The 72,089-nt window shown below is 43.9% G+C and overlaps 1 pseudogene; it reads left to right on the top strand.

Annotated features, from left to right (window-relative positions):
* The first annotated feature begins 31,087 nt into the window (after window positions 1–31,087).
* On the top strand, window positions 31,088–33,063 carry LOC147979654 (zinc finger BED domain-containing protein RICESLEEPER 2-like; annotated as a pseudogene).
* The last annotated feature ends 39,026 nt before the right edge of the window (window positions 33,064–72,089 follow it).

Below are 72,089 nucleotides of genomic sequence, written 5' to 3'. Positions count from 1 at the left end.
GTGTTGTTTCGGGGTCGGGGTGTGGTGTCGGGTCAGGCTAGGGGTCGGGGTGTCGGGTCAGGCTCGGGGGGTCGGGGTGTCGGGGTCGGGGTCGGGGTGTCGGGTCAGGCTTGGGGGGTCGGGGTGTCGGGGTCGGGGTCGGGGTGTCGGGGTCGGGGTCGGGGTCGGGGTGTCGGGGTCGGGGTCTCGGGGTCTGGGTCGGGTCGGGGTCTCGGGGTCGGGGTGTCGTGTCGGGGTGCCGGGTCGGGGTCTGGGTACCGTGTCGGGTCGGGGTCGGGGTCGGGGTGTCGGGGTCGGGGTCTCGGGGTCTGGGTCGGGTCGGGGTCTCGGGGTCGGGGTGTCGTGTCGGGGTGCCGGGTCGGGGTCTGGGTACCGTGTCGGGTCGGGGTCGGGGTGTCGGGGTCGGGGTCGGGGTGTCGGGGTTGGGGTCGGGGTCGAGGTCGGAGTCGGGGTGTCAGGGTCGGGGTCTCGGGGTCGGGGTGTCGTGTCAGGGTGCCGGGTCGAGGTCAGGGTACCGTGTCGGGTCGGGTTTTTTTCCTTTTCTTCTTCTTCCTCTTTTTCCTTTTCTTCCTTTTTTTCCTTCTTCTTCTTCTTCTTCTTCTTCTTCTTCCTCATTTCCTTTTTCCTCTTCTTCTCCTCCTCTCCTCTTTTTTCTTCTTCTTCTTCCTCCTTTCCTTTTTCCTCTTCTTCTTCTCCTCCTCTCCTCTTTTTTCTTCTTCTTCTTCTTCCTCTTCTTCTTTTTTCTTCTCCTCCTCCTCCTCTTCTTCTTCTTCTCCTGATCTCTTCTTTTTCTCTTTTTCTTCTTTCCTAAAACTAAACTAAACCTAAACCTAAAACTAAAAAAACAGAAAAAGAAAAAAACTATATCTAAACCTAAAACTAAACTAAAACTAAACCTATAAACCTAAAAACTAATCCTAAAACTAAAACTAAATCTAAATTAAACATAAACCTAAAACTAAAAAAACAGAAAAAAGGAAAAAAGGAAGAAGCTCATCACCTGCAGGGAGGAGGAGGGGGGCGGTGCGGCCTGGGGCGGTGGAGGAGCGGGGCGGGGCGGCCTGGGGCGGCGGAGGAGGGGGGTGGGGCGGCCTAGGGCGGTGGGGCACGGAGGTGCCGGCGCCAAGAAGGCAGGGCGGCGGGGGCGGCGGGGGCGACGGGGCGGGGGGGCGCCGGGGCGGCAGCGGGGGGCGCTGGGGCGGGGGGGGGCGCCGGGGCGGCGGCGGGGGGCGCTGGGGCGGCGGCGGGGCGTGGTGCGACGGGGTGGCGAGAGGTGGGAGAGAAAGAGAGAGAGAGGGGGGTGTGGGGCGCGGCCCCGTTAACGTTACATTGGGCCTTCCTCTTTGTCATCCGCGGCACTTTGCCGTCCGCTTTCTTGGCCCGTTAGGTTTTTTTGCAGTTCGTCAGTGGGGCCCCGCCCTCTTTGCCGTCCGCTAGCCGACGGCAAAGAATCTTTGCCGTCCGCTAGCAGACGGCAAAGAACTGGCTGATGGCAAACTTGGTCTTTGCCATCAGCCAGTTCTTTGCCGTCTGCTTTTTGGAAGCTGATGGCAAAGAGCTTCTTTGCCGTCCGCTAGCGGACGGCAAAGAACTGGCAGATGGCAAACCAGCTGATTCCAGTAGTGCATGAATATGTCCGGATGTTCTTCGAGTACGGAACCGAGGGCCCAGTCAGGGTCCTCTGGTTGAGGAGATGGGCTCCTGACCTCCCTTATGGCTTTTCGTAGTTCCTGCCGCAAAATGGCAAGGTGAGTACCTATGACTGAGAATGCGGGAAGAATGGGAGTAAGGAAATATAACTCACCCAGCTTGGAGGGTTGTACATGGAGAATCCATCCCGTGGCTTGAGGCGGTTGAACTCCTCTTCCTCTCCCTTGAACAATTCAGACATATTTTTTGCTAAGGCAGCAGCGTTGTCCGGGACCTTACGCCCGCAACGGGTGGCGTCATCTTCCCCATTAAAACACCATAAAGGGTGCCCTCGATATTGAAGCGGTTGCACTCCCCGCATTATGCATATTGACATAACCTCGATTACTGTCAATCCTGATTGAGCCAGTGCTTTAAGCCGGTTCATCGGGTAGAGGACTTCTCCGTTGTCTTCCTCCCGGGGGCTTCGCGGGCGCCAACTTCGGTGTTTCTTCAGAGGAGCATTGCTGAACTCAGGAAGACCCCGCCGAACAGGGTCCAGAAGGGGGACGTCCTCCATATAAAACCATTCTGAAGGCCAGTCTTCGGACGTCTTCTTCGGAGTACCAGACAGGTATCCGATTTCGGCGATACGCCATATCTTGGCTCCGCCCACTTGATAAAGTGACCCCTTCTGTGTGCGAGGGACAAGGCAAAATAACCTTTTCCACAGCTCAAAATGAGCCTCGCAGCCCAGGAATAACTCGCAGAGGGCAACATAGCCGGCGATGTGTAAAATGGAAGCATGGGTGAAATTATGTAGTTGGAGGTCGTAAAACTCCAGGAGCCCACGGAGGAACGGATGAATCGGAAATCCAAGTCCCCTCAATAAGTAAGGGACAAGGCATACCCGCTCCCCCGTAGAAGGGCCGGGGAAGCTCTCCGCTTGCTCCCCGCCATTGTAGGTGGCAAGGCCGGCTCGGACGGCACCATATACGCCGGAGGGAGAAATCCCTTAGTCTTCAGTTTGACTAACGACTGTGTGGGACTGAACACCTCTCCCAATCACCGGGCTTAGGGCTACGGGGGCGGGAGGAGGAGCTACAGAGGTCAGCCATGCTGGAGTGGATCTTTCCGAAGCACGCTCCGATGGATTCTCGCTGGGGGAGGATGGTATGGATTGGATCTAAGGATCCCCATCCCTTTAATAGACAATTTATTTATCTGGCTAGGGGGGCGAATGTAAAAATGCCCTGGCACCTCGCATTCATTCGACGCGTGGAAGATAGCCCTTATTGGGTGCAGAAGCCAAGAGGTTCAACATTTATGGGACCGGACACTGCTTTGCAAACGTTCGAAATTTGGAGAAGAACCCGCCTTGCAATGCCGAAGACAACACTGCGTGCCGGACTCATCGTCATTGAAGCCTGGTTCGGGGGCTACTGAGGGAGTCCTGGATTAGGGGGTCTCCGGATAGCCGGACTATATCCTTTGGGCGGACTGTTGGACTATGAAGATACAAGATTGAAGACTTCGTCCCGTGTCCGGATGGGACTCTACTTGGCGTGGAAGGCGAGCTAGGCAATACAGATATGTATATCTCCTCCTTCGTAACCGACCTTGTGTAACCCTAGCCCCCTCCGGTGTCTATATAAACCGGAGGGTTTTAGTCCGTAGGACAACATACAATCAGACCATAGGCTAGCTTCTAGGGTTTAGCCTCTCCGATCTCGTGGTAGATCAACTCTTGTACTACTCATATTATCAAGAATAATCAAGCAGGACGTAGGGTTTTACCTCCATCAAGAGGGCCCGAACCTGGGTAAAACATCATGTCCCCTGCCTCCTGTTACCATCCGCCTTAGACGCACAGTTCGGGACCCCCTACCCGAGATCCGCCGGTTTTGACTCTGACACTGCCCCTTCTATCACTTGGAAAGAACACCACACGACCGAACCCATCACAAAGAACCTCTTCCCATGGCAAGAAAAATCGATCTAGTTGGCCTAACTAAACCAAAGATTAAAAGAAGAACTACGAGGCTATAAGTAATCATGCATATAGGAGATCAAAACTCAAATAAATATCATGGATAAAATAGATCTGATCATAAACTCAAAGTTCATCGGATTCAAAAAAACACACCGCAAAAAGAGTTACATCAAATAGTTCTCCAAGAGACCATTGTATTGAGAATCAAAAGAGAGAGAGGAAGCCATCTAGCTATTAACTACGGACCCATAGGTCTACAATGAAATACTCACACATCATCTGAGAGGCACCAATGAGGATGATGAACCCCTCCGTTATGGTGTCTAGATTAGATCTGGTGGTTCTGGAACTTGTGGCGGCTGGAATTATGTTTCATTGACTCTCCTAGGGTTTTTGGATTTTCGGGGTATTTATAGAGCAAAGAGGCGGTGCGGGAGGCGGTCGACGTGGGCACAACCCACGAGGGTGCGCCCAGGTGGGTTGTTCTCCCCTCGGAGCCCTGCTCTGGTACTTCTTTTGCCCAACAGATGTCTTCTAGTCCAGAAAAAATCTCCAAAAGTTTTGTTGCATTTGGACTCGGTTCGGTATTGATTTTATGTGAAATGAAAAACAAGGAAAAAACAACAAGTGGCATTGGGCACTATTTCAATAGGTTAGTCCCAAAAAATGATATAAAGTTGCTATAAAATGATTATAAATATCAAGAATGATAATATAACAGCATGGAACAATAAAAAATTATAGATATGTTGGAGACGTATCAGGCCCGAATGAATATTTTTTCCTGTCATGGCTATGACACTTCTATGGCGATAATTGTGACAAAAACACGTATCATCATAGATGTGGTGGGCTCCTACTTCTATGACAAAAAATCATGACAGAAAGTCGGTTTACGTCCTCGGTGGGCTAGGGAGGCACCTTCATGACATTGTTTGGCCCATCCATGACATACAAATTCATGGTAGAAGTGAGGGCGAGAAATTTTTGCGCAGTTCACGGTTACGGCGGGTGGTCGGGGCTGCGCGATGCTGTGTGGTTTGCGCGTTTCTCACTTGTACATGTGCGAGGTGCGAGCCGTGTCGCTATAACTGAATCCGAGCAAGATGTATTTGCTTACTGAACCCGAGCGATCGTACTGCTATGTACAGAAGCCAATCAATCGATCCCTTCGCTCCTAACTTAACCCGGCGACTCCTTCGCTGCTAACTGAACCCAATCAATCGCTTATGCTGCTTACTGAAGCCGATTGAACCCCCGTGCGATACATAGCTAGCCAGTTAGGTTGCTTCTGGATGAACGTTGTCCGTTGCTGCTATGCGCATGATACATAGAACGAGTCAAGACGTGGTGAGTCCAGCCAGTTGGTTGGATGTGGATGAACAGTTCTGGTGGGGGTTGAATGAACAGGACCCCGACAGTGTGTAAGCAGTTGCCACTGTATGAACAGGACCCCGTGGTAGTACGCGGTTGCCGCTGGATGAAGAGGACCCCGAGGAGGCCGCGACACACAACAACCGGTTGTGGGTGGATGAACAAGACCCCATGCAAGCTGGTTGAACAGTAAACAGTGGAGGCTGGATGAACAGTAGCCCGTGGATGAATAGTGTTTGGTGGAGGCTAGATGAACAGTAGCCCGTGGATGAATAGTTTCTGGTGGAGGCTGTAGGAAGTCGGCGATTGATGAACAGTCAAGGTGGAGGCTGGAGGAAGTCGACGATAGATGAACACTAGTACTTGGAGGCTAGAGAGTTAGTCAGCGGTGGATGAAAAGTAGCCTATGGAGTTCCATTTTGCGGTACACCACACCCCTCTCGATCAACAGGACCCTGTTTTGACCATAGGCGGTTGGAGAGAAGTCCATTTGCAGTACGCCACACCCCTCCCGATGAACATGACCCCGTTTTGACCATAGGCGGTTGGACAGAAGGTTGTTTCCTCCGTTTTGTGGTATGCCACACCCCTCCCAATGATCAGGACCCCGTTTCAATCTAGGCGGTCGAAGAGAACTCCATTTTCTCTGTTTTGTGGTACGCCAGTCCCTGAGTTGATGAACACGGCCCTGCTTCCGCTGTTCCTTCCAAGCCGGTTGACTCCCGATGATCACGACGCATTCCGACCCTATCGGTTGGCTCCCGATGAACACGACTTTGTTTCCTCCATTCCGACCTAGCCGGTTGGCTATAGACGAACATGACGCCATTGCTGTACGCATTCGAGACCCTGCCTATATGTACGTATGTGGCCGTATTTACTCTCTTGCAGTGTGGCTGTGTACACGATTTAGATAGGACTACCTGAACTGCTACGTCGGGGCTCTACTATGACACGCGACACTGCTTGCTCGGCCAATGTTCATCCTTGGAAAGAGACCGATCCACCAGTATGTACGCACATGTTTGCGACCAGACACATAACACTACGTACACTTTGACTTGGTGAGTCCCAACTGTCAGGGGAGTTATGGGGGCACTTTGTTCTGTCCGAAGATATAGTTGGTGGGTCCCATCTGTCAGGGGATGAATCATTTTTCACGCGTAATAAGGACGCACTTCCTTGTAAGAGAAGATTTAGCTGGTGGGTCCCACCTATCAGGGGGAGGAAACATTATTTTTTCCGCGTAAAAAGGAGGCAGTTGCATGCGTGCGTCCATGGACGTGGTGCATCCCCACTATTAGCCTCTCCACATATAGTCATCTTCCAACGACTCTTGCTTGTTGACCATGTTGACCGTGCCACGCTGAGTGCACCAAGGTGGTGGACGACGGCAAGGCTCGGAGATGGGAACAATCTAGAGATGGGGAAGACGCGACAGCGGAGTCGCAAACAGAGTGGAGTGTGAGACTTGACTGGTTGGGGTGCGGGCTGGGGCTACACTCGGCGGAGAATAACAACAGGTGCGGAGGAGTGGAGGGATGGTCCGGCCATCCGTGGGGTAGTGTTTCACTCTGAGGTGCACGAAGTAGCATTGTTGGACGCTAGAGGGTAGATCAGGCGGTCTCGCCAGCGCTAGAGGAAGAAGATGATAGATTGAAGAAGAATGCCGCCCGTTGGATGTAAATCCAACGCCTTACTTAGGCTTCGACCTATTGGCCCACATGTCAGCGAGTCCATTTGGTGGGCTGGGTGAAACAATAACGTAGCACCTATGCAACTCATTTGTATGTTACGTTAGAATTTACAGCCCATTTGTAGAAAATTGAAATACACGGATTTGATGGGCTGGGTTATCATGTTGGGCTGGACAGAGAAATGTTATAAAAACGTAAACACGTGGTTGCACGTCTATTGCTGCATTGGTCAGTAAAATCTTAGCAATCTTATGTTCACTAGGAATTAACTTGCAAGCTTATTGTTAAACAATTATTATTATTATTATTATTATTATTATTATTATTATTATTATTATTTTGTAAGAACTTATCATTTACGAAATAAAATATTATTTAATTTGATGAGTTAATAAGATGTGGGGTATTATTATCTTTTAGGCTAGAGGCGGGGAAGTTGAGTTAGTTCTAGGGAAAACTAGTGGGGAAAAAATCGGAGATATGATTAATAAAAAGGAAAAATAAAGTAAGTGGTAAGGTCTATACAAAGATTGGACGAAGGACAAGTCAAATGGGAACCTTAGGTTGTTTAAAAAATATATGTAATAAAATTATATATATATAATATTATAGAAGGGAAAACATAGGAAAGGAAAAACCGCATTGAAAAAACTGATACACCTGCTGGATCCCCATGATCATGTTGTGGCCGTGGATGTCCTAAGAAAGAAACCTGCGCTGGGCAGCCACGACCCAGTTGATACCTACTGGACCTTAAAAAAGGAAACATCGCATGCCAGTGAACTAGTTACATACATAGGCAAATAGCCACTAAAAAAATAAAAGGCAAACAAGTTAATGGGTTCCTAGACGAAATATTTCAGATAAAATAGATAATTGCGACACATAGGATAATGCATGAAACACACAGATTATAAAGGTGCTTAAATAGACAAAGTACACCATCTAGATCTTCCTGGCACGCTTGGTCATGACGCTGCGGCTGTCCGTGTGCTCCTCGGTTACGGGAAGCAGACATGCACTCATGTCCAAGATTCGCGTGTACATGTCGTAGCATACATATGCGTCCTTGGCCGCGTTGGTGATGTAGGCTAAAATCAGAGGTACCTCCCACCTGTTTAGTCCTATTGTATCCACGTCTTCTTTCATGTTGGCGTAGCAGGGGTCGATGATGGCGGCAACGAGGTCAACCACCGAGTTCTTCTCCTGCTCGTTGCCGATGATCTTTTATTGCTTCTAGATGTTAATGAGATTTTTGCACCAGATGGCCGAATCATAAAGCACAATGGCATTCTTCCTTCTCTCCACCATAGTGAAGGTGCAGTCGGCGGTGCCGATAGAACCTCTGATGGCCCTACAGTTATGGTAGAGGAGAACCTCGTCCCCCACACATACCTGGGCGACGGCAATCCACTGGTCCTTGCCAGGAGATGGATGGATGGTCACAAGGTCAAGTCCCGCGACCTTGTGCTTCTCCTCCTGTAGGTACTACTTGAACTTCGTGAGGCAGAGCTTCACCGAGTCTGAATCGTTGGTGTACATCACATTCAACTTTAGCACCAAGTCTTTGAATGGCGGAGTCAAAGGTGAACTCCTTGCTAAAGTCCATATCCAGCAGGCTCACCCCTCGAATCGCGATTGGAGTCTCTTGTCACGTAGAGTTTATGTGGCGGTTCTCATTTTGTGGGAATTGGGGGCAGTGGGAAGATGAAGATGATGGGGAGATGTGGAGAGCGGAGGGCTCCTTATTTACACTAGGGATGTGTGTGTAGTGGGGTACTAGGGGGTGGCAGCAGCAGCTCATTTTTCCAATCTTGGGGAACTACAATCGCCAGTGAACGTAGTGGGTATGCAGCGGCAGCAGCTAGTTTTTCAACTCTTGGGAACTGCACTCACGAGTAAACATAGTTGGTATAGGCGGCAACACTTATACTACCCATCCTCCCTCGCCCTCTATACGCCCGAAATAACATGCCTCTTCGACGCATTCAAAGGCATCCATTAAACCAGCATGGAAGCTGAGAAACCTATTCTTCCCACACATCCGTTCATGAGCGGGTAACTTGACATAAATTTTATTTGTTTTATCTTAAAACAAGCAAATCATTGGCTCTTTCTATCAGCGCAACAGGATCAATATGCAAAACAATTAGAAATATTATTCTCAAGGCGCACATGATCAGCTCATTTGCCACACTTTCACAATTACAATACTACCAAGTTTGAACAACTTGTTATGGTTGCTATTCTCTGCGTCATCATGCGCTTTTTCCCGGCTTGCAAGATTCACAACCAACACATAAGATTCAAATAATAAATACAACAAAGATGCCTACACATCTGAATGATTCACAGACCAGAGCCAATAGTTACTGTACAACTAAAACGTTGTGAGAATGTGAACAAATAAATAAAAATCGATCAATTCTTCGTGGAAGCAATTTGATTCAAAGATTCTCTGAAACATTGAAACAATTCCTATTTACGGCCATGCAGGTCAAACATTGGCAGATAAAATGTTTTGCATCACTGGTGGCACTACCACTTCCAACTTCCGCGTCATAGATTTTGAAGTAGTGTGGAGCCTCATCCTTAGTATTTAACAAATACACATAGCACAATCTAGTGGAATCATCAATCAAGGTCATGAAATATTTCTTTCAAACTTTAGTCAAGGCACCATTCATCTCGCACATATCTGAATGTATGAGTTGATGAGATCTAATGGTGCCAGGTGTCTCTCCTTCACAGACTTGTGAGGCTAACGAGGTTGCTTAGCTTGGACATGTGCTTGGCCCTTAGAGCCTTTGGCTAAAGTGAAACTCGGGTTTAAATACTTGTTGGCTAGCCGTGTCATACAACCCAAGACCATCCCAACATCTGTAGTTGAGTACTCATATTAGCACAGATAAAGAAAGAGCATGATTACTATAATAGTGGCACTAGTTGAAGCAACTTTATTTTCAAAATGAGAAAATATTGCGATAGAATAGCTTTATTAAAAAATACAACGTTAGCACAGTATGAAAAAGCACGATCATGTGGATAAAGGACAATACTGACCTATGTGAGATGACTTTGGGAGGTCAAGTTATTCTCCAGGTCCCCTTATCTTGCCATGGAGGCGATAAATTGACATTTATTAACAACCTTAGTGTGGCAGTAGAAGGAGGAGTGTCGACTCATCCCAATCTATTTTTTGTGCAGTTCAACAAAAATTATGTCGCTCGCCATGCCCCAAGGGAGAGAAGGGCCCATGAATCCTCAACGGTAGGCCTGATGGACTCAGCTAGTCCAGTGCACATGCTATGTGATCGATGCAGTGCACATGGACTTGATTTTGCTGGGTATGCCTTCTGCAAGTTATCTACATTGGAAATGAAATGGTATCTAATACAGTAGCTCTAGTACTATTTGTTCATTTTATCAGTGGCAATAGTTGTGCCAAAACATTGCCTCAAATTATTAGTGGCATTAAATGGAGATGCAAAAACACTATCAGTCTTGCTTTCTCATGGCAGTGCCAAAACAATAGCACTAGATCATTAGCTAGATGTAGAGTTAAAAACAACAAAAAAGGAACATACCCGGTCATAGGAACCATAACTGAGAGAGGGGCCCTATGCCGCCACGATGGTAGGCCTAATGTACTCAGCCAGTCCAGGACTCAATTCTCCCGGATACACCTTATGCAAGTGGAGAACGTGCAGCTCCACTTAGATGATTCAATTCATGCCACCTTTTTGTGCAGTTCACCTAAAATGAAGCAATGTTTGGATCAGATAGCTAACAAGAAGTAGTTGGTCTCATGAGCTGGCAGCTTCTTCTTTATTAGTTGCACTAAAATTGAGCAACATTATGGTTAGCTGTCATGCTCATGCAATGTGCAACTATAATTTGCTTATACATTTGTGGAGTTCCACCAAAATCAAGTGCCATTGTGGTGACGGTGGCAGCTAATCTTCCAAAGGAAAATAAACTATTGCATGAGATTACCCATGGAGTTAGCCAAAGAGGTTAGGAACTCCAGTCACCCTTTGCGTAGTTCCACTAAAATCATGAGAAGTTGCCCATGTGACATTTTAGTAGAACTACACAAGACACTCTTTAAAATAAGTGTTTTGTTCAGTTCACTAAAAGGTCACAATAGCAACAAGGTCAAATGGATATCCCTATCTGCACAAAAAATATAGAAAGAAAACAATTACTGGTAAATAACTAGATATGAAACATACACGAAATGAAAAGAAGCATCTTCATTATCTTCATGGCAATCATGCAAGGACAATATAAATTTTAAAACTGTAGCATTGCTTCATATTGCCGGAAGCATTATGATCAACAAAGACTTTAGTTAAATATGGCATTACTTTAAAGGTGGCATTCCTTGTTTTACCAGATACATTAGATTAACAACAGCTAAAGAGTTGGTACAAGGGCATGGGACAGTGGGGACACAAGGACATTCACCAGCGTAAAGAAGCAACTTATCATAATGGAAAAATAGTAGAAGAGTACCATTTGTAAAACAGTTTAATCGCATCATATTACCGGAGGCATTAGATTAGCAATAACATTGGTTAGACATGTCCTTATTGTAATAGTGCGATTGCTTCATTTTACATGCGCCCTTACATTAACAACATAAAAAAGTTGGTATAAGGGCACGCGATAGTGGATGCATCAGCACCATGTACCTACAGGGAGGCATAAAGTGGTGATGCCAACATCCAATCAAGATCTGGGATGATCCCAAATTTTGTTCTCTTTACCCACCTTTTACTCTGTGAGGGCAGCAAATCTAATCCTATACATACTCTGTTGACTTGTCCCCTAGCCGCCACTTTCTTTCCTTTTTAACCAATAATAGATCTATTCCTTATCCTGTTTGTACTATGTTTTCCCTTTATTTACCTCTTCAACCAAGAGACTAGTTGGGTATCCAGTCTCTACTACTTTCCCCCTTTTATTTACTCTTTGAATCAAGTCCTAGATTCATGCTATGACTTTCCCCCCTTTCTTTCTTGTTTGAACCAAGTCCTAGATTCGACTACATGAAGTATCTTTACCACTAATAATACTAAAAATTTAGCTGACTTTGGAAGAGATGATGGAAGTAGAAACAGATCTGCATGCAACCACGTAGGGAGCTAGGGCAGTAGAGCAAGGCCGTTTCCGAAGGAAGTTATACCTGAGGGTCGTCTGGATGTGGCTAGGAGGGCAGTGGGAGGGCGGATCTGGCCACAATATGGCAAGGAGGAAGATGGGGTCGGAGGACCTCCTGAGTCGGCACTGTGTCAGAGAGAATGGCACGGGTAACCGATCGGGATACACCGACAGTTGTGGGTTTCTTCCCACGATGCCGATAACTGCGTGAAGGATAGACCTACTCCCGTACACCCCAGCCGATGGGATCTGGCCAGATCTGTGACCACTAGTGGGCAGAGAGAGGATGTGGCCACCACTATCTTGTTTAGACGTGGAGAGGGTAAGAGAGTGAAGAGAGAAACCCTAGTAAAGCAAGTGCTCACGCTCCTGCCTATATATAGAGTGGAGTGATTTTTATTTTTCTCTCAACAATAGTAGTTTCAATGTGTGGACGTGACATTAAATAAAATAAAATCTTTATTTAACGTGACTAACTGCACGCCACACTTTTTACCGTACTTTATAGGTTTCATAACTAACCTACATGTATAAACATATGCTCGGTTTACATTCCCAATCTCTAGCTAGAGCTTGAACTATATTTGGTTACATGTACCACCTTTTTATTTTGTGTTTTTGCTCCATGGCGCAATTCATCGATACAAAACGAGAAAAGTACTCCCTTCGTCCCAAAATAACTGTCTCAACTCTGTACTAAGCTTGAGACACTTATTTTGGGATGGGGGAGTATAAAATAAACCTTAAATTTGTACTCTAGGACTGAATTGAACCCTAAACTTCAAATCCTCGAAATTGGCATGCCCTTCTTACTTATCCTGGTTGATCCTGGCCATTTTTAGCTGAAGGCTCATTTGGTTTTTTGCGATTGTTACGTGGCAAGGGGAAATCCAGTGTGCTGGTTGTACTCGCCATTGCCTTGTAAATGATGAACTCTGGCAGCGAGCTAAGCTCGATGTTGCAGGCTTGTGTGTAGATGGTCATGACAGACGACATCCAGTTCTTATCGGTACTGGACACTCTTGTACTATTGTTCGTCAGCACCTTTGCGCAAGTTGCTGAATGCCGAGGTAGACGATGAGTGCATGGAACGGGGTGGGTGGGCACTCGCGCATTGGCCGGGAGCACCCGTAGCGCCGCGCGTCCTGCTAGAACACGGTGATCGCGCTCTCATCATAGTGCATGCTGAGATCCACCTCAATTAAGTATGAATTGAGGGTTTTATTTAGACTTTTTCCATAAAAAATTGTAGGAGTGTTTAAAATTCAAGGGTGGGGCTTTTCCCAGGCGATACGTGTCGTGGGTTTGTCATGGCAGATGTCCTTGTGAAAGGACTTAGTCATGGATCCATCGCTACGGGTTAGCTTAAGGGGGTAAATCGGACAAGGGACACGTGGAATTTCATACTAGTTCGGCCCCTTCGAGGAAGGTAAAAGCCTACGTCTAGTTGTGATTGGTATTGCTAGGGTTTCGAAGGCCAGGGAGCGAATCCGCTTTGTCTGGCTCTCGTGTTGTTGCTTTCTGTCCCTAAACCGCTGCCGGGTCGTCCCTTTATATACATAGGTTGACGCTCGCCGGTTTACAGAGTCCCGAGCCAGATCATAAACGTATCCAGTTCGGTCTCTATCCTTCCTATCTTACAATACAAGTTACATGACAAACCCGGTTTACATTTACAGGCTTTAACCCGCCTTTGGGCCTCCATGAAGCGCCATCATCCTTGCATCCTTACATTTACAGGCTTTAACCCGCCTTTGGGCCTCCATGAAGCGCCCTTACATTAACAACATAAAAAAGTTGGTATAAGGGCACGCGATAGTGGATGCATCAGCACCATGTACCTACAGGGAGGCATAAAGTGGTGATGCCAACATCCAATCAAGATCTGGGATGATCCCAAATTTTGTTCTCTTTACCCACCTTTTACTCTGTGAGGGCAGCAAATCTAATCCTATACATACTCTGTTGACTTGTCCCCTAGCCGCCACTTTCTTTCCTTTTTAACCAATAATAGATCTATTCCTTATCCTGTTTGTACTATGTTTTCCCTTTATTTCCCTCTTCAACCAAGAGACTAGTTGGGTATCCAGTCTCTACTACTTTCCCCCTTTTATTTCCTCTTTGAATCAAGTCCTAGATTCATGCTATGACTTTCCCCCCTTTCTTCCTTGTTTGAACCAAGTCCTAGATTCGACTACATGAAGTATCTTTACCACTAATAATACTAAAAATTTAGCTGACTTTGGAAGAGATGATGGAAGTAGAAAAAGATCTGCATGCAACCACGTGGGGAGCTAGGGCAGTAGAGCAAGGCCGTTTCCGAAGGAAGTTATACCTGAGGGTCGTCTGGATGTGGCTAGGAGGCAGTGGGAGGGCGGATCTGGCCACAATATGGCAAGGAGGAAGATGGGGTCGGAGGACCTCCTGAGTCGGCACTGTGTCAGAGAGAATGGCACGGGTAACCGATCGGGATACACCGACAGTTGTGGGTTTCTTCCGACGATGCCGATGAATGCGTGAAGGATAGACCTACTCCCGTACACCCCAGCCGATGGGATCTGGCCAGATCTATGACCAGTAGTGGGCAGAGAGAGGATGTGGCCACCACTATCTTGTTTTGACGTGGAGAGGGTAAGAGAGTGAAGAGAGCAACCCTAGTAAAGCAAGTGCTCAGGCTCCTGCCTATATATAGAGTGGAGTGATTTTTATTTTTCTCTCAACAATAGTAGTTTCAATGTGTGGACGTGACATTAAATAAAATAAAATCTTTATTTAACGTGACTAACTGCATGCCACACTTTTTACCGTACTTTATAGGTTTCATAACTAACCTACATGTATAAACATATGCTCGGTTTACATTCCCAATCTCTAGCTAGAGCTTGAACTATATTTGTTTACATGTACCACCTTTTTATTTTGTGTTTTTGCTCCATGGTGCAATTCATCGATACAAAACGAGAAAAGTACTCCCTTCGTCCCAAAATAACTGTCTCAACTCTGTACTAAGCTTGAGACACTTATTTTGGGATGGGGGAGTATAAAATAAACCTTAAACTTGTACTCTAGGACTGAATTGAACCCTAAACTTCAAATCCTCGAAATTGGCATGCCGTCCTTACTTATCCTGGTTGATCCTGGCCATTTTTAGCTGAAGGCTCATTTGGTTTTTTGGGATTGTTACGTGGCAAGGGGAAATCCAGTGTGCTGGTTGTACTCGCCATTGCCTTGTAAATGATGAACTCTGGCAGCGAGCTAAGCTCGATGTTGCAGGCTTGTGTGTAGATGGTCATGACAGACGACATCCGGTTCTTATCGGTGCTGGACACTCTTGTACTATTGTTCGTCAGCACCTTTGCGCAAGTTGCTGAATGTCGAGGTAGACGATGAGTGCATGGAACGGGGTGGGTGGGCACTCGCGCATTGGCCGGGAGCACCCGTAGCGTCGTGCGTCCTGCTAGAACACGGTGATCGCGCTCTCGTCATAGTGCATGCTGAGATCCACCTCAATTAAGTATGAATTGAAGGTTTTATTTAGACTTTTTCCATAAAAAATTGTAGGAGTGTTTAAAAGTCAAGGGTGGGGCTTTTCCCAGGCGATACGTGTCATGGGTTTGTCATGGCAGATGTCCTTGTGAAAGGACTTAGTCATGGAGCCATCGCTACGGGTTAGCTTAAGGGGTTAAATCGGACAAGGGACACGTGGAATATTATACTATTTCGGCCCCTTCGAGGAAGGTAAAAGCCTACATCTAGTTGTGATTGGTATTGCTAGGGTTTCGAAGGCCAGGGAGCGAATCCGCTTTGTCTGGCTCTCGTGTTGTTGCTTTCTGTCCCTAAACCGCTGCCGGGTCGTCCCTTTATATACATAGGTTGACGCCCGCTGGTTTACAGAGTCCCGAGCCGGATCATAAATGTATCCAGTTCGGTCTCTATCCTTCCTATCTTACAATACAAGTTACATGACTAACCCGGTTTACATTTACAGGCTTTAACCCGCCTTTGGGCCTTGGGCCTCCATGAAGCGCCATCATCCTTGCATCTTTATGGGCTTCTAATCTTCAAGGAGTCAACCTGGCTACATAAGGCCAGTTTACATCTAGTAGTAATATCCCCAACATTAGGCCCCAGATTGGTTTGAACTGTCAATCTTCCACACTTAAAAAAAATCTTCTCCTATCTTCACTTTTGATCTTGTAAACCGCCGTGATGTCATACTTCAAAATTATGATAAACTGCCCTGATGTCATCCATCCATTGATGTCAGAGATTACCTTCATTTAATATATATTCAGTCATCGAGGCAACACCTTTATTAACTTATCCATTTTTTGGGCTCCTCGATTCCCGTGCTTGCCGTTTTATCACTTCGCCTTATAAATAGTACTGAGGGGTCATTTTCAGCTTTTCCCCTCGTGCCTCTTCGCGTCGTCTTCCTCGCGCCGCTCAGCCTCTGGAGCTCCGCCGCTACCGTCGACCATCGACTGTCGCCTCTGCTTCGACCTTGGCCGCTGCATCACCCTGAACGCACCAGAATACTGCGGTGCCTTTCCACTTCCTCACCAGCTCCGGTAAGTTCTCCACTTTTTCCGCCACAGATCTGTTCTAGGGTTTCGACGTTCTTCACAGTTCTTCTGAAGTTCATCAGTGTTGTTCTTCACTTTCTTCCTTTAGTACGTAGATGGATACTTCATGGTTGACGCATCTCTTGCCGTGGCTAATCTACCATGGTCACCATAAATCCTTATGTGCAAAAAAACTGATCTAGTCTGTCATAAATTGCTTTAGTTCTGCACCCCTTCAAGATCCAATTATTTTTGTTTTTCTGTCTTACTTTAGATCCGAAAGTTTTATATGTTACTGTGAGATCCATTTCTCCTCGCACCAATATAGGCGGTTTGACCTTGTATAACAGTCTATGCCATTAGCCCTCTGATAAACCGGAGGAGCATTTTACCTTCATAATTATGCTCCGGTTTAACAGTGTCTGAGCCATCATGTGCTAGTATACCCTTGTTCTCTTATTGCATTAGTCTACGGGTTGTACCATTTCACATCTCAGTATGTTTCTTACTCCCTTATCTCTTGTATATAATCATACGTAACATATAAACCGACCTTTCATTTTCAGTTTGTTTGCTTTGCAATGGCCAAACAATTCACTGCCTGCAACTGGGCTCGTTCCCGGGTTACTGAAGCTCAGTTGAATGAGATGGTTGGCATCGGCTCTCTGCCTAAGAAAACTGAGATCAAATGGCGAGTACCAGGAACAGAAAATCCTCCAACCCCTAAGCAGGGCGAGGTGCTGGTCTTTGTTGACCATGTAGGCCGTGGTTTCAAACCGCCAGGGTCAAAGTTTGTTCGAGATGCGCTTGCCAGCTTCCAACTACATCCACAAGATATTGGTCCCAACTCAGTTTCCAACTTATGCAACTTCCAGGTCTTCTGTGAAGTATATTTACAAGAAGAATCAACTGCCGAACTGTTTCGGGATTTCTTTCACTTAAACCGGTGCACAGAGTTTGTGAATGGCCCGAACACAGAGCTTGGTGGTGTATCAATTCAAAAGCGGAAAGAAATGGAATTTCCTCATGCCAAACATCATAGCCACCCAAAGGAATGGAACCAAACATGGTTTTATTGCAGAGACACTTCGCCTGAGGATGAAAATCCCCTCCCCGGTTTTCGTGATCACAGACTATCCAATACTCACCCAATGCCACAACGTCTGAGCTCTTTAGAAAGGGTGAAATACGCTCCTCAACTCACTAAGCACCGGGCCTTTATGGCAAACGGTTTAACAGGCGTGGATTTTGTGCGCTGTTGGATATCTTGGAGTATCTTGCCGCTAAGCCGGCGTCCCGGTTTAATGTGCGAATATACCGGTGAGGTTGACGACCCTCAACGCCATTGCAACATCCAGTTATCTGAGGAAGAAGTTACTGAAGGTGTAAAGAAGATTCTGAATGAATCGGAACTGGTCTGCAGTTAAACCGGTCTGAGTCCCTTCTATGCCAAGAACAAACTGCCTGCTGTAAACATTACACTTCCCCTTCATCTCTAATATCTTTAACTTATACAATCTGTAACCCTTCTTCTTTATATATATATATATAGGGTGATGACCCCTTCTGGAAACGGAAATCCATAGAGAAAGCAGCAAGGCCATCTGGAGACAAAGTGGTCAAGCCAACCCGCCCAAAGACCAAAGACGTAAAACGGACGTCAAAGCGGAAATCGGCTGACCGGATTAATATGGAGCTTGATGATGATACTGATGACCCAGAAGTTGAGGTAGAACTTGACTCACTTGGCTCTCTTTTTATGCATCTTGTTAACAATGATCTTCCTCAGGAGGAGGCAGAAGCTAGTCAGGCTGATGACGTAGAGGTAATTACCCTTTCCTCCGGTTCAGACTCTATGTCAACACAAAAAACTCGCCAAGCAATCCGGAAAGTAAGCTTTTCTCATCCTCTTGCTCACTTGGATCCAACATTTATTTTGAAAACTCAACAGCATGAAGCTCGCCGGACAACCCGGCACAGTGGCCAACAGGTCACCTCTGCCGGTTTACCTAATACTCCGGTTCAGAAGCGCCGGTCTGAGGTCTCTCCTACTTCTGACCATTCTTACCCCAAGGCAGGTTATTTCAGACAGCCTCTTAATCCGTCCGATTCAAATTATCAAGTGACACCTCCTTCCTCTTCTGGTGAATCAACAGCAACTCAACTCCCCCCTTTGAAAACTGTGGCCGGGTGAGTTATAAAAAACCTTTCCTTTCAATGCGCCCTTTATCTTTTGAATAGGATGTTAATCCTTTTTATTCTGTTTGCAGGGCCAAAGCTAGATCCAGCAAGAAAGCTCGGGTTACCAATCCGCCAGAAGACCCTGTCGCCGAAGAAGAACCAAGAGGTGAACCGGAACAAACTGGTGAACCGGAAGGCCCCCATCCTGAAACAACTTTTGATGATCCGCCCCTTGAAGGCCAACATACTTACGAACCAACAGATGCTGAGCCTGCCGCCCCTGATAATGAACCGGCAGAACCAAACCGGGCTAGTCCAATGAAAGACACTAAAATTCCATCATCATCCACCAAAAATCCTGAAGGCCAAGGTGATGACGTTATTGTTACTGGAATAGGCCACAGCTCTCCTGGCCATCCCGTCATTTTGGCTCAGCATAGTGCCAAAGAAGAGCAAATTGCTAGGGATAAAGGTAAATGGAGCAGCGACTTATCAAACTATGCACATCTTAACGCTGATGAGCTTCATTCCGGCTTTTTGAACCGTCTGTACTCAAACAGGGATTATGAAGCTGGTTTGGTGAATTTGATGAAAGAGCAATATGAGGTAAATCCTTCTCCCTTGTATATTAATTTATAGCTGAAATACTATTCCAAGTAGCCCCCAAGAGCCGTTTTATGATTGTTAATCACAAACCGGGTCTTTGTAACACTTCAAGCATCCCATCATTGATCCTTGCAAAGGCGTGTCCCCAATCATAGATATGTCTCATCTTTGAAAAAAATAGATAACTTTCTGCAGCATAGCCCCCAAAGGCCGGTTTAACTTGGCAAGTTAACCCGGTTTTTAATCCACACCGCCAGTTTAGAACAGACGTACATTAGCCCCCAAGTGTCAAGGATAATGCTTGCATTGTTCTGGAGACTTGTATAGAGTATTGTATTTGAGAGAAAATAGGCATTAGCCCCCAAGTATGAAGTGGATAACTTGTTATATGCTTTATACTTAGTGCATAAATATGTTGTTTGTTGAATATTCCTTCAATGTTGCAGGCTGAACTGAGAAACAAAGATGCCCAAAACTCTGACTTGCAAGAAAATGTGAAGTCTCAGCAAGATGAAGCTGCAAAAGCCAAAGAGGAGCTAACCCAGGCCCTGGCCGAAATGGAAAAGCTGAAAGAATCCTTCAACCAAGATCGTGCTGAATGGGAAACCGAAAAAGCTGGTTTAACCAAAAGAGCTGTAGACGCCGAGGAAGCCCTGAAACCGGTGGTTGAAGAACTAGCCGGTTTGAAGCGCCAAATCAATGCTATGACCTCTGCTATCTTTGTAAGTGTCTGCTTATGTATGTTGCGCCAGTTAATGAATCTTAAAATTGACCAAAATGTTGATAAAATCTTTGGCAGGCACTCGGATCACTCATCTTGGTGCAGATATGTGGATGAAGCTCAAAGCGGAATATACATTGGTTGAGCAGCTATACTCTGGGTCTCAGCGAGCCATTAGTACGGCGGCTTACAACAAACCGGCGCCAACTTTGATTAAGGAGACCCTTGAGAAGCTGGGCATGTTACCAGCGCGTATTGTCGAGTTGAAGAGAGCCGCTACCAGAGCAGGAGCATTAATCGCCCTTATTCGAGCCAAGGCCTGGATTCCAGACCTTGAAGCGGAGGATATCATTAAAGGATATCAAGGCGTTAAAGAAGACGGTTCAAATTTTGACAATGATGATCTTCGGCGGCTGACCAAACAGATGCGGCCAGCGGCCAGCAAGTTGGCTGAGGACACCGATTTGTCCCATTTTCAACCATTTTATGATGCAAAAAGGAAAAGACAGCCGGCCGATATCCATGAAGTTGAAGAACTTGTGCCTCCGATTCGTAAGCACACTTACGCCCCTGATATTAACCCTTCTGATCTTATCCATGAGGAAGCAGTGTTCCAAGCTTTAACCGGAATCGATTGGTCAACGGCTGATTTCCAGCGGCTGGGGAGGGATGAAGAAGTGCCTACATCAACTGATCCGCAATCGTCAACCCATGGTGATGAAGAGTCCTGATCCGGTTGCCAGTTTATATTGCTACTGTGAAAAACTATGGAACTGTTTGAGCCGCTTTGAAGCTTCATGTAATAGGATAGATGAAACTTTGTTGATCTTCCATGCCATCGAGCATGTTTCATAACGCTTTGTCACAATTTGTGCCGCCCTTCAGGATATATTTGATGCATACCCTATGATGACTTGCCTTCCTCATTGATTGACCAAACGTGTATACAACAAAGGTGTTTAACACCAACCAGATACGTTTGATAATTTTATCTTCATAATGCTGGTCTATATATTAAACCGGACCGGTATAACTACCGGATTTTCTTATAACACTCGTGATTTAGTCAAACCAGACCGGGTCAATGACCACCGGTGTATAATTGATCATGTGCCAATCAACTAGTAGTTGGAAAGCAAGCCATGTCAAGGACGCCAGTTTATCAAAAAATACTTATGATTTTCAACAAGCAAAATTCAAATAGGAAAATATGCGAGGCTCTTTACGAGCTGCCAGGCTCCAAATCAAGGCTTTTCATGGGCTGCCAGGCCTCTGAGTTAAACCATTTATCAAAGCCTTTTAAGATGGGCCTCCAATTAACCAATCATCGTTTTAACTGTGAAAAGTTCAGGGTCTGTAAAAGATTGACTTGTCAAACCTTCGATGGGTCATACCAGGATTACGTGGATAGGAGTGGCTTACTTGATGAAGGGAGGCTAACTCGGGGTTTTAGGAGAATACACCAGGCTTCCATGCCGTGGCTTGATAGCCAATTATGAGGGTCCTTTCAATCTCTTTGTTGCTTTGCAAAAAAGAGCCCCCAAGTAACTTTGTGAGCGATGCTCAGTGTGTGCCTATGTTTGAGTCTGTACTATGTACAACACGCTCTTTGGCTCCACAAATTTTCCTTGTATGGCTTGAAATGCCTATCAAGAGGTGTAGCTGAGGTTCAAACATGACCAAGCCCCCTAGTGATTTTCTTTATCTCTATGCAGCTGCTAAAGCCGGTTTAACAAAGACTCTGCTTTGTTAGTTATCGTGTAAAAGCACACACATGATATAAGAAAGAACAGATACCCCGCTTATAACGGAGGATCCGGTTTATTATATGATATATACACTGTCATAAATATGTACAGATGAAGAGCCTATGGCTTAAAGTATAATAAGGCCGAAGGAGAGCTATGTTCCATGGCCCTATGTCTCCTCCTCCGATTGATGTGAGTCGTCATGCTATCGAACATCAATGAGGTAGTAAGATCCGTTGTGCAGGTTTTTGCTGACCACAAAAGGTCCTTCCCAAGGGGGGGATAACTTGTGCATATCAGTCTGATCCTGGATGAGCCGGAGCACCAAATCACCTTCTTGAAAGGTTCTAGTTTTAACCTGGCGGCTGTGATAACGTCGAAGATCTTGTTGATAAATCGCTGAACGTGCTGCTGCAAGATCACGGTCTTCATCCAACAGGTCCAGAGCATCCTCACGTGCCTTCTCATTATCAGCCTCAACATAAGCTGCAACACGGGGCGAATCGTGACGAATGTCACTAGGAAGAACTTCCTCCGCTCCATACACCATGAAGAAAGGTGTGTAACCCGTAGACCTATTGGGTGTGGTGTTGATGCTCCATAACATAGAAGGTAACTCCTCAACCCAACAACCCGGCGTCCGCTTTAAGGGAACCATGAGCCTTGGTTTGATACCCCTTAGAATCTCTTGATTTGCCCTTTCCGCTTGACCATTAGATTGGGGGTGAGCCACTGACGCTAGATCAAGCCGGATGTGCTCACGTTGACAGAATTCTTCCATCTCCCCTTTTGACAGATTAGTGCCATTATCTGTTATAATACTATGTGGAAAACCAAACCGGAATATCACCTTTTTGATGAATTGAACCGCCGTGGCTGCATCACACTTGCTGACTGGCTCTGCCTCCACCCATTTAGTGAATTTATCAACTGCTACTAACAGGTGGGTCTTCTTGTCCTTAGAGCGCTTGAAGGGTCCAACCATATCAAGCCCCCAAGTTGCAAACGGCCACGTAATTGGAATCATCTGCAACTCTTGAGCCGGAACGTGCGCACGGCGGGCAAATTTTTGACATCCACCACATCTCTTGACTAAATCCTCTCCATCAGCATGCACCGTCAGCCAGTAAAAACCATGGAGAAAAGCTTTGGCAACCAACGACTTTGAACCGGCGTGGTGACCACAATCCCCTTCATGGATTTCTTGCAAAATCTCACGACCTTCTTGAGGAGAAACACAACGCTGAATTGCTCCTGAAACACTGTAACGATGTAACTCCCCGTTGAGGATGGTCATTGACTTGGAATGCCGGATTCTCTGTCGAGCCAACGTTTCCTTATCTGGTAACTCGCCTCGGTTCATGTAATCCAGATATGGGATCGCCCAATCCGGTATGGCATGCAGAGCTGCCACCAACTGAGCCTCTGGATCAGGAGTAGCCAAATCTTCTTCAGTTGGTATTTTGACTGACGGATTGTGCAACACATCAAGAATGACATTGGGCGGTACCGGTTTACGCTGGGAACCAAGACGAATTAAAGTGTCTGCCGCTTCATTCTTTCGCCGGTCTATATGGTCCACCCGATAACCTTTAAAGTGACCAGCCACTGCGTCTACCTCTCGCTGATATGCAGCCATCAGTGGGTCTTTAGAATCCCATGTGCCAGACACCTGCTAGGCCACTAGATCTGAATCGCCGAAACACTTAACCCGGCTCAAATTCATCTTTTTAGCCATCCGAAGCCCGTGGAGTAAAGCCTCATATTCAGCTGCATTGTTAGTACAAGGGAACATTAAACGGAGGACATAACAAAACTTGTCACCTCATGGGGAAGTTAATACGACTCCAGCCCCCGAGCCCTCCAACTGTCTGGATCCATCAAAATGAATGGTCCAATATGTATTATCTGGTTTCTCTTCAGGTGCCTATAACTCCGTCCAATCATTGATGAAATCCACGAGTGCCTGGGACATGATCGCCGTGCGGGGTATATATTTGAGCCCATGAGGTCCAAGCTCAATGGCCCACTTGGCAACCCGGCCAGTTGCCTCTCTATTTTGAATGATGTCGCCCAGAGGAGCTGAACTGACCACTGTGATGGGATGGCCCTGAAAATAGTGTTTAAGCTTTCGGCTTGCCATAAACACCCCATACACCAGTTTCTGCCAATGTGGATACCTCTGTTTTGACTCAATGAGCACCTCACTGATATAATAAAACGGCCGTTGAACCGGATACTCCTTGCCAGGCTCCTTGCGCTCTACCACAATGGCTATGCTAATAGCCCGGGCATTAGCAGCCACATATAATAATAATGGCTCTTTATCGATCGGCGCGGCAAGCACGGGCGGTTCAACTAGCTGCCTCTTCAGATCCTCGAACGCTTTATCAGCTGCCTCACTCCAGACAAAGTTATCTGTTTTCTTGAGCATCTGATATAAAGGGATGGCCTTTTCTCCATGGCGGCTGATAAACCGGCTCAAGGCTGTAATCCGGTCGGCCAGTCGTTGAACATCGTTAATACACGCCGGTTTAGCCAAGGATGTAATTGTTGCAATCTTCTCCGGATTAGCCTCAATGCCTCTGTTTGAAACCAAAAAACCTAAGAGCTTGCCTGCCGGGACACCAAAAACGCACTTCTTCGGATTGAGCATCATCTTGTAAACCCGGAGATTGTCAAAGTTTTCCCATAAATAATCTATCAATGTCTCCTCCTTTCTGGATTTGACCACAATATCATCCACATACGCATGAAGATTGCGCCCAAATTGTTTATGTAGGCAATTCTGAACACATCGTTGGTAAGTCGCCTGGGCACTCTTGAGTCCAAAGGGCATAGAAACATAGCAGAAGGCTCCAAAGGGAGTTATGAAGGCTGTTTTCTCCTGGTCCTTAACCGCCATTTTGATCTGATGATAACCAGAGTAAGCATCCAGAAAACACAAACGGTCACAACCCGCCATAGCATCAATTATCTGATCAATGCGAGGGATAGCAAAGGGGTCTGTAGGGCAAGCTTTGTTTAAATCCGTGTAGTCCACACACATGCGCCAAGTGCCGTTTTTCTTAAGAACCAGCACCGGATTGGCTAACCACTCTGGATGAAAAACTTCAACAATAAACCCAGCAGCCAACAGACGGGCTACCTCTTCACCTATAGCCTTGCGTCTCTCTTTGTTGAAACGGCAGAGGAACTGCCAGACCGGTTTGAACTTAGGATCAATGTTGAGTGTGTGCTCAGTGAGTTCCCTCGGTACACCTGGCATGTCAGAAGGTTTCCATGCGAAGATGTCCCGATTCTCACGGATGAACTCGATGAGCGCGCTTTCCTATTTGGAATCTAGGTTAGCGCTGATGCTGAAATGTTTGGATGAATCGCCAAGAACAAAGTCAACCATCTTAGTGTCTGTGCCAATTTGAACTTCAACGCTGGATCATGCTCCGTGGTTGGCTTTTTTAAAGAGGTCATGTCTGCCGGATCAACTTGCTCCTTATAGAAGTTTAACTCCTCCGTGGCACAAACCGACTCCGCATAAGCCGCATCGCCTTCTTCGCACTCCAAAGCAATCTTTCTACTTCCATGTATTGTGATAGTCCCTTTATGACCTGGCATTTTAAGCTGTAGATAAACGTAACATGGCCTTGCCATAAACTTAGCATAAACCGGCCACCCAAACAAAGCGTGGTACGGACTTTTGATCTTTACCACCTCAAATGTCAAAGTTTCTGACCTTGAATCGTAGTCATCTCCAAAAGCTACCTCCAAAGCTATCTTACCAACAGGATATGCGGACTTACCAGACACCACACCATGAAATACCATATTTGACAGTTTAAGATCCTTATCTGTCAACCCCATATGGCGGAATGTATCATAATACAAAATATTGATACTACTTCCCCCATCCATGAGCACTTTAGTGAACTTGTATCCCCCGACTTGAGGGGCTACCACCAAGGCCAAATGACCTGGGTTATCAACCCAGGGCGGGTGATCATCTCTACTCCACAAAATAGGTTGCTCAGACCAACGCAAATACTGAGGTACTGCCGGCTCAACAGAGTTGACTACCCTTTTGTGAAGCTTCTGATCACGTTTGGACAAACTAGTAGTGAAGACATGATATTGCCCAATGTTCAGCTATTTGGGATTGCTCTGATAACCCGACTGCTGCTGCTGCTGACTCCCTGATGGTTGTAACCTCCCTGGTTGCCTTGGTGTCCTTGATTGACGTGTCCGGTTTGGTTGCTTGGAAACCCTGAACCGGAACCACCTCCGTAACCCGGCCCGTGGAAACCTCCTCCTGAACCGCCGGGTGGGCCGTTGTCATATTGGAACATATTGGAATTCTTGAAGTCCCGCATGATATAGCAATCTTTCCAAAGATGTGACGTCAGCTTCTCCTTCGATCCATGCTTTGGACAGGGCTGATTTAACAGGCGCTCCAAATTGTTGCCTGAACCTCCACCCCTCTGGGGCTGCTTGCCCTTACGGCGCTGGCCATTCTCCTACGTGCTGGTATTTGCCACAAAGTCCAAGCTACTGTCAGCCTTGCACTTACCACCGCTTCCATGGCCTGCCGGATTATGTTGCTGACCTTTGGCATTGACGTTCTTCTTACCTTTCTCCGGTTTGTCCTCCTCTGAATCCGGATCCTTGGTATTATCTGAATCAGCATATTTAACCAAAGCGGCCATGAGTGTTGACATGTCATTGCAGTGATGTTTGAGCCTTCCCAACTTCTGTTTTAATGGTTTGAAACAACAATTGCCCTCTAATGTTAACACTACTGTGTCTGCATTGATACGATCTGATGAATGCAAAATCGCTGAAACTCGTTTGACCCAATGGGTCGTGGACTCCCCTTCCTCTTGGACACAAGCGGCCAGATCTACAATTGACATCGGCTCCTTACACGTATCCTTGAAGTTCTGGATAAACCGGTGCTTCAATTCGGCCCATTATCCAACAGAGTTGGTTGGCTAGCTCTTCAACCAAGTGCGAGCTGTTCCTTCCAACATCATGGTGAAATATTTAGCACACACTGCCTCATCCACATCTAACATCTCCATTGCCATCTCATAGCTTTCCACCCATGCCTCTGGTTGCAAATCGGCGGTGTAATTTGGTACCTTACGAGGTCCCTTGAAATCCTTGGGCAGTCTCACATTACGTAACGCGGGAGTCAAACACGACACCCCTAAGGAACTGAACATCACCCCCGGCTCCATGGAGGCCGTGTCGAGCTATCAACTCGGCCTCCCGACGTGCACGACCATGATCCACAACATCTTGCACATTAGCGCCTCCCCCGGCCAGGTTGTTCCCCCGTGGTGAATTTCGGCGACGTGCGCTACTGGACAAGGCCGGTTCGTCCTCCATGTGTCTGCTATGACTCCGGCTTGGACGGGGAGTAGAATGGATCCTCTCAAGACTGTGTGAATACACCTGTTGTTGATTTAGCACTGTTTGAAGGAGATCCCTGGCCCGGCGTGCTTCCACTCCAACTGGTGACTCGCCGTCGGTTGGGAGGGCCACCAGGCGTGAAGCGGCGGCCACAATGTTGTCCAACGGGTTGAAATAATGCCCGGGCGGCGTTGATGGCACAACGTTGTTCTGGCGAGGCAGGTCCGTCGTGCGTGGCTGAACCGGCGCTCCTGCTACTGGTGCCCCCGCCCGGTTTAGTGTGGGTTGGTTACCAGCTCCTGCACCTGGCATGTTGAAAAGATTCTGCGGCTCATAAACCGACGAGAGACATGATCGATACCTTCTTCTCATGACTTCCTCTGAAGCATTCTGATCCAGTCTAATCTGGTAGGCCTGTGCTTCCAACTCGGCCCGCTTCGTAGCCATCCTAGCATTCTCTGCTGCCAGGTCTGCTTTAGCCTGGGCTATCTGATCTTTCACTTTTACAATCTCCGCATTGTGCTGATCCCTGGCTGCTGCATCCACCTCCGCAGACATCAACGTTGCTAGACCGTCGAACAAATCAGACAAGACTTGGGCCGGAGGTGGCGCCGAGCTTCCTGCCCCTGCTGGTGTGGCCGTCGCTGAACAGGAGAGCATTGCTGCGGCGGTAGATGAATGAGGCGCCGATTGTGTGCCAGCCATGAAGATGGCGGCCCGGTTTGGCAGACCGGGGAAATCCAGAATACTGTTTCCCTCGGATCCTCCCTCGATCCGGCCGTCCTGCAACTGGTAAAGCGATTTGGTCTCTCTAGAAGACTCGTCATCGGAGCAGACTACGGTTTCTCCATTGGACACCAGTCCATCCTCGTACCCCGATCCATGGACGACACCTACGAAAACATGCCTTGCTTCGGGCTGAACTGGCGAAGAACTTGCACGCCGAGCCGTTTCGATGATGTTGGTGCAGATGTCTGGCTCGGGGGCCGGTTCGCCGATCTTTCCGATGAAGACGTGAATCCTACCAAAGGGGACCCGGTACCCGTATTTGATTGAATCGGCCTCGGGACCCCATCCTGCGTTGTCGATGTAGAGCTTGCCGCGACGACTCTTCGTCATCCGGCCCACAACGTATCCCTTAAGTCCATCGAAGCTGCCCTTCAAGAACTCAAAACCATCGTGCGATAGCCCCACGGTGGGCGCCAACTATCGTGGGGTTGTCACGGCAGATGTCCTTGTGAAAGGACTTAGTCGTGGAGCCATCGCTACGGGTTAGCTTAAGGGGTTAAACCAGACAAGGGAAACGGGGAATTTTATACTAGTTCGTCCCCTTCGAGGAAGGTAAAAGCCTACGTCTAGTTGTGATTGGTGTTGCTAGGGTTTCGAAGGCCAGGGAGCGAATCCGCTTTGTCTGGCTCTCGAGTTGTTGCTTTCTGTCCCTAAACCGCTGCCGGGTCGTCCCTTTATATACATAGGTTGACGCCCACCGGTTTACAGAGTCCCGAGACGGATCATAAACGTATCCAGTTCGGTCTCTATCCTTCCTATCTTACAATACAAGTTACATGACTAACCCGGTTTACATTTACAGGCTTTAACCCGCCTTTGGGCCTTGGGCCTCCATGAAGCGCCATCATCCTTGCATCTTTATGGGCTTCTAATCTTCAAGGAGTCAACCCGGCTACATAAGGCCGGTTTACCTCCAGTAGTAATATCCCCAACAATACACATGACAGTTTCGCCTAGCCGGTTCGAGAGAGAGGCGAGGAGGGTGAGGGAGTAGTGGATTCAACTTATTGCTGGAAAGGTAGGGTTGTGTGATTTGATGGCTCATTACTGCTAGAAAAGTGGGGTCTTGTGATTTGACTGCTCATTATAGTCATTATTACTGCGGCTCTACGACCGGGGTGAGGCTCCCCGTTTGTTCCCACTCTAATCTGGTGCATGACATGTCGAGCCCGATGTTGGCTGTCCCACATGTCAGCGACGTAGGAAGGAGCAAAGAATCATGCGGTTTGGGAGCAGTTTTGAAACCGTTTTTTCTTCATACAAAAAATGTGAATCGTATTTTCGATCACATTTCAAAACTGTTTATCGGAATGAGAGAAAATAATATGGCATTGAATAGGTGTTGCAAAGCCGCTCCTTCCACATGTTGATAGTTTTCTCTAATTCCCTCTGGTTAAAGAGTAATTTGGAAAGTCATAAAATTTCGCAAACCGAACAGCGGAGTTTTTATTTTTGATGTTATTTCTAAACGGCTAATTCAATTGAGGCAAATGATATGGTGTTGTAAAGCTTATGAAAATGCACTACTTTTTCATGTTGAAAGTTTTTTCTAATTTTGAACGGTTTAAAAGTAATTTAGGAAACGGTACAAGTTCCATTGAGTTCGTATTTTTGAGCTAAGTTTTTAACCGTAAGTCCGAATGCCTCAAATGATACGACATTGGAAAGATTGAACAAATGCAAACTTTTTGGTATACATTTTTCTCCCAATTCTTTATGGTTTTAAGTCAAATTTGAAAATTGCTAAAAATGTATTTTTGCCGTATTTCTACAAACTTTATGGGAATGGCACAAATAATATACTGTTGAAAAGCTACGGAAAATGTGAAACTTTTTCATTTTGACTGTTTTCTCTTATTTCGAGCCATTTTTAAGTAATTTCAAAAACGGCGAGATCATTCGTTCCGCCTTTATCGTCAAACAGATTCTTCAAAAATGCACCGCGTGAAGAACTTAAAGTTCTCGATAGGGTTGGGCATAAAAACCAACCAACCAAAAACTGAACCGAAACCAAATCCGAATAAACCAAATTTTCGGTTTTTTTACTATGTACAAGAAAATTTGGTTAGCTAGGCCACTAACCGAACTAAATTTGGTCGGTTCGGTATATTTCTCGGTTAACCGAGATGGCCGAATCCCAGCCCACTCCACTCGTTGCCCCTGGGCCCTGGCCTAGTACAAGCCCACCCCACCCACCAGCCCCATAGCCCACGTCCCCCCACCAAGCCAACAAGCACCCCACGTACCCATGTCTCCCCACCCCGACTAGAAAAACTAAGTCTATTAACCCCCTCCCCCTACGGCCCTGCCCTACCTACTCAGCCGCCGGCTGCCGCCGCTAGCCCGCTACTCATCTAAGCGACTGAGACGTCGCCGGCGCCATTGCATCTTCTCCCACGCCTGGGCACCCCCAACGCCGTGGAGTCCACCGCATCTTGGCATCTGCACGAAGGAAGGAAGGAGAGGAGCAGGGTCAGGGAGACAAGGATCGGCCATCGCGGCATCGCCCATCCGTCGTTTCACCTCTCCAATTCCAACTCAACGCCGACCGCCGGTCCACCTTGACAGCATCTCGGGGGCGTCTTCTCCAGTTCGTCACCACGTCTTCCACGGGAGAAACTGAACATTCATTCAATGTAATATGCCCAGTGTCCCATCCTTTGTCTCCAATTTCTGTTTCATTCTTTGTAAGTAGATGCCTAGATGGTAAACTTGGATGCACTTGTTGTTTAATTCTTCCAATCTTGTGAGCAGATGCCTAATTTTGCCTACATCTAATAGTCTAGTGTCTTTTAGTCTGCAAGATTCATGTGACTATGCAAGGTTCTGAATTCTAGTGTCTTCTTGTAATATTCAGCATGGAAATGAACTTGTATAAATATTGTGTACTAGTAGTCTCTTACTGCTGCAATATTGTGTACTAGTAGTCTCTTACTGCTGCGATTTTTGCAAGGAAGACATTGTTTTGCCATTAGTATTCCTCCCGTCTTAGTGTGGGAACGAACTCATATAAATTGTTCCTAAACCTGCTATTTGTCAACTGGAAATTCTCAGCCATCTACTAGTACTCAGTGCACTCACACTATACATACTAATTTTAGTAGATGCATTTTGGTAACTTGTATTTTGGACATCTTGTTTAATTCTTCTTGCAAGTAATTAGTATAGATGATTGATCACAAGAATTCTAATTATGTTATTGTTTTTAGATGGTTGAACCTGGTGGTCTTGGTGATGACATGACTGAAGAGGAGATGCGAGTTTATGAGGAAGAAGAAAGAAAGATTGAGGAGTGGGAAAAGAAAAAGAAGGAGATGGATGGACGACCTGCAAGAAGGTAGATGAAAAAAAGATCACCAATGTGGGATCACTTTGCTGAGGTACTAGTTGATGGTCTTCTCAAGTTTGGAAAGTGCAAGTATTGCAATCGTGATATCAAGGCCGTTCCAGGGGTTAACAGTACATCTTCCTTAAAAAGTCATTTTACAAATTGCAAGTTTAATCCTCATAATGATAAGAATAAGAATCAAGGTACTTTGCAAATAATCCAAGGGGAAAGTCCTACAGTGCATAAATTTGATCTTGAAGCACTAAGGAGAGCTATTGCTAAGATGATTGTAGTAGATGAGCTTCCGTTTGCATTGACTGAAAAAACTAGTTTTAGAGAAGTGATGTCAATTGCATGTGCACGTTTCAACATGCCTTCTAGAAGAACATGCACTCGGGATGTTGTCAAGCTTTATTTTGAAGAGAGAGAAAAGCTAAAACTTTTTTTCAAAAAATCATGTCAAAGATTGTGTCTCACTACTGATGGTTGGACTTCTCAAACACAAGATTGTTATATGACAGTCATGACACATTTTATTGACCCTGAATGGAATTTGCACAAGAAGATCATTAGTTTTTTCTTAGTAAAAGATCATAAGGGAGATGATATTGGAAAGGCCTTAGAGCAATGCTTGATGGAGTGGGGAATAAACAAAGTTATGACAATAACTGTTGATAATGCTAGCGCGAATGATGGTGGTGTAGGTTACATATGGAAGAAAATGATCAAAACTAGAAATAGCATAGCTGAAGGTAAATATTTGCATATCAGATGTGCTGCCCATATTATAAATCTGATTGTCACTGATGGTCTAAAAGAGTTGGATGAATCAGTTAAGCGTGTGCGAGCTGCGGTTAGATATATAAGACATGGGCCATCTAGAATTACAAGATTTAAAGAGCTTGCTACATTAGAAAAGTTGGACAGCGAGGCATTCTTGTGTTTGGATGTAAGCACTAGATGGAATTCCACATACCTAATGTTAAAAACTGCAATCAACGTTGAGAAAGTGTTTGCGAGGTATGAGGAAGAAGATCCACTCTATACATTGGATTTAATGAGTGAGAAAGCTCCTGGTATGCCCATTGATAGTGATTGGGAGAATGCCAGGAAAATGGCTGAATTTCTTGGACATTTTTATGATCTAACTCTTAGTGTTTCCGCCACACTCCATGTGACCGTGAATCAATTTGTCATGGATATTGCTGAAGTTAATGTTGTGTTGGAAGAGTGGGCTGATAGTGATGATATTTTGCGCGAAATAATGGCCAAGAAAAGTATGATAAGTATTGGGGATGTTGGCATGAGGAGGTGGGGAATGAAAAGGGGAAGGGGAGAGGGAAAGGAAAGAAGAAGGAAGAGGAGAATGTGAACATGTTTGTATTTGCTGCAGCTGTTCTTGATCCTAGATTCAAGCTATCAAATTTCACAAAACTAGCAATTGAAGAAATGCATGGTGAGTTAAATGGAGGCAAAGCTTGGGAAGTGGAAAAAACATTTGTGCATGCTTTGTTTGAAGATTACAAATCTAAGTATGCACCAAGTGATGCAAGTAAGCATGTGGGTGCTCCACAATCTGAACCAACTCAAAAAAGGGAAGGAAGTAAATTGGTGTCTCGGATAAATAAAAAGTTGAGAATTGGTGATGGTGGTGAAACTAGCATGAGCAAATCTGAATTGGAGAAATACTTGCATGAAGAGAATGAAGTAAATAGGGATGATTTTGACACTCTAAAATGGTGGAAGAACAATGCTGCTAGATTCCCAATATTGGCAAGAATGGCCCGTGATGTGTTAGCTGTTCCGTATCAACGGTTGCATCCGAGTCAGCATTTAGCACAAGTGGACGCATCCTAAATGAGTTTAGAACCTCACTTACACCATTCATGGTCTAAGCTCTTGTTTGTACCAAAGATTGGTTAAGGGGTGCTATTACTATCGACATTGAAGAAGATGAAGAGGAATTGTTAATATTGGAAAAGGGTAACATATTGTGATTCTTTTCCATATATTTTTCTTTATTTCTGACTTCCTATGATTATAATATGTTTTTTTCATTCTTTTATAGAATTAATTGAAGAGTTTGGTAGTACAAATTCATCCATGTCGAAGGCAAGCACTAGCAAGTCTGTTTGCAAGCCATCTAGGGTTGGGCATCTTGCCCACCTCCATCCTCTAGTTAAATGTTGGTGAGTGAGTTGCAAGAGATGCTCTTAGGTTTACATGTTTCACTTTGTAGAAATCCTCTTCATCATGCACATGCTTCACTACATCTCCTTCATTTTACAATAAGGATGCTCCTGTTCATGTTCTTATAGCTTTGTACTCATTTCATATTATAAATACATATCCCGTTCATGTTGATATTTATATGTGTTATAAGTTAAAGTACTCATGTTCATGTTTACATATGTTGCAAGCAAGATGCTCCTGTACATGTTGTTTTCCTGGCTGTTCATTTATAATTATAACTTGTAATTTTTCCTACTATGGCTACAGAGACCTACATGTTGCTTGGTGGCTTGCTGGGAAGGAGTGGGAGTCCTACTATTGGCCTATTGAGTGCGAGTCTTGCTGGCTGCTCTTGAAGACTCGAAGTTGGAACTGGAGCACATCTGCAGTGCACTTTTTGGTGGCACTTCAAAATTTGGCTATTTGCCTATGTTTTAAAGTGTAATAAGTAGACTTTGATTTTGGTTGGTTGTGTGCTGCACTTCATTCTTGTGGAGAACTTATCAGTTTATCCTGTCTTGGAATTTGAGCAGACACACTTATGAGATATGCTATCATACACTTACTACTTTGTCCTACTGTTATGCTATTATGCATGAACTTGTCCTATTGTTATGCTATTTTGCTGATTCCTTTCTTGCACTTATGAGATATGCTGGACCTTCGTTGGTTGTGTTGATATGCTGCCATTTTTTTGCAATATGCATGCTATCAAAAAATGTACTGAAACTGAAACTGGAATTTCTGAATATGGTATAGAATTCGGTTAACACCGAAAACCAAACTAAATTTTTGGTTAACCGAAAATTCGGTTAGTACCAAATTCGGTTACCATATCTGCAAACCGAATTGATTAAAAAACCGAACAACAGAAACTGAAATTTTGGTTTCTACCGAACGCCCAGGCCTAGTTCTCGGCATGTCTACTTGAACTTCACTCTGTTTTGCTCGTCTTTTTTTGCTCGTTGATCTCCATCCACTACTCGTAGCTCTCCATCCACTCACCGGAATTGAGCAAGTGATATACCGATGGAAAGCTGCTGTAAACATACAACATTCCCGTGTTGATCATTTTTTCATACTCACAACGATTTTAAAAGTTTTTCATCTGAAATTCATTTAGCGTAGTAGTTGAACTTCCTGCTATTTTCACGTCGAAATTCTGTGACGTATTTTCGTTTGTAATTTTCTCATCCATTCGTCAGTGTTACACAAATGATATTTGTTTGTACAAACCTCTCTCACAATAATTTTTTAAAGTTTCTCCGATCGAGGACTTGAACCTACACAAATGATATTCCTATTGTTTTGAAGTAAATTAGAAAATGGCGAGATCATGATTTCTGCATTCATCGCGGATGGAAATGCACTACATAAAGTAGTTGAACTTTTAGGGCATGTCTGTTTGAACTTCACTCTATTTTTGATGTGTTGTTTTTTGCCTGTAACTCCCAAACCACTTACTGGAATTGAGAAAATGATATACCGATGGAAAGTTGTTGAAAACTCGCAACTTTCCTGTGTTGATCAGTTTTTCATACTTGTGATGGTTCAAAATAATTTTTTGAATACAAAAACATGTGTTTTAAATAGTATACATAAAACATTTAAACCATTGACCAGAATATATCATATAATATACCGTTGGAAAGCTTATAAGTAGGAGCATCTTTTACATGTAGACAGACATTACAAATTCATTATCGTTTGAGAGTAGTTTTAAAGTTGGCAAAACAACAACGTTTTTGCCTGTTTTTTACATGTAATTGAAGGTCGGACGTCTCGCACTAGAGTTCTTGAACTTCACTGGTAGGAGCACGTGAATGTAACATCCCAAATTTTCAATTTGGAATGTTATACATTAGATCATCATGCATATCATATTTTATTTTTCTTTTGGTTTTGATCCTGGAAAATCCTAAGCAACTCAAGGACCCACGGAGAGAGTTGGGGATTTCGTTATTTACATATTTGAGTTTTCTCAAATTTTGTAAACAGGATCGTTTGATTTTATTTATTTTATCATCAATTATTTCTATTACAAAAATATGAGAGAGGGAATAAAATGACTTTCGCAAAACATAGAAATATTGAGGATTTATTAAAAAATCAAATAAGATTTATTTCAGAGTTTTTCGGTATTTTATTTGAATTTAGGAAAAATGCGCGTTTCTCAAAATTGCATTTAGGGCCCAGATAAATGTTCACTTTATCGGGCTTGATTTTAGAAACCCGGGAAAATTTATTTCAGGATTTTTGGAGTCCGTTTAGTATTTATTTTTATTTTTTTTCCGAGCATAATTATAAAAAAAACGGAACCGACCTTGGGCCGTACTCGGCCAGGACTCCGCCTGGGCGAGGCCTTTATAAGGCGCCGCCCCGGGGTCCGAGAGCCCAGCCGCCCCAGCCCCAAACCCTAGCCGCCGCCGCCGCCTCGCCGCCGATCCGCCGGAGCCGCGTGTCGCCCGAGGTTCGCCGCCCTCGAAATCCGTGCCGTTTTTTTTAAAAAAAAATTCCGTTCGTCGTTTTTCTTTTTCGTCGGATTTTCCGCGGTTATTTTCTGATCGCGATCTCTGATCCGATTTTCGTTTTAGTATAACTTTTCGCTCGTTTATCGGAATCAGGCGATTCAAGCGCCTGGAGTTTCGTCTCGAAACCCTCTTCCCAAATAATCAACTTAAACAAGTTTTTTCTACTATAAAATTTGACTTAGATCCAGATTACTAGAACGAAGTTGTTTTCTTTCGCTGTTAGATTTCTTTTGCTTCATTCGATTTGATTCTTTTTGCAAACCAGGGTTCTTAAGTTGAACTTTCTGGTTAGATCTTCTATTTGAGTTTTACCTGTGCATTAGATGAGTACTTATTGTATGCTTGTTTGTTTGTCTGCGATAGAATACCCGGAGTGCGCCGCCTGTTACTTTGAATCTCTAGGTTTCGCGGATCATCAGCAAGGAAAGTAACACTTTGATCATACCTTTTCTACTACCCAGTTTTATTGCATTAGATCAATCCTCACACATTGCATGATTAGGATCTAATTAAATTGTGGGATGGGAAGTAGATGATGTAGTACCTATTACCTGTTTATTATCAAACCTTTGGGAGTTACTTCTACGTTTGCTTATTATGCCATGCTATGCTAGTAGACGTGGATTGGGTGAGTGAAATCCATGACAGATGTGAGATTGTTAATTAATGGTTTATCTAAGGTGGCAACTTAAACACACATCTGGGTGGATTGAGGCACCTAGGTATTCCAGGACTTGCCTGTTTTCTTTTGGACCGCCACCCAGGCTCAAAGGGATCATGAGACTATTCATACTAGAAACTTCCGTGTGCAGCCACAAGCTATTTTGGGCTCTAGCATAGTTAACTAAGTTGTGCGAACTCTTACAGTGGTAGACTAGCAGATGTAGGGGATGTAGGTGGTACGGTCTACCCGATCGTAAGGTGCTAGCGCTTCTGAAAGACTATGTCTCGGTTATCCGTCTTCTCAAACACCATGTAGTGCGAGAAACCAAATGGAGGCGACCGAGTCTTGTGGGGAAAAGTGTGCAAACCTCTGTAGAGTGTAACAAACTAATCATGGTTAGCCGTGTCCCCGGTTATGGACATCTTGAGTATCTAGTACTTGGATTATCATGTGAATCTCATCATGTGACTTTAAATAATTTTGTTGGGTTTTAATGATGTTACTTAATTGGGATTGAGAATGCTGTCAACCATTCTCAATGATTAACAACCACCTTGATAGTTAAATAAAATTTATTCCTTTGCAGTAGGGAAAAATTGGCTTTACGCAAAACTATAACCATAGAGCTTTTCCACCAGCCAAATATGCATGTAGTGATAGCCATTGTTCATCATTCTCTATGGTGTGAATTTGTCAGTACATTCAATGTACTGACCCTTTGTGGCTGCAACGTCTCATGTTGCAGGATATCTTACGACAAGTAAGTGATATGTTAGGGTTACGATTTCTACACTCAACTTTGCCGTTGGTGTTGATGGGAATCCACAACCTTGTTACTTCCGCTATTTTGGATTGAGGTAATAGTATTTTACGTTACTTATACATGTGATTTACCTTTGTTATAAATCCTCGAGTACTGTGTGTGTCAGCATACTGATCCAGGGATGACACTTAAGCACAGAGACTTGATCCATTTGGGTCGGGTCGCTACAAGATGGTATCAGAGCACACGCTGATTGTAGGACACGACCACTAAGCTAAAGACCTAGATCACTACTCACTCTCTTCTCTTCTGACTTCTCATCTTTTCTACTCTTTAGGATGGCGGATACAAGGAACAAGTTCACACAACCAGATGAAGATACACCCTTTGGACGCCACTTGAAGGAAGTCACTAGATACCTGAACATAGGAATACCAAGCTTCACGGGAACCTACAATGCCACTTTACCTGAAGAAGAGCGCTGGATGATTCAAGTTCAAATTCCAGGAAGGACATTCATGCCAGTCATTGAGCCCATAGAGTTTTCTTTTGATGCACCAACTTGGAGTCTAGGAAAGAGTATGGCAACTCACATTGCCATGGGACGCATTGGAGAAGTCTACCGCAAGGATCTCAAGGATACTATCTACCAGATTTGTGGGCGTCAAGATGAACACTAGGAGATGATCAGCACCAGGAAAGATAGATCAATTGCAGCTTTTATTCAGGAGTTAAATCAGCACATTCGACGAAAGGAGAATCAGATGTGCGCCGACATGATAGATCTGAAGAAGGCTAAGACTAGAATCAAGGAACTGGAGGAAGAACTCAAGGCTACACGTGAAGATTATGAAGAAGAAATTGAAGTATTGGTGGAGAAGAATGACGATCTGATCAAGAAGATTGGCATATTTATGGGAGGCCCGACACCAGTAGATGAAGACGAAGAACCCAAGGAGATTAGCCCGAAAGACTACATCATCATCGACGACACCGACTCGGAAGCAGATAGTAGCGATAAGGACTATGTTGATGAAGTAGGAGCAGATATCATGGAGTCTACAACCGTAGAATATTTCTAGTAGACCACCTCATCAGTAGTAGTAGTCCACCATGTAAATATAGTAGTCCGGGCACTCTTGCGATAGCTAGATCGATTGTATGCCTTTGTTTGATTGAATGAAGTGAATTGTTTGCTTTTGCCTCATGTGCATATGGGTAGTGTTTTCTCTTTAGACCCCCTCTATTCTTATATCTCATCTTTTCTAAACCCTCAGATGCCTCCGAGACGTGACCCCGGATTTGCCTTTCCGCTGGAGCTCACCCAGTTGATCCAGCAGCAGAACACCTTGATGCAGTTGCTAGTTCAGAATCAGAATCAGGGGAACAACAACAACAATCCACCACCACCACCTGTTGACCACTTAGCCCGTTTTCTTAGGCTGAATCCGCCGGTGTTTTCCAGTAGCACTAAGCCGATAGTAGCAGATGATTGGCTCCGCAAGATAGCTAGGGAGTTGACCACAGCAGGATGCACAGATGCGGAGAAGGTGGAGTTTGCCGCACATCAGTTAGAAGGACCCGCAGCATTCTGGTGGGAGAATTTCACAGCCACCTTCCCAGTCGACACTGTCACATGGGACCAGTTTCAGCAGGCTTTTCGTACTGCCCATGTTTCAGCAGGAGCAATGGTCGTGAAGAAGTGTGAGTTTCGTAACTTGCGCCAAGGAGGACGGACAGTTGGCCAGTATGTGGAGGAGTTTAGTAAGCTAGCACGTTATGCCCCAGATGACGTTGCTACGGATGCAGCTAAGCAGGAGAAATTCCTGGAAGGACTGAATGATGAGTTGAGTATGCAGTTGATGGTAGCCACCTTCAACAACTACCAGGAGTTGGTAGACCGTGCTATTATGATTGAAGGGAAGCAGCAGCAAATTGAGAACCGCAAGAGGAAGTATGGACAAGGTAAGTATAATTCAGGAGCTCAGCAGAAGCCACGTTTTACCCCTAGACCGGGAGGACATTTTCAGCATACCCATGGAGTAGGTAGCTCGCACAATCACAATGGCACCAAGAATGGTAATGGGAATGGAGGAAGCAATGGCCAGAACCGCAACACCCCATCAACCCCAGCCAAGAGAGATCTGAGTCAAGTCACCTGTTTCAAGTGTTCCAAGACCGGACATTATGCCAATGAATGTCCTGAAGGCCAAAACGGCAATGGAAGCTCTGGAAAGAAGCCGAACCCTTTCAACAGGGGACAGGTGAACCACGTTAATGTGGAGGAGGTTGAAACTCAGCCCGATGCAGTAATAGGTAAGTTTTTGGTTAAGTCATTTACTGCACTCGTTCTTTTTGATACTGGTGCATCGCATTCATACATCTCAAGGGGATTTGTGGATAAGTATAACCTACCAACCCAAGCCCTTAGGTCACCCATGTTAGTAACCTCGCCAGGAGCAGAGTATGTGGCTAGTCTATGGTGTGATCGGTTACCATTAAGGATTGGTAACTATGTTTTTCCCTCAGACCTAGTAGTATTGGAATCTCAAGGATTGGATGTGATATTAGGCATGGATTGGTTATCAAAGTATGAAGGGAATATTGAGTGTGCTAGTAAGACAATTTTGCTCACAACGCCAGAAGGAAGAAGGATCAAGTATGTATCCCGACATGCGCCAAACAGGACACAAGTAAATTCCTTAACAGGAGTTGTGCAGGAGGAAGTACCAGTGGTAAGGCATTTCCCTGATGTATTTCCAGAAGAGTTGCCAGGCATGCCACCAGATAGAGATATTGAGTTTTTTATTGAGCTTTTGCCAGGCACTGGGCCAATATCAAAGAGACCATATAGGATGCCAGTAAGGGATTTGGTGGAAATTAAGAAGCAGATTAAGGAGTTACTGGATAAGGGATATATTCGCCCAAGTTCTTCGCCTTGGGGATCACCAGTACTTCTAGTGGAAAAGAAGGATGGATCGTTAAGGATGGTTGTTGATTATCGAGGATTGAACGAAGTAACGATCAAGAACAAGTACCCACTACCAATGATCAACGATTTGTTTGATCGATTGCAAGGAGCTAAAGTATTTTCCAAGATTGGTTAAGGGGTGCTATTACTATCGACATTGAAGAAGATGAAGAGGAATTGTTAATATTGGAAAAGGGTAACATATTGTGATTCTTTTCCATATATTTTTCTTTATTTCTGACTTCCTATGATTATAATATGTTTTTTTCATTCTTTTATAGAATTAATTGAAGAGTTTGGTAGTACAAATTCATCCATGTCGAAGGCAAGCACTAGCAAGTCTGTTTGCAAGCCATCTAGGGTTGGGCATCTTGCCCGCCTCCATCCTCTAGTTAAATGTTGGTGAGTGAGTTGCAAGAGATGCTCTTAGGTTTACATGTTTCACTTTGTAGAAATCCTCTTCATCATGCACATGCTTCACTACATCTCCTTCATTTTACAATAAGGATGCTCCTGTTCATGTTCTTATAGCTTTGTACTCATTTCATATTATAAATACATATCCCGTTCATGTTGATATTTATATGTGTTATAAGTTAAAGTACTCATGTTCATGTTTACATATGTTGCAAGCAAGATGCTCCTGTATATGTTGTTTTCCTGGCTGTTCATTTATAATTATAACTTGTAATTTTTCCTACTATGGCTACAGAGACCTACATGTTGCTTGGTGGCTTGCTGGGAAGGAGTGGGAGTCCTACTATTGGCCTATTGAGTGCGAGTCTTGCTGGCTGCTCTTGAAGACTCGAAGTTGGAACTGGAGCACATCTGCAGTGCACTTTTTGGTGGCACTTCAAACTTTGGCTGTTTGCCTATGTTTTAAAGTGTAATAAGTAGACTTTGATTTTGGTTGGTTGTGTGCTGCACTTCACTCTTGTGGAGAACTTATCAGTTTGTCCTGTCTTGGAATTTGAGCAGACACACTTATGAGATATGCTATCATACACTTACTACTTTGTCCTACTGTTATGCTATTATGCATGAACTTGTCCTATTGTTATGCTATTTTGCTGATTCCTTTCTTGCACTTATGAGATATGCTGGACCTTCGTTGGTTGTGTTGATATGCTGCCATTTTTTTGCAATATGCATGCTATCAAAAAATGTACTGAAACTGAAACTGGAATTTCTGAATATGGTATAGAATTCGGTTAACACCGAAAACCAAACTGAATTTTTGGTTAACCGAAAATTCGGTTAGTACCAAATTCGGTTACCATATCTGCAAACCGAATTGATTAAAAAACCGAACAATAGAAACTGAAATTTTGGTTTCTACCGAACGCCCAGGCCTAGTTCTCGGCATGTCTACTTGAACTTCACTCTGTTTTGCTCGTCTTTTTTTGCTCGTTGATCTCCATCCACTGCTCGTAGCTCTCCATCCACTCACCGGAATTGAGCAAGTGATATACCGATGGAAAGCTGCTGTAAACATACAACATTCCCGTGTTGATCATTTTTTCATACTCGCAACGATTTTAAAAGTTTTTCATCTGAAATTCATTTAGCGTAGTAGTTGAACTTCCTGCTGTTTTCACGTCGAAATTCTGTGACGTATTTTCGTTTGTAATTTTCTCATCCATTCGTCAGTGTTACACAAATGATATTTTTTTGTACAAACCTCTCTCACAATAATTTTTTAAAGTTTCTCCGATCGAGGACTTGAACCTACACAAATGATATTCCTATTGTTTTGAAGTAAATTAGAAAATGGCGAGATCATGATTTCTGCATTCATCGCGGATGGAAATGCACTACATAAAGTAGTTGAACTTTTAGGGCATGTCTGTTTGAACTTCACTCTATTTTTGATGTGTTGTTTTTTGCCTGTAACTCCCAAACCACTTACTGGAATTGAGAAAATGATATACCGATGGAAAGTTGTTGAAAACTCGCAACTTTCCTGTGTTGATCAGTTTTTCATACTCGTGATGGTTCAAAATAATTTTTTGAATACAAAAACATGTGTTTTAAATAGTATACATAAAACATTTAAACCATTGACCAGAATATATCATATAATATACCGTTGGAAAGCTTATAAGTAGGAGCATCTTTTACATGTAGACAGACATTACAAATTCATTATCGTTTGAGAGTAGTTTTAAGGTTGGCAAAACAACATCGTTTTTGCCTGTTTTTTACATGTAATTGATGGTCGGACGTCTCGCACTAGAGTTCTTGAACTTCACTGGTAGGAGCACGTGAATGTAACATCCCAAATTTTCAATTTGGAATGTTATACATTAGATCATCATGCATATCATATTTTATTTTTCTTTTGGTTTTGATCCTGGAAAATCCTAAGCAACTCAAGGATCCACGGAGAGAGTTGGGGATTTCGTTATTTACATATTTGAGTTTTCTCAAATTTTGTAAACAGGATCGTTTGATTTTATTTATTTTATCATCAATTATTTCTATTACAAAAATATGAGAGAGGGAATAAAATGACTTTCCCAAAACATAGAAATATTGAGGATTTATTAAAAAAATCAAATAAGATTTATTTTAGAGTTTTTCGGTATTTTATTTGAATTTAGGAAAAATGCGCATTTCTCAAAATTGCATTTAGGGCCCAGATAAATGTTCACTTTATCGGGCTTGATTTTAGAAACCCGGGAAAATTTATTTCAGGATTTTTGGAGTCCGTTTAGTATTTCTTTTTATTTTTTTCCGAGCATAATTATAAAAAAAACGGAACCGACCTTGGGCCGTACTCGGCCAGGACTCCGCCTGGCCGAGGCCTTTATAAGGCGCCGCCCCGGGGTCCGAGAGCCCAGCCGCCCCAGCCCCAAACCCTAGCCGCCGCCGCCGCCTCGCCACCGATCCGCCGGAGCCGCGTGTCGCCCGAGGTTCGCCGCCCTCGAAATCCGTGCCGTTTTTTTTAAAAAAAAATCCGTTCGTCGTTTTTCTTTTTCGTCGGATTTTCCGCGGTTATTTTCTGATCGCGATCTCTGATCCGATTTTCGTTTTAGTATAACTTTTCGCTCGTTTATCGGAATCAGGCGATTCAAGCGCCTGGAGTTTCGTCTCGAAACCCTCTTTCCAAATAATCAACTTAAACAAGTTTTTGCTACTATAAAATTTGACTTAGATCCAGATTACTAGAACGAAGTTGTTTTCTTTCGCTGTTAGATTTCTTTTGCTTCATTCGATTTGATTCTTTTTGCAAACCAGGGTTCTTAAGTTGAACTTTCTGGTTAGATCTTCTATTTGAGTTTTACCTGTGCATTAGATGAGTACTTATTGTATGCTTGTTTGTTTGTCTGCGATAGAATACCCGGAGTGCGCCGCCTGTTACTTTGAATCTCTAGGTTTCGCGGATCATCAGCAAGGAAAGTAACACTTTGATCATACCTTTTCTACTACCCAGTTTTATTGCATTAGATCAATCCTCACACATTGCATGATTAGGATCTAATTAAATTGTGGGATGGGAAGTAGATGATGTAGTACCTATTACCTGTTTATTATCAAACCTTTGGGAGTTACTTCTACGTTTGCTTATTATGCCATGCTATGCTAGTAGACGTGGATTGGGTGAGTGAAATCCATGACAGATGTGAGATTGTTAATTAATGGTTTATCTAAGGTGGCAACTTAAACACACATCTGGGTGGATTGAGGCACCTAGGTATTCCAGGACTTGCCTGTTTTCTTTTGGACCGCCACCCAGGCTCAAAGGGATCATGAGACTATTCATACTAGAAACTTCCGTGTGCAGCCACAAGCTATTTTGGGCTCTAGCATAGTTGACTAAGTTGTGCGAACTCTTACAGTGGTAGACTAGCAGACGTAGGGGATGTAGGTGGTACGGTCTACCCGATCGTAAGGTGCTAGCGCTTCTGAAAGACTATGTCTCGGTCATCCGTCTTCTCAAACACCATGTAGTGCGAGAAACCAAACGGAGGCGACCGAGTCTTGTGGGGAAAAGTGTGCAAACCTCTGTAGAGTGTAACAAACTAATCATGGTTAGCCGTGTCCCCGGTTATGGACATCTTGAGTATCTAGTACTTGGATTATCATGTGAATCTCATCATGTGACTTTAAATAATTTTGTTGGGTTTTAAAGATGTTACTTAATTGGGATTGAGAATGCTGTCAACCATTCTCAATGATTAACAACCACCTTGATAGTTAAATAAAATTTATTCCTTTGCAGTAGGGAAAAATTGGCTTTACGCAAAACTATAACCATAGAGCTTTTCCACCAGCCAAATATGCATGTAGTGATAGCCATTGTTCATCATTCTCTATGGTGTGAATTTGTCAGTACATTCAATGTACTGACCCTTTGTGGCTGCAACGTCTCATGTTGCAGGATATCTTACGACGAGTAAGTGATACGTTAGGGTTACGTTTTCTACACTCAACTTTGCCGTTGGTGTTGATGGGAATCCACAACCTTGTTACTTCCGCTATTTTGGATTGAGGTAATAGTATTTTACGTTACTTATACATGTGATTTACCTTTGTTATAAATCCTCGAGTACTGTGTGTGTCAGCATACTGATCCAGGGATGACACTTAAGCACAGAGACTTGATCCATTTGGGTCGGGTCGCTACAAGATGGTATCAGAGCACACGCTGATTGTAGGACACGACCACTAAGCTAAAGACCTAGATCACTACTCACTCTCTTCTCTTCTGACTTCTCATCTTTTCTACTCTTTAGGATGGCGGATACAAGGAACAAGTTCACACAACCAGATGAAGATACACCCTTTGGACGCCACTTGAAGGAAGTCACTAGATACCTGAACATAGGAATACCAAGCTTCACGGGAACCTACAATGCCACTTTACCTGAAGAAGAGCGCTGGATGATTCAAGTTCAAATTCCAGGAAGTCCATTCATGCCAGTCACTGAGCCCGTAGAGTTTTCTTTTGATGCACCAACTTGGAGTCTAGGAAAGAGTATGGCAACTCACATTGCCATGGGACGCATTGGAGAAGTCTACCGCAAGGATCTCAAGGATACTATCTACCAGATTTGTGGGCGTCAAGATGAACACTAGGAGATGATCAGCACCAGGAAAGATAGATCAATTGCAGCTTTTATTCAGGAGTTAAATCAGCACATTCGACGATAGGAGAATCAGTTGTGCGCCGACATGATAGATCTGAAGAAGGCTAAGACTAGAATCAAGGAACTGGAGGAAGAACTCAAGGCTACACGTGAAGATTATGAAGAAGAAATTGAAGTATTGGTGGAGAAGAATGACGATCTGATCAAGAAGATTGGCATATTTATGGGAGGCCCGACACAAGTAGATGAAGACGAAGAACCCAAGGAGATTAGCCCGAAAGACTACATCATCATCGACGACACCGACTCGGAAGCAGATAGTAGCGATAAGGACTATGTTGATGAAGTAGGAGCAGATATCATGGAGTCTACAACCGTAGAATATTTCTAGTAGACCACCTCATCAGTAGTAGTAGTCCACCATGTAAATATAGTAGTCCGGGCACTCTTGCGATAGCTAGATTGATTGTATGCCTTTGTTTGATTGAATGAAGTGAATTGTTTGCTTTTGCCTCATGTGCATATGGGTAGTGTTTTCTCTTTAGACCCCCTCTATTCTTATATCTCATCTTTTCTAAACCCTCAGATGCCTCCGAGACGTGACCCCGGATTTGCCTTTCCGCTGGAGCTCACCCAGTTGATCCAGCAGCAGAACACCTTGATGCAGTTGCTAGTTCAGAATCAGAATCAGGGGAACAACAACAACAATCCACCACCACCACCTGTTGACCACTTAGCCCGTTTTCTTAGGCTGAATCCGCCGGTGTTTTCCAGTAGCACTAAGCCGATAGTAGCAGATGATTGGCTCCGCAAGATAGCTAGGGAGTTGACCACAGCAGGATGCACAGATGCGGAGAAGGTGGAGTTTGCCGCACATCAGTTAGAAGGACCCGCAGCATCCTGGTGGGAGAATTTCACAGCCACCTTCCCAGTCGACACTGTCACATGGGACCAGTTTCAGCAGGCTTTTCGTACTGCCCATGTTTCAGCAGGAGCAATGGCCGTGAAGAAGTGTGAGTTTCGTAACTTGCGCCAAGGAGGACGAACAGTTGGCCAGTATGTGGAGGAGTTTAGTAAGCTAGCACGTTATGCCCCAGATGACGTTGCTACGGATGCAGCTAAGCAGGAGAAATTCCTGGAAGGACTGAATGATGAGTTGAGTATGCAGTTGATGGTAGCCACCTTCAACAACTACCAGGAGTTGGTAGACCGTGCTATTATGATTGAAGGGAAGCAGCAGCAAATTGAGAACCGCAAGAGGAAGTATGGACAAGGTAAGTATAATTCAGGAGCTCAGCAGAAGCCACGTTTTACCCCTAGACCGGGAGGACATTTTCAGCATACCCATGGAGTAGGTAGCTCGCACAATCACAATGGCACCAAGAATGGTAATGGGAATGGAGGAAGCAATGGCCAGAACCGCAACACCCCATCAACCCCAGCCAAGAGAGATCTGAGTCAAGTCACCTGTTTCAAGTGTTCCAAGACCGGACATTATGCCAATGAATGTCCTGAAGGCCAAAACGGCAATGGAAGCTCTGGAAAGAAGCCGAACCCTTTCAACAGGGGACAGGTGAACCACGTTAATGTGGAGGAGGTTGAAACTCAGCCCGATGCAGTAATAGGTAAGTTTTTGGTTAAGTCATTTACTGCACTCGTTCTTTTTGATACTGGTGCATCGCATTCATACATCTCAAGGGGATTTGTGGATAAGTATAACCTACCAACCCAAGCCCTTAGGTCACCCATGTTAGTAACCTCGCCAGGAGCAGAGTATGTGGCTAGTCTATGGTGTGATCGGTTACCATTAAGGATTGGTAACTATGTTTTTCCCTCAGACCTAGTAGTATTGGAATCTCAAGGATTGGATGTGATATTAGGCATGGATTGGTTATCAAAGTATGAAGGGAATATTGAGTGTGCTAGTAAGACAATTTTGCTCACAACGCCAGAAGGAAGAAGGATCAAGTATGTATCCCGACATGCGCCAAACAGGACACAAGTAAATTCCTTAACAGGAGTTGTGCAGGAGGAAGTACCAGTGGTAAGGCATTTCCCTGATGTATTTCCAGAAGAGTTGCCAGGCATGCCACCAGATAGAGATATTGAGTTTTTTATTGAGCTTTTGCCAGGCACTGGGCCAATATCAAAGAGACCATATAGGATGCCAGTAAGGGATTTGGTGGAAATTAAGAAGCAGATTAAGGAGTTACTGGATAAGGGATATATTCGCCCAAGTTCTTCGCCTTGGGGATCACCAGTACTTCTAGTGGAAAAGAAGGATGGATCGTTAAGGATGGTTGTTGATTATCGAGGATTGAACGAAGTAACGATCAAGAACAAGTACCCACTACCAATGATCAACGATTTGTTTGATCGATTGCAAGGAGCTAAAGTATTTTCCAAGATTGGTTAAGGGGTGCTATTACTATCGACATTGAAGAAGATGAAGAGGAATTGTTAATATTGGAAAAGGGTAACATATTGTGATTCTTTTCCATATATTTTTCTTTATTTCTGACTTCCTATGATTATAATATGTTTTTTTCATTCTTTTATAGAATTAATTGAAGAGTTTGGTAGTACAAATTCATCCATGTCGAAGGCAAGCACTAGCAAGTCTGTTTGCAAGCCATCTAGGGTTGGGCATCTTGCCCGCCTCCATCCTCTAGTTAAATGTTGGTGAGTGAGTTGCAAGAGATGCTCTTAGGTTTACATGTTTCACTTTGTAGAAATCCTCTTCATCATGCACATGCTTCACTACATCTCCTTCATTTTACAATAAGGATGCTCCTGTTCATGTTCTTATAGCTTTGTACTCATTTCATATTATAAATACATATCCCGTTCATGTTGATATTTATATGTGTTATAAGTTAAAGTACTCATGTTCATGTTTACATATGTTGCAAGCAAGATGCTCCTGTACATGTTGTTTTCCTGGCTGTTCATTTATAATTATAACTTGTAATTTTTCCTACTATGGCTACAGAGACCTACATGTTGCTTGGTGGCTTGCTGGGAAGGAGTGGGAGTCCTACTATTGGCCTATTGAGTGCGAGTCTTGCTGGCTGCTCTTGAAGACTCGAAGTTGGAACTGGAGCACATCTGCAGTGCACTTTTTGGTGGCACTTCAAAATTTGGCTGTTTGCCTATGTTTTAAAGTGTAATAAGTAGACTTTGATTTTGGTTGGTTGTGTGCTGCACTTCATTCTTGTGGAGAACTTATCAGTTTGTCCTGTCTTGGAATTTTAGCAGACACACTTATGAGATATGCTATCATACACTTACTACTTTGTCCTACTGTTATGCTATTATGCATGAACTTGTCCTATTGTTATGCTATTTTGCTGATTCCTTTCTTGCACTTATGATATATGCTGGACCTTCGTTGGTTGTGTTGATATGCTGCCATTTTTTTGCAATATGCATGCTATCAAAAAATGGATTGAAACTGAAACTGGAATTTCTGAATATGGTACAGAATTCGGTTAACACCGAAAACCAAACTGAATTTTTGGTTAACCGAAAATTCGGTTAGTACCAAATTCGGTTACCATATCTGCAAACCGAATTGATGAAAAAACCGAACAACAGAAACTGAAATTTTGGTTTCTACCGAACGCCCAGGCCTAGTTCTCGGCATGTCTACTTGAACTTCACTCTGTTTTGCTCGTCTTTTTTTGCTCGTTGATCTCCATCCACTGCTCGTAGCTCTCCATCCACTCACCGGAATTGAGCAAGTGATATACCGATGGAAAGCTGCTGTAAACATACAACATTCCCGTGTTGATCATTTTTTCATACTCGCAACGATTTTAAAAGTTTTTCATCTGAAATTCATTTAGCGTAGTAGTTGAACTTCCTGCTGTTTTCATGTCGAAATTCTGTGACGTATTTTCGTTTGTAATTTTCTCATCCATTCGTCAGTGTTACACAAATGATATTTTTTTGTACAAACCTCTCTCACAATAATTTTTTAAAGTTTCTCTGATCGAGGACTTGAACCTACACAAATGATATTCCTATTGTTTTGAAGTAAATTAGAAAATGGCGAGATCATGATTTCTGCATTCATCGCGGATGGAAATGCACTACATAAAGTAGTTGAACTTTTAGGGCATGTCTGTTTGAACTTCACTCTATTTTTGATGTGTTGTTTTTTTCCTGTAACTCCCAAACCACTTACTGGAATTGAGAAAATGATATACCGATGGAAAGCTGTTGAAAACTCGCAACTTTCCTGCGTTGATCAGTTTTTCATACTCGTGATGGTTCAAAATAATTTTTTGAATACAAAAACATGTGTTTTAAATAGTATACATAAAACATTTAAACCATTGACCAGAATATATCATATAATATACCGTTGGAAAGCTTATAAGTAGGAGCATCTTTTACATTTAGACAGATGTTAAAAATTCATTATCGTTTGAGAGTAGTTTTAAAGTTGGTAAAACAACATCGTTTTTGCCTGTTTTTTACATGTAATTGAAGGTCGGACGTCTCGCACTAGAGTTCTTGAACTTCACTGGTAGGAGCACGTGAATGTAACATCCCAAATTTTCAATTCGGAATGTTATACATTAGATCATTATGCATATCATATTTTATTTTTCTTTTGGTTTTGATCCTGGAAAATCCTAAGCAACTCAAGGACCCACGGAGAGAGTTGGGGATTTCGTTATTTACATATTTGAGTTTTCTCAAATTTTGTAAACAGGATCGTTTGATTTTATTTATTTTATCATCAATTATTTCTATTACAAAAATATGAGAGAGGGAATAAAATGACTTTCCCAAAATATAGAAATATTGAGGATTTAATAAAAAAATCAAATAAGATTTATTTCGGAGTTTTTCGGTATTTTATTTGAATTTAGGAAAAATGCGCGTTTCTCAAAATTGCATTTAGGGCCCAGATAAATGTTCACTTTATCGGGCTTGATTTTAGAAACCCGGGAAAATTTATTTCAGGATTTTTGGAGTCCGTTTAGTATTTCTTTTTATTTTTTTTCCGAGCATAATTATAAAAAAACGCAACTGACCTTGGGCCGTACTCGGCCAGGACTCCGCCTGGCCGAGGCCTTTATAAGGCGCCGCCCCGGGGTCCGAGAGCCCAGCCGCCCCAGCCCCAAACCCTAGCCGCCGCCGCCGCCACCTCGCCGCCGATCCGCCGGAGCCGCGTGTCGCCCGAGGTTCGCTGCCCTCGAAATCCGTGCCGTTTTTTTTTAAAAAAATTCCGTTCGTCATTTTTCTTTTTCGTCGGATTTTCCGCGGTTATTTTCTGATCGCGATCTCTGATCCGATTTTCGTTTTAGTATAACTTTTCGCTCGTTTATCGGAATCAGGCGATTCAAGCACCTGGAGTTTCGTCTCGAAACCCTCTTTCCGAATAATCAACTTAAACAAGTTTTTCCTACTATAAAATTTGACTTAGATCCAGATTACTAGAATGAAGTTGTTTTCTTTCGCTGTTAGATTTCTTTTGCTTCGTTCGATTTGATTCTTTTTGCAAACCAGGGTTCTTAAGTTGAACTTTCTGGTTAGATCTTCTATTTGAGTTTTACCTGTGCATTAGATGAGTACTTATTGTATGCTTGTTTGTTTGTCTGCGATAGAATACGCGGAGTGCGCCGCCTGTTACTTTGAATCTCTAGGTTTCGCGGATCATCAGCAAGGCAAGTAACACTTTGATCATACCTTTTCTACTACCCAGTTTTATTGCATTAGATCAATCCTCACACATTGCATGATTAGGATCTAATTAAATTGTGGGATGGGAAGTAGATGAGGTAGTACCTATTACCTGTTTATTATCAAACCTTTGGGAGTTACTTCTACGTTTGCTTATTATGCCATGCTATGCTAGTAGACGTGGATTGGGTGAGTGAAATCCATGACAGATGTGAGATTGTTAATTAATGGTTTATCTAAGGTGGCAACTTAAACACACATCTGGGTGGATTGAGGCACCTGGGTATTCCAGGACTTGCCTGTTTTCTTTTGGACCGCCACCCAGGCTCAAAGGGATCATGAGACTATTCATACTAGAAACTTCCGTGTGCAGCCACAAGCTATTTTGGGCTCTAGCATAGTTGACTAAGTTGTGCGAACTCTTACAGTGGTAGACTAGCAGATGTAGGGGATGTAGGTGGTACGGTCTACCCGATCGTAAGGTGCTAGCGCTTCTGAAAGACTATGTCTCGGTTATCCGTCTTCTCAAACACCATGTAGTGCGAGAAACCAAACGGAGGCGACCGAGTCTTGTGGGGAAAAGTGTGCAAACCTCTGTAGAGTGTAACAAACTAATCATGGTTAGCCGTGTCCCCGGTTATGAACATCTTGAGTATCTAGTACTTGGATTATCATGTGAATCTCATCATGTGACTTTAAATAATTTTGTTGGGTTTTAATGATGTTACTTAATTGGGATTGAGAATGCTGTCAACCATTCTCAATGATTAACAACCACCTTGATAGTTAAATAAAATTTATTCCTTTGCAGTAGGGAAAAATTGGCTTTACGCAAAACTATAACCATAGAGCTTTTCCACCAGCCAAATATGCATGTAGTGATAGCCATTGTTCATCATTCTCTATGGTGTGAATTTGTCAGTACATTCAATGTACTGACCCTTTGTGGCTGCAACGTCTCATGTTGCAGGATATCTTACGACGAGTAAGTGATACGTTAGGGTTACGATTTCTACACTCAACTTTGCCGTTGGTGTTGATGGGAATCCACAACCTTGTTACTTCCGCTATTTTGGATTGAGGTAATAGTATTTTACGTTACTTATACATGTGATTTACCTTTGTTATAAATCCTCGAGTACTGTGTGTGTCAGCATACTGATCCAGGGATGACACTTAAGCACAGAGACTTGATCCATTTGGGTCGGGTCGCTAGAAGATGGTATCAGAGCACACGCTGATTGTAGGACACGACCACTAAGCTAAAGATCTAGATCACTACTCACTCTCTTCTCTTCTGACTTCTCATCTTTTCTACTCTTTAGGATGGCGGATACAAGGAACAAGTTCACACAACCAGATGAAGATACACCCTTTGGACGCCACTTGAAGGAAGTCACTAGATACCTGAACATAGGAATACCAAGCTTCACGGGAACCTACAATGCCACTTTACCTGAAGAAGAGCGCTGGATGATTCAAGTTCAAATTCCAGGAAGGACATTCATGCCAGTCACTGAGCCCATAGAGTTTTCTTTTGATGCACCAACTTGGAGTCTAGGAAAGAGTATGGCAACTCACATTTCCATGGGACGCATTGGAGAAGTCTACCGCAAGGATCTCAAGGATACTATCTACCAGATTTGTGGGCGTCAAGATGAACACTAGGAGATGATCAGCACCAGGAAAGATAGATCAATTGCAGCTTTTATTCAGGAGTTAAATCAGCACATTCGACGACAGGAGAATCAGATGTGCGCCGACATGATAGATCTGAAGAAGGCTAAGACTAGAATCAAGGAACTGGAGGAAGAACTCAAGGCTACACGTGAAGATTATGAAGAAGAAATTGAAGTATTGGTGGAGAAGAATGACGATCTGATCAAGAAGATTGGCATATTTATGGGAGGCCCGACACCAGTAGATGAAGTCGAAGAACCCAAGGAGATTAGCCCGGAGGACTACATCATCATCGACGACACCGACTCAGAATCAGATAGTAGCGATAAGGACTATGTTGATGAAGCAGGAGCAGATATCATGGAGTCTACAACCGTAGAATATTTCTAGTAGACCACCTCATCAGTAGTAGTAGTCCACCATGTAAATATAGTAGTCCGGGCACTCTTGCGATAGCTAGATCGATTGTATGCCTTTGTTTGATTGAATGAAGTGAATTGTTTGCTTTTGCCTCATGTGCATATGGGTAGTGTTTTCTCTTTAGACCCCCTCTATTCTTATATCTCATCTTTTCTAAACCCTCAGATGCCTCCGAGACGTGACCCCGGATTTGCCTTTCCGCTGGAGCTCACCCAGTTGATCCAGCAGCAGAACACCTTGATGCAGTTGCTAGTTCAGAATCAGAATCAGGGGAACAACAACAACAATCCACCAGCACCACCTGTTGACCACTTAGCCCGTTTTCTTAGGCTGAATCCGCCGGTGTTTTCCAGTAGCACTAAGCCGATAGTAGCAGATGATTGGCTCCGCAAGATAGCTAGGGAGTTGACCACAGCAGGATGCACAGATGCGGAGAAGGTGGAGTTTGCCGCACATCAGTTAGAAGGACCCGCAGCATCCTGGTGGGAGAATTTCACAGCCACCTTCCCAGTCGACACTGTCACATGGGACCAGTTTCAGCAGGCTTTTCGTACTGCCCATGTTTCAGCAGGAGCAATGGCCATGAAGAAGTGTGAGTTTCGTAACTTGCGCCAAGGAGGACGAACAGTTGGCCAGTATGTGGAGGAGTTTAGTAAGCTAGCACGTTATGCCCCAGATGACGTTGCTACGGATGCAGCTAAGCAGGAGAAATTCCTGGAAGGACTGAATGATGAGTTGAGTATGCAGTTGATGGTAGCCACCTTCAACAACTACCAGGAGTTGGTAGACCGTGCTATTATGATTGAAGGGAAGCAGCAGCAAATTGAGAACCGCAAGAGGAAGTATGGACAAGGTAAGTATAATTCAGGAGCTCAGCAGAAGCCACGTTTTACCCCTAGACCGGGAGGACATTTTCAGCATACCCATGGAGTAGGTAGCTCGCACAATCACAATGGCACCAAGAATGGTAATGGGAATGGAGGAAGCAATGGCCAGAACCGCAACACCCCATCAACCCCAGCCAAGAGAGATCTGAGTCAAGTCACCTGTTTCAAGTGTTCCAAGACCGGACATTATGCCAATGAATGTCCTGAAGGCCAAAACGGCAATGGAAGCTCTGGAAAGAAGCCGAACCCTTTCAACAGGGGACAGGTGAACCACGTTAATGTGGAGGAGGTTGAAACTCAGCCCGATGCAGTAATAGGTAAGTTTTTGGTTAAGTCATTTACTGCACTCGTTCTTTTTGATACTGGTGCATCACATTCATACATCTCAAGGGGATTTGTGGATAAGTATAACCTACCAACCCAAGCCCTTAGGTCACCCATGTTAGTAACCTCGCCAGGAGCAGAGTATGTGGCTAGTCTATGGTGTGATCGGTTACCATTAAGGATTGGTAACTATGTTTTTCCCTCAGACCTAGTAGTATTGGAATCTCAAGGATTGGATGTGATATTAGGCATGGATTGGTTATCAAAGTATGAAGGGAATATTGAGTGTGCTAGTAAGACAATTTTGCTCACAACGCTAGAAGGAAGAAGGATCAAGTATGTATCCCGACATGCGCCAAACAGGACACAAGTAAATTCCTTAACAGGAGTTGTGCAGGAGGAAGTACCAGTGGTAAGGCATTTCCCTGATGTATTTCCAGAAGAGTTGCCAGGCATGCCACCAGATAGAGATATTGAGTTTTTTATTGAGCTTTTGCCAGGCACTGGGCCAATATCAAAGAGACCATATAGGATGCCAGTAAGGGATTTGGTGGAAATTAAGAAGCAGATTAAGGAGTTACTGGATAAGGGATATATTCGCCCAAGTTCTTCGCCTTGGGGATCACCAGTACTTCTAGTGGAAAAGAAGGATGGATCGTTAAGGATGGTTGTTGATTATCGAGGATTGAACGAAGTAACGATCAAGAACAAGTACCCACTACCAATGATCAACGATTTGTTTGATCGATTGCAAGGAGCTAAAGTATTTTCCAAGATTGGTTAAGGGGTGCTATTACTATCGACATTGAAGAAGATGAAGAGGAATTGTTAATATTGGAAAAGGGTAACATATTGTGATTCTTTTCCATATATTTTTCTTTATTTCTGACTTCCTATGATTATAATATGTTTTTTTCATTCTTTTATAGAATTAATTGAAGAGTTTGGTAGTACAAATTCATCCATGTCGAAGGCAAGCACTAGCAAGTCTGTTTGCAAGCCATCTAGGGTTGGGCATCTTGCCCGCCTCCATCCTCTAGTTAAATGTTGGTGAGTGAGTTGCAAGAGATGCTCTTAGGTTTACATGTTTCACTTTGTAGAAATCCTCTTCATCATGCACATGCTTCACTACATCTCCTTCATTTTACAATAAGGATGCTCCTGTTCATATTCTTATAGCTTTGTACTCATTTCATATTATAAATACATATCCCGTTCATGTTGATATTTATATGTGTTATAAGTTAAAGTACTCATGTTCATGTTTACATATGTTGCAAGCAAGATGCTCCTGTACATGTTGTTTTCCTGGCTGTTCATTTATAATTATAACTTGTAATTTTTCCTACTATGGCTACAGAGACCTACATGTTGCTTGGTGGCTTGCTGGGAAGGAGTGGGAGTCCTACTATTGGCCTATTGAGTGCGAGTCTTGCTGGCTGCTCTTGAAGACTCGAAGTTGGAACTGGAGCACATCTGCAGTGCACTTTTTGGTGGCACTTCAAAATTTGGCTGTTTGCCTATGTTTTAAAGTGTAATAAGTAGACTTTGATTTTGGTTGGTTGTGTGCTGCACTTCATTCTTGTGGAGAACTTATCAGTTTGTCCTGTCTTGGAATTTTAGCAGACACACTTATGAGATATGCTATCATACACTTACTACTTTGTCCTACTGTTATGCTATTATGCATGAACTTGTCCTATTGTTATGCTATTTTGCTGATTCCTTTCTTGCACTTATGAGATATGCTGGACCTTCGTTGGTTGTGTTGATATGCTGCCATTTTTTTGCAATATGCATGCTATCAAAAAATGGATTGAAACTGAAACTGGAATTTCTGAATATGGTACAGAATTCGGTTAACACCGAAAACCAAACTGAATTTTTGGTTAACCGAAAATTCGGTTAGTACCAAATTCGGTTACCATATCTGCAAACCGAATTGATGAAAAAACCGAACAACAGAAACTGAAATTTTGGTTTCTACCGAACGCCCAGGCCTAGTTCTCGGCATGTCTACTTGAACTTCACTCTGTTTTGCTCGTCTTTTTTTGCTCGTTGATCTCCATCCACTGCTCGTAGCTCTCCATCCACTCACCGGAATTGAGCAAGTGATATACCGATGGAAAGCTGCTGTAAGCATACAACATTCCCGTGTTGATTATTTTTTCATACTCGCAACGATTTTAAAAGTTTTTCATCTGAAATTCATTTAGCGTAGTAGTTGAACTTCCTGCTGTTTTCATGTCGAAATTCTGTGACGTATTTTCGTTTGTAATTTTCTCATCCATTCGTCAGTGTTACACAAATGATATTTTTTTGTACAAACCTCTCTCACAATAATTTTTTAAAGTTTCTCTGATCGAGGACTTGAACCTACACAAATGATATTCCTATTGTTTTGAAGTAAATTAGAAAATGGCGAGATCATGATTTCTGCATTCATCGCGGATGGAAATGCACTACATAAAGTAGTTGAACTTTTAGGGCATGTCTGTTTGAACTTCACTCTATTTTTGATGTGTTGTTTTTTGCCTGTAACTCCCAAACCACTTACTGGAATTGAGAAAATGATATACCGATGGAAAGCTGTTGAAAACTCGCAACTTTCCTGCGTTGATCAGTTTTTCATACTCGTGATGGTTCAAAATAATTTTTTGAATACAAAAACATGTGTTTTAAATAGTATACATAAAACATTTAAACCATTGACCAGAATATATCATATAATATACCGTTGGAAAGCTTATAAGTAGGAGCATCTTTTACATGTAGACAGACGTTAAAAATTCATTATCGTTTGAGAGTAGTTTTAAAGTTGGCAAAACAACATCGTTTTTGCCTGTTTTTTACATGTAATTGAAGGTCGGACGTCTCGCACTAGAGTTCTTGAACTTCACTGGTAGGAGCACGTGAATGTAACATCCCAAATTTTCAATTCGGAATGCTATACATTAGATCATCATGCATATCATATTTTATTTTTCTTTTGGTTTTGATCCTGGAAAATCCTAAGCAACTCAAGGACCCACGGAGAGAGTTGGGGATTTCGTTATTTACATATTTGAGTTTTCTCAAATTTTGTAAACAGGATCGTTTGATTTTATTTATTTTATCATCAATTATTTCTATTACAAAAATATGAGAGAGGGAATAAAATGACTTTCCCAAAATATAGAAATATTGAGGATTTAATAAAAAAATCAAATAAGATTTATTTCGGAGTTTTTCGGTATTTTATTTGAATTTAGGAAAAATGTGCGTTTCTCAAAATTGCATTTAGGGCCCAGATAAATGTTCACTTTATCGGGCTTGATTTTAGAAACCCGGGAAAATTTATTTCAGGATTTTTGGAGTCCGTTTAGTATTTCTTTTTATTTTTTTTCCGAGCATAATTATAAAAAAAACGGAACCGACCTTGGGCCGTACTCGGCCAGGACTCCGCCTGGCCGAGGCCTTTATAAGGCGCCGCCCCGGGGTCCGAGAGCCCAGCCGCCCCAGCCCCAAACCCTAGCCGCCGCCGATCCGCCAGAGCCGCGTGTCGCCCGAGGTTCGCTGCCCTCGAAATGCGTGCCGTTTTTTTTTAAAAAAAATTCCGTTCGTCGTTTTTCTTTTTCGTCGGATTTTCCGCGGTTATTTTCTGATCGCGATCTCTGATCCGATTTTCGTTTTAGTATAACTTTTCGCTCGTTTATCGGAATCAGGCGATTCAAGCGCCTGGAGTTTCGTCTCGAAACCCTCTTTCCGAATAATCAACTTAAACAAGTTTTTCCTACTATAAAATTTGACTTAGATCCAGATTACTAGAATGAAGTTGTTTTCTTTCGCTGTTAGATTTCTTTTGCTTCGTTCGATTTGATTCTTTTTGCAAACTAGGGTTCTTAAGTTGAACTTTCTGGTTAGATCTTCTATTTGAGTTTTACCTGTGCATTAGATGAGTACTTATTGTATGCTTGTTTGTTTCTCTGCGATAGAATACGCGGAGTGCGCCGCCTGTTACTTTGAATCTCTAGGTTTCGCGGATCATCAGCAAGGCAAGTAACACTTTGATCATACCTTTTCTACTACCCAGTTTTATTGCATTAGATCAATCCTCACACATTGCATGATTAGGATCTAATTAAATTGTGGGATGGGAAGTAGATGAGGTAGTACCTATTACCTGTTTATTATCAAACCTTTGGGAGTTACTTCTACGTTTGCTTATTATGCCATGCTATGCTAGTAGACGTGGATTGGGTGAGTGAAATCCATGACAGATGTGAGATTGTTAATTAATGGTTTATCTAAGGTGGCAACTTAAACACACATCTGGGTGGATTGAGGCACCTGGGTATTCCAGGACTTGCCTGTTTTCTTTTGGACCGCCACCCAGGCTCAAAGGGATCATGAGACTATTCATACTAGAAACTTCCGTGTGCAGCCACAAGCTATTTTGGGCTCTAGCATAGTTGACTAAGTTGTGCGAACTCTTACAGTGGTAGACTAGCAGATGTAGGGGATGTAGGTGGTACGGTCTACCCGATCGTAAGGTGCTAACGCTTCTGAAAGACTATGTCTCGGTTATCCGTCTTCTCAAACACCATGTAGTGCGAGAAACCAAACGGAGGCGACCGAGTCTTGTGGGGAAAAGTGTGCAAACCTCTGTAGAGTGTAACAAACTAATCATGGTTAGCCGTGTCCCCGGTTATGAACATCTTGAGTATCTAGTACTTGGATTATCATGTGAATCTCATCATGTGACTTTAAATAATTTTGTTGGGTTTTAATGATGTTACTTAATTGGGATTGAGAATGCTGTCAACCATTCTCAATGATTAACAACCACCTTGATAGTTAAATAAAATTTATTCCTTTGCAGTAGGGAAAAATTGGCTTTACGCAAAACTATAACCATAGAGCTTTTCCACCAGCCAAATATGCATGTAGTGATAGCCATTGTTCATCATTCTCTATGGTGTGAATTTGTCAGTACATTCAATGTACTGACCCTTTGTGGCTGCAACGTCTCATGTTGCAGGATATCTTACGACGAGTAAGTGATACGTTAGGGTTACGATTTCTACACTCAACTTTGCCGTTGGTGTTGATGGGAATCCACAACCTTGTTACTTCCGCTATTTTGGATTGAGGTAATAGTATTTTACGTTACTTATACATGTGATTTACCTTTGTTATAAATCCTCGAGTACTGTGTGTGTCAGCATACTGATCCAGGGATGACACTTAAGCACAGAGACTTGATCCATTTGGGTCGGGTCGCTAGAAGATGGTATCAGAGCACACGCTGATTGTAGGACACGACCACTAAGCTAAAGATCTAGATCACTACTCACTCTCTTCTCTTCTGACTTCTCATCTTTTCTACTCTTTAGGATGGCGGATACAAGGAACAAGTTCACACAACCAGATGAAGATACACCCTTTGGACGCCACTTGAAGGAAGTCACTAGATACCTGAACATAGGAATACCAAGCTTCACGGGAACCTACAATGCCACTTTACCTGAAGAAGAGCGCTGGATGATTCAAGTTCAAATTCCAGGAAGGACATTCATGCCAGTCACTGAGCCCATAGAGTTTTCTTTTGATGCACCAACTTGGAGTCTAGGAAAGAGTATGGCAACTCACATTTCCATGGGACGCATTGGAGAAGTCTACCGCAAGGATCTCAAGGATACTATCTACCAGATTTGTGGGCGTCAAGATGAACACTAGGAGATGATCAGCACCAGGAAAGATAGATCAATTGCAGCTTTTATTCAGGAGTTAAATCAGCACATTCGACGACAGGAGAATCAGATGTGCGCCGACATGATAGATCTGAAGAAGGCTAAGACTAGAATCAAGGAACTGGAGGAAGAACTCAAGGCTACACGTGAAGATTATGAAGAAGAAATTGAAGTATTGGTGGAGAAGAATGACGATCTGATCAAGAAGATTGGCATATTTATGGGAGGCCCGACACCAGTAGATGAAGACGAAGAACCCAAGGAGATTAGCCCGGAGGACTACATCATCATCGACGACACCGACTCGGAATCAGATAGTAGCGATAAGGACTATGTTGATGAAGCAGGAGCAGATATCATGGAGTCTACAACCGTAGAATATTTCTAGTAGACCACCTCATCAGTAGTAGTAGTCCACCATGTAAATATAGTAGTCCGGGCACTCTTGCGATAGCTAGATCGATTGTATGCCTTTGTTTGATTGAATGAAGTGAATTGTTTGCTTTTGCCTCATGTGCATATGGGTAGTGTTTTCTCTTTAGACCCCCTCTATTCTTATATCTCATCTTTTCTAAACCCTCAGATGCCTCCGAGACGTGACCCCGGATTTGCCTTTCCGCTGGAGCTCACCCAGTTGATCCAGCAGCAGAACACCTTGATGCAGTTGCTAGTTCAGAATCAGAATCAGGGGAACAACAACAACAATCCACCACCACCACCTGTTGACCACTTAGCCCGTTTTCTTAGGCTGAATCCGCCGGTGTTTTCCAGTAGCACTAAGCCGATAGTAGCAGATGATTGGCTCCGCAAGATAGCTAGGGAGTTGACCACAGCAGGATGCACAGATGCGGAGAAGGTGGAGTTTGCCGCACATCAGTTAGAAGGACCCGCAGCATCCTGGTGGGAGAATTTCATAGCCACCTTCCCAGTCGACACTGTCACATGGGACCAGTTTCAGCAGGCTTTTCGTACTGCCCATGTTTCAGCAGGAGCAATGGCCATGAAGAAGTGTGAGTTTCGTAACTTGCGCCAAGGAGGACGAACAGTTGGCCAGTATGTGGAGGAGTTTAGTAAGCTAGCACGTTATGCCCCAGATGACGTTGCTACGGATGCAGCTAAGCAGGAGAAATTCCTGGAAGGACTGAATGATGAGTTGAGTATGCAGTTGATGGTAGCCACCTTCAACAACTACCAGGAGTTGGTAGACCGTGCTATTATGTTTGAAGGGAAGCAGCAGCAAATTGAGAACCGCAAGAGGAAGTATGGACAATGTAAGTATAATTCAGGAGCTCAGCAGAAGCCACGTTTTACCCCTAGACCGGGAGGACATTTTCAGCATACCCATGGAGTAGGTAGCTCGCACAATCACAATGGCACCAAGAATGGTAATGGGAATGGAGGAAGCAATGGCCAGAACCGCAACACCCCATCAACCCCAGCCAAGAGAGATCTGAGTCAAGTCACCTGTTTCAAGTGTTCCAAGACCGGACATTATGCCAATGAATGTCCTGAAGGCCAAAACGGCAATGGAAGCTCTGGAAAGAAGCCGAACCCTTTCAACAGGGGACAGGTGAACCACGTTAATGTGGAGGAGGTTGAAACTCAGCCCGATGCAGTAATAGGTAAGTTTTTGGTTAAGTCATTTACTGCACTCGTTCTTTTTGATACTGGTGCATCGCATTCATACATCTCAAGGGGATTTGTGGATAAGTATAACCTACCAACCCAAGCCCTTAGGTCACCCATGTTAGTAACCTCGCCAGGAGCAGAGTATGTGGCTAGTCTATGGTGTGATCGGTTACCATTAAGGATTGGTAACTATGTTTTTCCCTCAGACCTAGTAGTATTGGAATCTCAAGGATTGGATGTGATATTAGGCATGGATTGGTTATCAAAGTATGAAGGGAATATTGAGTGTGCTAGTAAGACAATTTTGCTCACAACGCCAGAAGGAAGAAGGATCAAGTATGTATCCCGACATGCGCCAAACAGGACACAAGTAAATTCCTTAACAGGAGTTGTGCAGGAGGAAGTACCAGTGGTAAGGCATTTCCCTGATGTATTTCCAGAAGAGTTGCCAGGCATGCCACCAGATAGAGATATTGAGTTTTTTATTGAGCTTTTGCCAGGCACTGGGCCAATATCAAAGAGACCATATAGGATGCCAGTAAGGGATTTGGTGGAAATTAAGAAGCAGATTAAGGAGTTACTGGATAAGGGATATATTCGCCCAAGTTCTTCGCCTTGGGGATCACCAGTACTTCTAGTGGAAAAGAAGGATGGATCGTTAAGGATGGTTGTTGATTATCGAGGATTGAACGAAGTAACGATCAAGAACAAGTACCCACTACCAATGATCAACGATTTGTTTGATCGATTGCAAGGAGCTAAAGTATTTTCCAAGATCGATTTGCGATCAGGATACCACCAGTTGAAGATTCGAGAACAGGATATTCCGAAGACAGCTTTTACCACCAGGTATGGGCTGTATGAGTATACCGTTATGTCATTTGGTCTGACTAACGCGCCTGCCTATTTTATGAACATGATGAATAAAGTGTTTATGGAGTTTTTGGATAAGTTCGTCGTAGTGTTCATTGATGATATCCTGGTATATTCGAAGAATGAAGAGGAGCATAAGGAGCATTTGCGTTTGGTACTTGGAAAGCTCAAAGAACACCAATTATATGCCAAGTTCAGCAAATGTGAGTTTTGGTTGAAGGAAGTAGAATTCCTCGGACACGTTATATCCAGAGAAGGTATAGCAGTAGATCCCGCTAAAGTTGAAACCGTGACCAAGTGGGAAGCCCCAACAACAGTTGGAGAGATCTGGAGTTTTCTTGGACTCGCAGGATACTACCGGAGGTTTATTGAGAATTTCTCAAAGATTGCGAAGCCTATGATGGAGTTGTTGAAGAAGGATACTAAGTTCAAATGGACTGAGGAGTGTGAGGCAAGTTTTCAGGAATTGAAGAACCGTTTGGTTACCTCACCAGTGTTGATTTTGCCAGATCAAACCAAGGATTTTGAGGTGTATTGCGATGCTTCACGTCGAGGACTTGGAGCAGTGCTTATGCAGGAAGGGAGAGTTGTTTTGTATGCTTCACGACAACTGAAGCCTCACGAATTGAATTATGCCACGCATGATTTGGAGTTAGCAGCCGTAGTGCATGCCTCGAAGACATGGAGACATTTCCTCATTTGAAACCATTGTGAGGTGTACATGGATCACAAGAGTTTGAAGTACATTTTCATGCAGAAGGAGTTGAACCTCAGACAAAGGAGATGGTTGGAGCTCATCAAGGATTATGATATGAGATTGCATTATCATCCCGGAAAGGCTAATGTAGTAGCTGATGCATTAAGCCGCAAGAGCCATGTCAATACGTTAATGATGGGAGAAATACCCAAGGAGTTAGCAGAAAATTTTCGTGAACTATGTGTGGAAATAGTTCCGAGAGGCTATGTAGCAACACTAGAGATTCAGTCAACTTTGATGGATAGAATCAGAGAAGCTCAGAAAACTGACAAAGAGATTGCCGCTAGAAAGGAGAAACTGAGCAAAGGAAAAGCTAAAGGATTTCGTGAGGATGAACACGACACCCTATGGTTTGAAGACCGTGTTTATGTACCCAATGACCCGGAGATCAGAAAGTTGATTCTGCAAGAGGCACACGATTCACCGTATTCGATTCACCCAGGAAATACCAAGATGTATTTGGATTTGAAGGATATTTTCTGGTGGACCGGAATGAAGAAGGATATTGCGGAGTATGTAGCAGTTTGTGACGTATGTCAGAGAGTAAAGGCAGAGCATCAGAAGGCAGCAGGATTGTTGCAACCATTGCCGATACCCGAATGGAAGTGGGATAAGCTAGGCATGGATTTTATCACGGGATTACCAAGGACTCGTTCAGGCTATGACTCGATTTGGGGTCGTAGTTGATCGATTGACGAAGGTAGCTCATTTCATCCCAGTAAAGACCACTTACACCAGTGCTAAGTTGGCAAAGATATACATGACCAGGATCTTATGTTTGCATGGAGTTCCGAGGAGCATCGTATCAGATAGAGGAACCCAGTTTACCTCAAAGTTCTGGAAGCAGTTTCATGAGACTTTGGGCGCAGACAGATGGACAGACCGAGAGAGTCAATCAGATTTTGGAGGATATGCTGAGAGCTTGTGCGCTAGATTATGGATCTAGTTGGGACGATAATTTGCCATATGCAGAGTTCTCTTACAATAATAGCTATCAGACCAGTTTGAAGATGGCACCTTGCGAAGCTCTTTACGGAAGGAGGTGCAGGACACCGTTGTCATGGGACGAAGTTGGAGACCGCCAGTTGTTTGGACCAGATCTGATTAAAGAGTCTGAACAGAAGGTGAAGTTGATTCGCGATAGGCTCAAGGTAGCCCAGTCCAGGCAGAAGAGGTACGCAGATTCTAAATGCAAGGAGACAGTTTACGAAGTCGGAGACTGAGCTTATCTTCGAGTATCCCCATTTCGAGGGATTAAGCGCTTTGGATTTAAGGGGAAGTTAGCGCCACGATTTGTAGGGCCATATCGAGTTTTGGAGCGTATGGGAGAAGTGGCCTACAAGTTGGAATTGCCAGAAGGATTGACAGGAGTTCATGATGTGTTCCACGTTTCTTAGTTGAAGAAGTGTCACGCGGAGATAGCTGACATACCTTTGAGAGACACAGTGCCATTAGAAGCAATTCAGTTGGATAACAATTTGACCTATGAGGAGAAACCAGTCAAGATTCTCGAGTTTGCCAGCCGAGTCACTCGCAGCAAGGTTATCAAGTTTTGCAAAGTTCAGTGGAGCCACCACACGGAGGATGAAGCCACCTGGGAGCGAGAAGAAGATTTGCTCAAGGACCACCCTCACCAATTTGACCTATTCAATTTGGAATGTTATACATTAGATCATCATGCATATCATATTTTATTTTGCTTTTGGTTTTGATCCTAGAAAATCCTAAGCAACTCAAGGACCCACGGAGAGAGTTGGGGATTTCGTTATTTACATATTTGAGTTTTCTCAAATTTTGTAAACAGGATCGTTTGATTTTATTTATTTTATCATCAATTATTTCTATTACAAAAATATGAGAGAGGGAATAAAATGACTTTCCCAAAATATAGAAATATTGAGGATTTAATAAAAAAAATCAAATAAGATTTATTTCGGAGTTTTTCGGTATTTTATTTAAATTTAGGAAAAATGCGCGTTTTTCAAAATTGCATTTAGGGCCCAGATAAATGTTCACTTTATCGGGCTTGATTTTAGAAACCCAGGAAAATTTATTTCAGGATTTTTGGAGTCCGTTTAGTATTTCTTTTTATTTATTTTTCCAAGCGTAATTATAAAAAAACGGAACCGACCTTGGGCCGTACTCGGCCAGGACTCCGCCTGGCCGAGGCCTTTATAAGGCGCCGCCCCGGGGCCCGAGAGCCCAGCCGCCCCAGCCCCAAACCCTAGCCGCCGCCACCTCGCCGCCGATCCGCCGGAGCCGCGGGTCGCCCGAGGTTCGCCGCCCTCGAAATCCGTACCGTTTTTTTTAAAAAAAAATTCCGTTCGTCGTTTTTCTTTTTCGTCGGATTTTCCGCGGTTATTTTCTGATCGCGATCTCTGATCCGATTTTCGTTTTAGTATAACTTTTCACTCGTTTATCGGAATCAGGCGATTCAAGCGCCTGGAGTTTCGTCTCGAAACCCTCTTTCCGAATAATCAACTTAAACAAGTTTTTGCTACTATAAAATTTGACTTAGATCCAGATTACTAGAACGAAGTTGTTTTCTTTCGCCGTTAGATTTCTTTTGCTTCGTTCGATTTGATTCTTTTTGCAAACCAGGGTTCTTAAGTTGAACTTTCTGGTTAGATCTTCTATTTGTGTTTTACCTGTGCATTAGATGAGTACTTATTGTATGCTTGTTTGTTTGTCTGCGATAGAATACCCGGAGTGCGCCGCCTGTTACTTTGAATCTCTAGGTTTCGCGGATCATCAGCAAGGCAAGTAACACTTTGATCATACCTTTTCTACTACCCAGTTTTATTGCATTAGATCAATCCTCACACATTGCATGATTAGGATCTAATTAAATTGTGGGATGGGAAGTAGATGAGGTAGTACCTATTACTTGTTTATTATCAAACCTTTGGGAGTTACTTCTACGTTTACTTATTATGCCATGCTATGCTAGTAGACGTGGATTGGGTGAGTGAAATCCATGACAGATGCGAGATTGTTAATTAATGGTTTATCTAAGGTGGCAACTTAAACACACATCTGGGTGGATTGAGGCACCTGGGTATTTGTAACGCCCCAGATATACTTTCCATATTTGTATCCAACTCTTGCCGTTTCCGGCGTTAAGTTATGTTTATTTCCTCGGGTTCGGGTTTTGTCTCCTTGTGTTGTTTTCGTTTCATGCATCTCATATCATGTCATCATGTGCATTGCATTTGCATACGTGTTCGTCTCATGCATCCGAGCTTTATCCCCGTTGTCCGTTTTGCATTCCGGCGCTTCGTTATTCTCCGGTGGCCATTTCTAGCTTTCTTTCGTGTGTGGGGATTAAACATTTCCGGATTGGACCGAGACTTGTCATGCGGCCTTGGGTTACTACCGGTAGACCGCCTGTCAAGTTTCGTACCATTTGGACTTCGTTTGATACTTCAACGGTTAACCGAGGGACCGAAAGGCCTCGTGTGTGTTGCAGCCCAACACCCCCCCAAATTTGGCCCAAAACCCACCAAACTCTGCTCCATGTCCTAGAGCATTCGATCACGATCGCGTGGCCGAAAACCGCACCTCATTTGGACTCTCCTAGCTCTACTTATGCCTATATATACACCCCTTCATTCGGATCTCAGATTTCTCCCCGTCCTCCTCCGAAAAAAAAACAGATCAACCCCCCCCCCCCCCCCCCCCCCGCCACCGACGGACGTGTCCGGATCGGACCGGACAACGTCCGCCGCCGCCGCCTCCCGTCCAGTCCGCGCGCGCCACGTGGGCCGCGCCCACATCACCGCCACCGGGCCCGCCTGGCCCGCGCGCCGGCCCCCTTCCTCCTCCTCCCGGGCCAGAGGTGGCCGTGGCCCGACCGCCGCCGCCCGAGGCCACCGGCCTCCGCCGCCGCCCGTAGCTCCGGTGGCCGGAGCCGCCATCGCCGCCCGCCGCCGAGCCGCCCGCCGCCTCCACCGCCGGCGACCGGGCCAGATCCGGCCGCCCCTCCACCGGCCGGCGAGCCCCTCCTCTCCTCCGGCGTCCTTCTCCGGCGCCGATCTGCTACAGTGTCGCGAAGAGCTAAAGTAAAACCCTAGATCTAATCTGGGAGGTTGATTTTTTTGGCCAAGTCCCTAGAATTTTTACTCCATATGCTCCTGTTCGAGACCCCGTATCTCTGCATCCGTAGCTCCGTTTTGGGCATACAATATATCAAAATCTTCCTCTCTACATGTGCATCATTTAATTCCATTGCATCATTTGCATTTGAGTTCATCTTAATGCCCAAAATGCTGTTAGAAGGAGGCTTCGTGAGTTAAATTGCAGATCCGTTAGTTCATCATGCACTTTTGTCATTTTTGCCATGTTTAATCCGTGCATGATATGCCTGTGCCCCTTTGGGATGAATTGTTAAGCATTTTGTCTTCTTTCCATAGGTGCCACCCATGCATTTTTAGGATATGTGTGTTGTCTTGTGCAAGCTTGCGAAGAGAGGTACCTGAGATTGCTGATTTCAGGGACTTAGTTGTTTTCGCTAAGTCTGGGATATTTTAGTTCATGATGCCATATGTTCAGTTTGTTTCCTAGTGATCCGTGCCTCTTTTGAGGATGGTCAGTAAGGGACTTTTGTTACTCATGTTATGCTCTATCCATCCATGTCTGTGTTTGCAATTATGGAGCACCATAGCTTGAGTCAATCGAGCTGTACTTTTGCTTCGTGGTGAATCTGGGCAGATCGTCAACTTGTTTGCGATTTTGCCGATGTTATTGTAGTTGATCCGTGCATGCTATGCCATTGTTCTTGCCATTTCTAGCTTGTATTTTGTGCCTTCTCAATGGATGTATGCTTGCCTTTCTGTGACTTGCACCATGGTGAGTGCATCGAGCTCGTTTACATGCCTTCGTGAGTTATATTTCAGCATGTCTCAGTTTTCACTAAGTCTGAAAACTGATTGTGTTTTATGCTATGTTCGTGTGCCCGTTAATATATTTTGTGGTCCCTTTTGGCCCCAGGTCACTTTGAGACTTTTGTTAAGATTGTTGAGTAGCTCCATTCCATGTTCTTACTTGTCATGTTCAGGTCATGTCTCATGTTGTTTTGCTGCTCCGAAGAGAGCATCGTGATCTGAAATTTCAGACTAGTGTTAATTCTGGAATCTGTTAAGTCTGGAATCTGTTTTGCATTTGCGTTTTTGCCATGCTTGTTTGAACCTCATAATGGATGAATTGGCCGTGGCTCAGTGCTAGTCTTTTGTTAAGAATCTTGTGTGCATCCCTGCCATGTATTTTGTTGTCATGTTTGGTGGTTGTAGCATGTTCATTTCATTGCATTTAGATGCCTACTTGCTGTAAATCGCAGACCGGTGTCATATCTTAAAACGCTTGCCATTTCCAAACCGTAACTCCGATTCCAATGATCTTTATATCGTTTTGAAGCGATTTCATCCCTTCTATCCAGTGGCACCCTTGGAATTCTAAGTTGAGGCCAGGTTCATGCATTTCCTGTCATATCTTGCATTTTGCATCCCGCATCGCATCCCGCATAGCATGTCATCATTTCATCATATTGCTTGGTCTTGCACGTGGTTGATTGTATCCTTGTTGCTGGTTTGTCTTGTTGGGTAGAGCCGGGAGACGAGTTCACTACAGAGGAGCCCGTTGAGTTTGCTTGTGAGGATCCAGTCAACTCTGACAACTGTGCAGGCAAGATGATCATACCCTCGAAATCACTACTATCTTTGCTATGCTAGTTTGCTCGCTCTTTTGCTTTGCCACTTCTACGATGCCTACCTTTTGCTTGTCAGCCTCCCAATTAACATGTCAAACCTCTAACCCACCATTGTCCTAGCAAACCGTTGATTGGCTATGTTACCGCTTTGCTCAGCCCTTCTTATAGCGTTGTTAGTTGCAGGTGAAGATTTGGAGCGTTCCTCTTTGGAACATTTATTTACTTGTTGGGATATCATTATATTGCTATGTTATCTTAATTCATCTATATACTTGGTAAAGGGTGGAAGGCTCGGCCTCTCGCCTAGTGTTTTGTTCCACTCTTGCCGCCCTAGTTTTCCGTCATATCGGTGTTATGTTCCCGGATTTTGCGTTCCTTACGCGGTTGGGTTATAATGGGAACCCCTTGATAGTTCGCCTTGATTAAAGCTTTTCCAGCAATGCCCAACCTTGGTTTTACCATTTTCCACCTAGCCTTTTCTTTCCCTTGGGTTCTGCAGACTCAAGGGTCATCTTATTTTAACCCCCCCCCCCCGGGGCCAGTGCTCCTCTGAGTGTTGGTCCAAACCGTCAGCCGCCGGTGGCTACCAGGGGCAACTCTGGGCTGGCCTACCGGAAGTTTGGAAAATCTGAGTGTGCCCTGAGAAAGAGATATGTGCAGCTCCTATCGGGATTTGTCGGCAGATTCGGGCGGTGTTGCTGGTCTTGTTTTAACCTGTCGAATTGTCTTGTTGTACCGGGTTACCGAGTCTGATCGGTGTGTCTCGGGTGGAGGTCTATTCCTTCGTTGACCGTGAGAGCTTGTCATGGGCTAAGTTGGGACTCCCCTGCAGGGATTGAACTTTCGAAAGCCGTGCCCGCGGTTATGGGCAGATGGGAATTTGTTAATGTCCGGTTGTAGATAACTTAAACCTTAATTAATTAAAACGAATCAACTGCGTGTGTTGCCGTGATGGCCTCTTCTCGGCGGAGTCCGGGGAGTGGACACGGTGTTGGAGTTATGCTTGCGCAGGTTATTCCTCTAGATTCTCGCTCGCGCCTTGCCTCCTGTTCTCGCTCTCTTTTGCGGATAAGTTAGCCACCACATATGCTAGTCGCTTGCTGCAGCTCCACATATACTTGCCTTATCCTTCCTATAAGCTTAAATAGTTTTGATCGCGAGGGTGCGAGATTGCTGAGTCCCTGTGGCTCACAGATACTATAATTCCAAATGCAGGTCCAGATGATTCTGCTCCAGGTGACGAGTATGAGCTCAAGTGGGAGTTCGACGAGGACTCTCAGCGTTATTATGTTTCCTTTCCCGATGATCAGTAGTGGTGCCTAGTTGGGGTTTGATTCAGGGCCTTGTCGCATGTTGGGTTCTTTTCTATTTTGGCGCCGTAGACGGGCCATGAGTGTTTGTTTGATGGATGCTATTTATGTACTCTGATGTGACGTGGCGAGTGTAAGCCAACTATGTTACCTCCCCCTTTTATTATGTATTACATGGGATGTTGTAATGATTGCCTAACTTGCGACATTGCCTTCAATGCGGTTATGCCTCTAAGTCGTGCCTCGACACGTGGGAGCTATAGCCGCATCGAGGGCGTTACAGTATTCCTGGACTTGCCTGTTTTCTTTTGGACCGCCACCCAGGCTCAAAGGGATCATGAGACTATTCATACTAGAAACTTCCGTGTGCAGCCACAAGCTATTATGGCTCTAGCATAGTTGACTAAGTTGTGTGAACTCTTACAGTGGTAGACTAGCAGATGTAGGGGATGTAGGTGGTACGGTCTACCCGATCGTAAGGTGCTAGCGCTTCTGAAAGACTATGTCTCGGTCATCCGTCTTCTCAAACACCATGTAGTGCGAGAAACCAAATGGAGGCGACCGAGTCTTGTGGGGAAAAGTGCGCAAACCTCTGCAGAGTGTATAAACTAATCATGATTAGCCGTGTCCCCGGTTATGGACATCTTGAGTATCTAGTACCTGAATTGTCCTGTTGATCTCATCACGTTACTTTAAATGAATATTGTTGGGTTTTAATGTTGATGCTTAATTGGGATTGAGAATGCTGTCAACCATTCTCAATGATTAACAACCACCTTGATAGTTAAATAAAATTTATTCCTTTGCAGTAGGGAAAAATTGGCTTTACGCAAAACTATAACCATAGAGCTTTTCCACCAGCCAAATATGCATGTAGTGATAGCCATTGTTCATCATTCTCTATGGTGTGAATTTGTCAGTACATTCAATGTACTGACCCTTTGTGGCTGCAACGTCTCATGTTGCAGGATATCTTATGACGAGTAAGTGATACGTTAGGGTTACGATTTCTACACTCAACTTTGCCGTTGGTGTTGATGGGAATCCACAACCTTGTTACTTCCGCTATTTTGGATTGAGGTAATAGTATTTTACGTTACTTATACATGTGATTTACCTTTGTTATAAATCCTCGAGTACTGTGTGTGTCAGCATACCGATCCAGGGATGACACTTAAGCACAGAGACTTGATCCATTCGGGTCGGGTCGCTGGAGTGAACTTCTTGCAACAAACGTTTTAGGCTTTTAGTTTTACATTCTTTTATTCTCACCTGAAACGCATTCCGTGTAGTAGTTGAACTTCCCGTTGTTTTCCCCTTGAACTTTTGTCACGTATTTTTGTTCAACCTCTCTCACAAGAAGTTTTGAACTTTCTCAGCCCGAGCACATGAACCTCTAGCAACAAAACTTATATCCTTTGCTTTTTCATTCTTTTTTCATACAAAATGCACATAGTGTAGTACTTGAACTTCTCAAAGTTATCAATCCAAACTTCTCTCGATTACATGAAAATATCTGAGTTTTTTGTAGATATCGAACCGCTCTACCTTTTTATTTGAACTTCATTGTGTATTTTCAGAAATGTGAAAATGGGAGGTTTTTCTAGAAACATCGA

Source organism: Triticum urartu, chromosome 3A, assembly GCF_056163025.1.
Source record: "Triticum urartu cultivar PI428250 chromosome 3A, HENAU_Tu73, whole genome shotgun sequence".
Lineage (NCBI taxonomy): Eukaryota > Viridiplantae > Streptophyta > Magnoliopsida > Poales > Poaceae > Triticum > Triticum urartu.
The sequence above is the reverse complement of the archived record's forward strand: the minus strand, read 5'-3'. Positions and strand labels throughout refer to the sequence as shown.